This window comes from Lynx canadensis, chromosome D2 (genome assembly GCF_007474595.2).
Source record: "Lynx canadensis isolate LIC74 chromosome D2, mLynCan4.pri.v2, whole genome shotgun sequence".
In the NCBI taxonomy this organism is placed as follows: Eukaryota; Metazoa; Chordata; class Mammalia; order Carnivora; family Felidae; genus Lynx; species Lynx canadensis.
In genome coordinates this window covers 47,667,807-47,730,210 of record NC_044313.2, presented here as the reverse complement: position 1 = coordinate 47,730,210, position 62,404 = coordinate 47,667,807, and the positions used below count along the sequence as shown (strand labels likewise).

General features: G+C 52.3%; 1 protein-coding gene and 1 long non-coding RNA gene across 2 annotated transcripts; both read left to right on the top strand.

The window, feature by feature from the left end:
* Nucleotides 1-26,308: 26,308 nt before the first annotated feature.
* TSPAN14 (tetraspanin 14) lies at nt 26,309-54,883 on the top strand. The gene is given in 11 exon segments (XM_030334569.1): nt 26,309-26,318; nt 26,321-26,388; nt 42,687-42,737; nt 44,551-44,668; nt 44,671-44,696; nt 46,217-46,387; nt 48,297-48,422; nt 49,588-49,632; nt 51,671-51,684; nt 51,686-51,788; nt 53,095-54,883. Coding segments are annotated over 11 exon segments (804 nt in total). The 3' UTR covers nt 53,167-54,883.
* A 326-nt stretch (nt 54,884-55,209) lies between these two features.
* On the top strand, nt 55,210-57,907 carry LOC116738379. Its single transcript, XR_004344248.1, has 2 exons — nt 55,210-55,658; nt 55,754-57,907. It is a non-coding gene; the product is annotated as an uncharacterized LOC116738379 (long non-coding RNA).
* Nucleotides 57,908-62,404: the final 4,497 nt, after the last annotated feature.

The following is a 62,404-nucleotide window of genomic DNA, read 5'->3' as shown; positions in this document are numbered from 1 at the left end:
AACCCTTGACACGACACAGTATGATAGATAATGTTATACGCCCCATATGAAGATGAGAAACTGTTCTGGAGAGGTCACAGACTACTCGCCTAAAGTCTCAGTGTGAGCAGGTTTTCTCATTTCTAATGTAGACCGTGCCTTCGTATGAAAGTTGGTTAGTACACTGCACAAGCCTGGCCCGTAGTGGAGCTACTAGGTCCTTCAGTGCAGCGGCCCTTTTATCGCCTGCTTCTGAAAGCATCTCATCGGTCCGGGCACATAGCAGGCACCCCGGAACCCCTGTTGAGTGACGGGTGAAGTAGCTTCAGCCTCCCTTGGGCCAGCGAATGGGCCGACCAGCTCTGCCATGCAGAGAAGATTGGGGCGTGAGTCACGGCCTCTATCTGTCTAGATAGATCAGGGTTTGCTGTGGTAACAGTCCCCAAATCTCAGAGGCTTAAAGCAGCAGAGGTTTATTTATTGCTCGCACCGCATCCGTCCCAAATCTGCTTTCTGTTGTTCTCACTGTGGAACCCATGCTGATTAATTGGAACATTCCTGGTCCCTTGGACAGGGGGACAGAGCTCATGACCAGTCTCACCCTGGCTCTTAAAGCTTCCACCCGGAAGCGGCATTTCACTGGCCAAAGCAGCCACGTGGGCGTACTTATACCTACAAGGTGGGGTGGCGAAGGGGATTGGGAACATTTGGTGAGTGGCACTAAATGCTTACCGTCTGCCTACCGTGGTGCCCTCCTCTGTGATGTCTTCCCAATGCCTGGGTCTGAGTGTCACCAGAAACAGTGATCATGAATTAAAGAAGCACTGTCTAGGCTAAAGATGAATCGAAGTGCCACATTTGAAGGGCAGAGGTAGGGTGAACAAGAAAGCGTGTTAGGGTGGGAACAGGTAGTCTGCAGAGGCAGCCTGCTGGTCTGATCCCGCGCGAGTGACTTGGGTTCCCTGGGTTTTCATTTATTCATTCGTGGGCCCAAGGACTAGTGAGTTTCAGGCCATGGATGATTTCTACTAAGCATATATTCAGCTCCTAGCCCAGTACTAGGGACTGTGACCTGGGTTAATGAGCCTTGTTTTCTGCTGCTCAGTCCTAGTGGCCTTTGAAGAGGGATGTTAATGTCTATGCGACGGAAAGTTGGCTCCTGCTCCAGCCCTTGGAGTTCAGCCCGTGGAGTTCTTGGCCTTCCCCATGCTTTACCTGTATGTGGCTAGTAGGGTCAACCACCTTTTCTAGAAACAGGAGCAGGTAGAGGCACCCCTCTAGGTCTTCACCTTCCTCTTCCATTTCTGAGACTCTGGGGCTGAGCTTGTAGGCCTGCGGGTGTGGGGAAAGGAAAAGTAGTGAGTTACTAAGGGACAGAACCCCATGGAGAAAAGCTTGATTGGGTGTGGGGCTGGGGTGATTCTCTGGCCTGTTGAAGGGGGCCGAACCCCTCTGTTCCCTGCAGTTTTCCACTCAAGTCGCCCTTGCAGGATGTTAAAGAGCCCACCACACTGTGGAACTTGCTTTTGTGCTTTGTCACCTGCTTGTTCTTTGGTGACTTCCAGCAGGGCCGGGAAACACTGGTGGAGGCGTGAGACCTCAGGTTCTTCTGCATTGGGTTAACTTACTATCCTTCGTCCTATTTCCTCCTTTTCCAGAGCCTCTGCTTTCCCACCTCTGGAAAGAGGGAGAGGTCATGGTGGGTTACCACAGCGGGCTTGCTCCTGGCTGGCCGTCATAGTTCCCAGGGTACTGAGTAGACCCGTGCTCTGTGAATCTTCGGTCCAGGTGAATGGCAACTGGCTTGTCTTCTCTTCCGTTATAGCGGTGTCCTCCATGAATCTGTGTGGGATACTCATACTTGTCTCTACGTCCATTTTCTCCCTCACGGCATGTTTTCTGGCTCAGACAAGGGCAGATGCCTGTGTGGGAACAGCACAGGCCCTGGTTGGTGGGAAGTGTTCAGAGCCTCTGCCGGTTAAGCATTAAGACGAATAACCTTGTCTGGCCTGTAGGGTGGACAGTGGGGAGGCCAGCTTTCGGGTTGTATCTGCTTTGTAGCCGAGTGACCCTGTAGACACGTCTTTGATTTTGTTTTCTTTGTTCCTCCTCCTGGACTTGATGTTCTCATCTGTAATGAGGGAGGAATCTGCCCTTCCTGTCTCTCATGGGGTTACTATAAAACTCAAGTGCACACTTCAGGTCCGGGAAGCAGAATGTTAGGCCTGACACTCTGGTTTGGGGCTCAGCAGAGTGCTCACCAGCAGCTGGTTCCGGGAACCCCACTTCCTCTGCTCTTGGGCTTGGTGGGGTTGGGTGGGGCTGGGCCAGGCTCTGCTGTGCTGTGGTTTTTCTCTTGGAGGCCTGGTAAGCCGAGCTTAAGTGGGCCTGGGCAGGCTGGGATTAAACTCTTCACTTCTTGAGGTCTGTCTGTTCTGCTTCCCTTGCTGAGCAGCCAGAGAGAAGGCTTAGAATCCTGGCGTCCATCAGCTAGGTAACTGGAGGGACTGGCCCCTCTCTCCTTGGGGGTCTGTCAGCCTGTGCTGTGTGGCAGAGAGTCATGGCAGTTGGCTCTACAGCGGCCCCCGGGATCCTGGGTGAGAGGTGAGCTCCTGTTGCTGCCTGAGACTGTGTTTCCTGGAATTTGGCAGAGCTGAGGCTGGGCTTTCCCGCAGGGCTGTGGGTTGGGGAGAGGTGGACCAGGACAGGGACCGGGCAGGGCTCGAGCCTGAGGAGAGAGGTTTGGTGACCTCTCTGGGTTTTCCCTGACTGAGGGTCCCCGCTGCTGGTGTCTGTGCCAAGCTACTCTGCAGGGCCCAGAGAGCTTTGAAAAAAAAAGAGGCTTTGAGGAATTCCTAGTGGTGACACCCAGGAGAGAGTCCTTAGCAGCAGTTGGAATCAACCAAGTGTCCTCTGAATCTCTTTCCTCTGCATCCCGAGGTCTGAGTGGCAAGTGGTAAGCCTGAGAGGCCCGAGGGCCACAGGATGCGCCAGGATGCACGGTCCCAAGGCAGGGTGTTGTGCTTCAAGCTTCAGAAGCCCGTCGGGGTGCCTGAGGAAACCTGGGCTTCTCCGAAAGTTGGCCATAAGGAAAAGAGCCACCTCAGCTTCAGATTGGGGCCTCCCGGCCGCTGCCAACTGCTCCGAGGAGAGGCTCTGGTTGCCCACTGAGTGACCGTTGCCGTGAAGAGACCTCCCTAACGTCTAACCAGCCTGCAGATTGGCTGTCTTATTTTAGGCCTTTACCCCTAGGCCAGGCAGACGGGCCTGTCCCTGGAGCTTGGTGGGGGAGGCCCGCCCCAGCCCCAGACCGAGTGGTTCCCCCGTTTGGGGACCAGGAAGATTTGGAGCTCCATGTTGTTAAAGAAATAATTATTCTGACACTTTAAGACAGTAAAGCAGACTTGATGTAGGACTTGCAGCAGACAGAAGGACTTCTTCTGCCTTAGGGGTTTGCTAACAGACCTCAGGATTCTGCTGAAGGCCGGCTAGGGGGTCAGCTGTTACCTGAGGGTTATTGGAAGAGGAGGAACTGGTCAGACACGGAGGGCAGGGGATTCTGGCCAGACGGACCCAGCGGGATTCTTGCTGAAACTGGACGGAGATGGAAGCCCCAGTCCGGACCTGGCTGAGCGGAGGGCTCGGAAGAGCCTAAGTCTGGTCAAGGAGAGATTGTGCGTCCGTGTTTGAGGCTTGCAGCAGCCCGCGTGCGGTCCCTGGTCCGGCTCCCGGTTCCCGCCCGGCCTGAGCTTCCCGCTCTTCCCACTTACTTCTCAGGAGCGGTGGCTCTCCTTGTTTCCAGAAACCGAGTTTTTTCAGCAACTGCTGGCTCCTCCCTCTCAGCCTGTTGGACTGCCCCTGAGCACCCAGGAAATAGTGTAGACCCGGGAGCTGGGCTCCCTGTGGGCCCCCGCCCCCCCTACTGTCTCCTGTTGCCAGACCTGTTGGGTGCCAGACCACAGCCCCTTGGCTCCCCGACAACCCTCCCTGTTTGACTCTTGTTTCTTGGCCTCCGTACCTTGTATTTCTTGCTCTCTCCATCCTGGGCAAACCAGTCTGACAGCTTTGTGCATCACCCTCCTCTGGGCCTAGGGACTGGGCTGCCTCATTTGTCTGAGCTGGGTCCAGGGAGCTGCTGGGGGTGGGGGGGGGAAGGGGGGCAGGTCTCCTCTCCCTGCCTGGGCTGTGTACTGGGGGCTTCTGGGTGGGAGCCCCCAGCCTTCTTCGCCCTGTTTAAGGCCTTCCCGTCCCTGCAACCAGCCAACCGTGTGTGACGCTCCTTGCTTTCTCTCTGCCCCTCCTCTCTACTTGGTCAGTCCTCACACTGATGAGCTTGTTTGGTGCGTCTTCTACTCCTGGGGGACCTTCTATCTCAACAGCCAACTTTTTAGGAAGGAGGCCACCTGCTGTTGTGAGTAAGAAGGGTGTGTGAAGAAAACCTCTTGGCTGTGGGTTCGGGGGCCTTTCTCCGTCCTGACGGCTCCAGGCCAGAAGCTGGCTCTGTTTCCTCGTTCTGCCTGCCGCAGTCGATGTCTCTCCTCTTCCCGTGAAATAGAAGTAATGGTATAAATATGGATACATTTTGAGGGGGCATGTTGACAACAGAGTCTGCGGTGGTAGCAGTGGGGATTTCATTCCCCGGGGAGCCAGGAGGAGGGCGTGGTGTGTACCCAGGTGCAGAGGTGGCCCAGGGCCCCTCTGGGTGAGGGTAGCCCTGAACCGAACCGCTTTCTTGTGGGAAGACAGGTGAGGTAGTGGGGCAGGTGCCAGTGCAGATGCTGCAGGATTTGGTTGTTGAGCATCAGTGCTTGCTTCGGGGTGGGGCCTTGCCCACTCATGCAGGAAGATGGTTGCAGAGGTCTGGCAGAGGCTGGTCTTGGTCTGATGGAGGGTTCTAGCATTTCGGGGAAAGAGCTGCCGAGGAGTTGCTCCGGGCTCATCGACAGGGGCGGGGACTTGTTTCCTAGCAGCCGAGGTTTGAGGGCTCCAAGTGCCAGCCTGATTCTGCTCGTTGTGAAATCTCATTTGTAATCTCTGGTTGGGGGGCTACAGATGAACACTGAGCAGCCATTGGAGAGCGTCTTATGGGATAGGGGAGCCAAACATACATACTTCCCCTCTTTCCAGCCTTCTTTCTCTGTGGCCTGGGTAGTCTGTGAACTTGAGGCCAACAGGAGATCTTTGCTGTGGTGGCCGGGGGTGTGGTGGCACTAAGTGGGGGCCTAGTTCTGCTAGGTAGAAAGAGTTCCATTCACGAACCACTCCCTGCCTTCCAGATGGTCTCACCCAAATGGTCTGGCCAGTAGGCATTGTGTCATACCCTTCAGAAGCAGGAGAGACTGGGATGGCTATTATATTGTTCCTCAGGGGGAAAATCACTTGGAGGAAATACATCAGCGCTTCTGAGTGCAGGGTATTTATTGACAAGCAGTTAAAGGAGGCTTTTAAACAACATATATGTATCCCTCTAGTAAGAATAAAATGTACAAACCTATCTCACGACTCCATTTGCAGTTCCTATTCCTGAAAGGTATATATATATATATATATTATATATATATTAATATATGGTTTAGTAGCTAAGGGATTGGGGTTTTTGAGCTGGGATTTTGGAGAAACTGTTTTTGCCTGTACTTGGAGTTGGGCAGGCCTAGAAATCTGTTTGACAATAGCTTTCTTTAACTGCCAAAATTGGTATGGGTTCGTAACCCTAGGATCTTGAGCCTCACTGATGGCTGGGGAGGGCCCTGGAGAAGGGTCCGTGCTGGAGGCCTGGGATGCCTGCGGTTCAGCCTCCTCCGGGCACAGGCCTGAAGCTTGGGGGCTTACGGTCTCACCCAGCAGAGTGCACCTGCCTACAGGTGGCCCTCCTTGTGGAATAACCTCTGGTTTCCTTCCTGCCTTTGTCAGAATCTGCTCTTGGTCTTCCTGGAAAGCTTGTATGTATGTGGGGACCTGGGGCAGAGTAGTGAGCAGGGAGTTCTCTGAGGTGGTGCTACTCTTTCTGGATCACAGACGCTGGCACCCCTTCCCCTACTTTGCTCCTCAGCCCCTTGTTCTAGGGAGATGCCAGAAGCTGCATGCAGGGAGAGGTACAGGTGCCATGTGTGAGTGTGAGTTGTGTGTGTGTGTGGCTACAGCCACAAACTTCAGGGATTGTATGTAAGTATGTATGTATTTATTTATTTTATTTAAATGTTTATTTTATTTTGAGACAGGACAGAGACAGAGCATGAGTGAGGGAGGGGCAGAGAGAGAGAGAAACAGAATCTGAAGCAGGCTCCAGGCTCTGAGCTGTCAGCACAGAGCCTGATGTGGGGCTCGAACTCATCAACCATGAGATCATGACCTGACTCTCAACCGACATGAGCCACCCAGGCACCCCTAGGGATTTTAAATGTCAATTTAAGTTTAACTTTTAGTTAAATGTATACATGATAAAAAAGCACATAAAGATATACAGTGAAAATGAGCATTTCCATGCCTGACCTCTTCAGTTCTGCTTCCTTGAGGCCTCTGTCACATGTTGGGTGCCTAGGCGAGCGTGCCTGTCCTCCTCCCTCCGTTATCCCCTTGCTGGTATGCTAATTCCTCTGTTCTGTACTTTGTGAATTTTACTCTAAAGTGTAGCTTTAGTCCATTCTTTTTAACAGCGACCTGTTCTTTCACTGCATGGTAAACCGTGATTTGCTTTGTCAGCCTCCTATGGATGGACATTGAGGTTGCTTTCAGTACCAATTTGGCTTCTAGAAGCCGAGCTGCAGGAATGCCTTGCACATGCTCCTAGGTCTGTAATAGGCCACTGGAGGAGGAGTCTAGGCACTGGGTTGCTTAACAAGAAAGGAAGCATGTTGTTTTGATTCGGGGAGAGGGGGGGAAGGAAGGTTTTCCCAGTTTTTCTTTCTCGGAGGGATCTTGTATTTACTTCTGCAGACAGAGTCCGGGGCTGGAGGGGAGAGCTGGGGTGCTGGTGTCCTGGTTTCCACTGCAGTCTGTTTTGGTTCAGCTCAGGTTATCCAGCCTCCACGGAGCACCTGTTGTTTTGCGTCCGTTGGCTGTGCCCTGTGCGCGCCCAAAAGTGTGATACAAGAGTTTGAGGAGGCAGCCAGTGCCAGATGAGGTCTGGGGAGGGAGGAGAGATTTCGAATATGTGGGGTATGACCAGGCCCAGGAGTGTGCGGGACTTGGGTGGGGGGCTGGGGGCGTGAGCCTGGAGTCTTGGCTGAGAAGCCAGCGGGGGCTGGGCATTTGCTTTCTCCCTCAGTTTTGGGGGTTGCTGTGAGGGTCAGGCATCCTGTCGTGGCCTCCTTGGACTTTCTGTGGCTCTGGGATCCCCGTCTCCTACCTGCTTTGCAGCCCCAGCTTCGTCCACCCTGTGATTTTAAAGGCCTATGTGTAAGGCACCTGGTGTACATAATAGATGGGCTTTCTCTTTGGAGCAGTTGCCATCCTTTCAGAGCAGAAGCAGAGGGTGGGGGGGGGGTGGTGAGGGCAGCTGAGTGTTTTCCACTGGCTTGGGTTGGGGAGAGGGAGGGCGGAATATGAGAGACGGTGCACGTGGGAGCCATCCCCTGGCATCCTCCTGGGAGTTCTGGGAGCTCTCTGGCTGTTTCCCCATCCACGTGGCCACCGTGTGCCTCCGAAGTGACCACAATTTTTCCCTTTGTCGCTCTGGCTGGGCAGGGCTAGAAGTGGGGAAGTTTTAGGGCTGGCTGGCAGATAGCCCTCCCTAAATAGAAAGGTGGCTGTTGTGACCCTGATCTGGTGGGTTGGATGCCTGTGCCCCTGCCCCGTCTCTCTCACCATTGCTATTACTTGCTGCCCCTATGAGAAGTCCAGAGCTTTCCATGCCCACAGCTCTGTGGTATGGGGCTCTGGGGCCTGGGCAGCACAGAAGTTCCTATTGTGGGCCGGGTGGCAGCTAGGGCTGACCTGTAGGGCTAAGGAGGGGGGCCTGGGGCCTGACAGTGGAGCTATTCACAGGCTCTGCCCTGGTTTCCTTGCTGCCTCCCATTGTGAATTTTTGAGCAGGGGAGGGGAGGAGGAGAGGGGGTGGCCAGGGCTGCTATTGTTGCTGGCAGCAGGAGCCCATTATGCTCACAGAAGTCTTTGGTAGACCGATCTTAGCCACTCCGGACCCCTTTTGTGTTTTGTGATGCTGGCTGAGCTGCCCAGCCTGGACTCTGCCCTCTCCCAGCGCTCCCTGCCCTCCAGCCCTCCCCCCCACCCCACCCCCCGCCATCCCTGGAGGTCTGGATGGGCCCCTGCTCTTCCTGGGTACCTCCATCAGGATCTCCATTCCCCTCTCTCAAGTCTCCCCCGAACCCTTCCCTTCCCCTGGGAAGAGTTCTGAGCAGCTGGGCAAGGAGTGGGGGATGCCTGGTTCGCTGTCCCATCAGCCGCCTGCCTGCCTGCCTGCTGCCTCTGGGAGTGGGTCCTGCCTGAGCTCTGCTGGCCCAGCTGTGCCCTTGGATGGGGGGTCAGGTGCATGCCCTGGGATGCTGTCAGTCTCGAAGGCTCCCCTCTCCTTTGTACCTCAGTGCTCGGCCCAGTGTCCCCTGTTCCTCCCTGGAGTACTCAGATGCAGAAAAGCTTGCTTGCTAGCCGGCTGGCCTGGAGCCTTCACGTTGCCTGAGCCACGGCCATTTTCCTTTGTTCTTGCCGTCTCCGGACTCTTGAATCTCAGCATGCGCAAGGCTGGGCAGGCAGCCGGCGGCAGGCGGTGGGTGTGCAGCACCAGCGGAAGCCCTTACGACATGAGTCTTTCCACTGAGCCAAAGGCATTCAATCCCCTGGCTGCACCTCAGTTCCTCCAGCTGCACCCCTGTCTCCCCAGGGGTGTTGAGATCTCTGTTTGGTTAGAGAAGGTCACCGCCTCTTACTGGATCAGTATCATGGTGAACTTGTACAGTGGGGACTGAGAGGTTCCCACCTGTTTTGTGGCCACTGCGGGTGTGAGAGAGGGGAAGAGAGAACACACAGCGCCTTGGGAATGCTAGCCTCCTGGTCTTTGGCAGAAAAAAGCTACTCCAGGTACCAGGTATGGTCCTCCTTTACCTCCTGGCACCCTGTGATGAAGTCTGTGGAGGAAGAGCTCTTGGCATTAAGTGGCAGGGGGTGGTTGAGAGTTTTTTTTATTTTGGTCTCTGTATGTCTGTGGGGATTTTCTCCCAATTGAGGGGACCTGTCCCTTGTCCCTGTGTCTCACCTCCCCCAGTTTTTGGTTGGCACAATAAGCTTCCTCCTGGGGGGCTGGTCTCACCCACGTGTGGAGTAACAGGCAGAGCTGAGGGCTACTCCCTGGCACCTGTTCCTGGAGTTGTGCCCACCCCAAACCAGAAATTTCCTGCTTTCTAAACTCAACCACAGCCAGAATCTGTAATAGTCACCTGTCTTTGAAGTAGAGACCTGGCTGAGTAGAGCGCTAGTAACTTTCTCTGTTTTTCTTTGTTTTAGTATTTTATTTTACCCTTTCAAAACCCATCCATCCTTGAGATCAGCCTGGCTAATTGTAGGGAGGAAAAGTAATTTTCCCCCTGCCCTTCATGGTTCTTGGCTGAGACCTCCTGTAATAAAGACAGATTAACAGGAGAAAAACAACAAGTTTAGTAACATGTCCACCTCCTGCATGCATGAGAGATCCAGGAAAACTTGAGGAACTTCCCGAAATGGCCCATGCCATCACCTTTTTCAGCTTAAGACACAAGAAAGATTGTTGGGACTGGGGTGTTGTGTGTGTGGTGGGGGGGGGGGTTGGGTGGGGAAGACCTGGAAACAGGGTAAGGTTGTTATGCAGATTTAAGTTTGTGTCTCCTTTGATAAGGAATATCTTGTGATTTAGTGTCACCTTTATCTTCCTGGTGCTGAGAGCAAACACCCTTCCAAATGGAGATTTCCCTTGTAAATGTAAATTTCCCTTCGGTAACTTCTATTCCGGTTTTCAGCTCTTCTCCTGTGCCTGCTGTTCTTAAAAAAATAACAAGATCAAGATAATCCTTATGCCAAAGAGGCAAGTTTCGGGGTGGCAGATTCTGCTCGGTCCCTCATTAGCCAAGTCTCACAACTTAGGAGGTGAGTTCCAGCCCTGGACAGGGTTGCACTTTGGAGTATCATTTTAGCAAATGTTGTACAAGACTCAGCAAAAAAGAGCGAAGTTAACTTTCAAATGCATTGAAACACAGGCGCTGCTTTTCCGGTAGCTGGACCCGGGCAGGGTTGGGAAAGCTCATGATTGGGGCACGGTGCTCTGGAAAAAGCACATGGAGGTAGAAGGCTGGGGTTGAGTCCCACCTGTGCCACTGGCTTCTTTCCGAGGTGACCTTGGCAATTCATTTCCATGGGTGCCTGTCTCTGGAAAATGGAAGGGTTGCACAGATGAACTTTGGAAACTTTTAGCTGTGACTCTTTGAATTCTTTGAATCTAAATCCAAAGTGGCTGCTCACTACCTTGAGAGCCCCTCTTGCCAACTCGGGATCTTTTGGGGAAGAAATGTTACCAATGGAATTAAGGAGGCCATTTCTTCCTTAGGTTCTTGAGGGAGTCACCCCACAGATGTCCATCGTTTTTCACAGGGAAACCCACTCACCCTGAGGCCTGCCCTACACTGTCAGTTCTCAGGGGCTGGGTGTGGCATGGGCGGGAGTAACTCTTCTCTTGGAAGGGCCACATCCCTTCAGTGAAAGAGGAGTTGCGGGGGGGGGGGGGGGGGAGGAGGAAAGTTACGCTTTTCATTTGACCTTCCCTTCAATGGGGCCAGCCTGTTAAAAGTAAAAACAGTGTGCCTGGGTGGCTCAGTTGGTTGAGCTTCCGACTTCGGCTCAGGTCATGATCTCACAGTTCAGGCTGTGTGCTGACAGCTCAGAGCCTGGAGCTGGCTTCAGATTCTGTGTCTCCTGCTCTCTCTGCCCCTCCCCTGCTCGTGCTCGCTCTCAAAAATAAACAAACATTAAAAAAAATTAAAAATAAAAGTGAAAACAAAACGCTTGAGATAGAGACACCTTCTGTACGTAAATATCCCCTTTCCTCATCTGGAGGGGGGCGGCTAGGTTTAAATTTTGCTTTTATTTTGTTGTAGATTCCAGAAGGCGACACCACCCTTTCACTGGTGCCCCCTTTAGGGTTTGGTTCCTGGCCCTTTATCTGCCTTTCCCCACCCAGCCAACATCCCCTGGGCCTCTTGTGCCTGCCGGCCCGGTGGCTTTCCTCCCATTGTCTGCCACGCCTGGATCAGCCTCTGTGTCACTGCCCTAGGCTCTGTGTTTATGCCCTGCGTCACAGGAGGCCTTCGGTCTTGGTCGACGCCCAAGAGGCAGGGAGTCCGGCTTCACCCAGTCCTTTGGTTAGCGTAGCTTCCACAGCTGTGAAATGGGAATAAATAACCTGTGCAGATCCAGGGGGGATGCACTGAAATACCGCACAAATCGCAGAATTAACGCACTGCTCCAGGAACGCGGACGTGTCCCCGGAAAACATACTCCCAATAAAGGTGGCCAGGCTCTCTTCCCCGGACTTGCCCTAATGGTTGTTTTTTCTTCTTGAGTGCTGTGGCTTTCTGATGGGCACCTCACACCCTCTCTGTTCAAAGCACGGCCCCCAGGCCTGTCTCTGGGCCGCAGTGGCAGCACCTGGGAGCTTGTTGAGAGGCAGCCTTGAACATTTTAACCAAATTCCCAGGTGATTTGCATACACTTTCAAGTTTGAGAAGCCCTGGCTCAGACACCTTTGTTCCGCCTGCCTGTTGCCTCTAGCACCTTCCTTAGTCTGTTTTGTGGTTTTGCAGACCTCACCCTCTTGCCCTCCTGAAAGTTGTCCACTTGAAACGAGTCTGGCAACTCCGACTCCCCAGCTCCTGCCATCTGGGGTGTGCAGTTTTCCGGAGGTATCCCTGGGTGCCGGGGTGGGGAGGCCGGGCTGGGGAGGCCGGCGGAAGCGGGGGGGGGGGGGGTGTCTCAGAGGGAGGGCTGGGGCCCCGAGAAGCCCCCCCTCCCTCGGCTGGCAGCTGTGGGCACCTCCCCCAAGCTTGCTGGCGAGGTCATCTTTGGGGCACAGAGCCCAGGGGGTAATTGGAGCCCTCCTTTGTGAAAGGGTGGCAGGGAGCCTCTCTCAGCCATCTGGTGCCCACTTGCCCCGCCCGCTCTGTCCAGCTGGACGACAGGATCAGAATCAGGTTGTAAATGTTTTCTTGTAGAACACAAAACATCCACAGAAAGATGTTTTGGTGATGTCGAAGTTTAAAAGCAGTACTCCAGTAAAGGGGACTATAAATTTTTTTTTTTTGTAGCAGAGAAAAGTTGAATCTGGCCTTCCTGATGTCGCTAGGATCGCCTGCCCACCTCCTGTGTTCTGGTGGGGTGTGTGGGGGTGAGTGCTGCTGGGTTGGGGGAGAATGGGCTCCCTGCACAGCCTGATGGGGCCCCCCCTGGCCTTCAGGGACTCCGTTTGTAGGGACTGAGCGCTGATCTCAGACCCCTCTCAGCCTTTTCAGCAGTGTCCCACCATTGATTTGCATTTTTTTTAAAAAAGAAATCTCTCCTCCCACCACCCCTCCATTCCTTTCCTCTTTATGTTTTCAATGCATGACGTTTTATTTATTTATTTTTTCTATCAGGCTTCACTTTTCTTAGCTTGTTTGGGAAGTTTGTTTTGTTTTTCTTTGCTCTGTGAACCTTTCTCCCCGGCTGTTTGCATTGCTGGGAGGAGGCCAGAAGCCAGGGCTCTGCCCTGGCCTTGGAGCGTTCCCTGCCGGGAGCAGGATTACGGGGTGCTCCCAGTGCTGTCCTTGGAGAGAAGTGGGTTGGTCGTCTAAAACACTGCATACTGTAGCGTGGGCTGTGCAATTTTGCGTAGAGGGGTTTTTTTAACATTTTAGAAACACAATCTTTCTGTGTTTCAGGCATGGAAAATGGGAGGAAAAGGAGGCAGTGTGTGTCATTCGGAGTTCTCTTACATAGTTTTTGTTGGGGGAGCGCAGTGTGGGGTGGGGCAGACTCCAAGAGACATTTCAGGTCTGCATTGGGACGCGCAGGTCAATCTTTGCAGCGTGCTGGAGCAGCTCCCCTAAGGGCGCCGGAGACTCCGTTATGGAGCAGAAAGTGGACTTCTCCCTGCGAGGGGACTCACTCATCACGCGGAACATCTGTGGCGTGCAGGGCCCAACTGTTTTCCCCTCTGCAGGGGCAGCTGCTCTGGCGTGTCTTGATCCCATCTGCAGGGCCTGGCCCAGAGCTGGGGACACACCTGGGGCTTGTGTTGATAATCGCCTCGGACAGTCTTGGGGGTGAGAGACAGTTGGTCGCTCTGTGTTGCGTGGCGGTTGTGGTGTCCCCGTCTCAGGGCAAGTTTGGTGACTGTCTAGATGTGGAGCCCTCCTGTCGTCACGATGAAACCACCAGCTCTGTGGTGCCTTTCCTGACCAGCTTCCACCTCGTCCTTCCTTCCTGTGCACGATCCTGCCCTCCAGCACCTACCTGACTCACTCCGTCCCTGGTAGAAGGAAGTGTGTCCCTGGTAGAAGGAAGTGTGGCCCGGAGTCCCCTGAGGTCAGACACCCGCCCCACTGTGAGCTCTTCACCCCCACGGGCCTCATTCGGGGTGCCCGCACGCAGCAGGTGTCCAGACACGTAGAATCAAGTCCGAGGTGTTGTGTCTCCCACAACAAAAGCCTTTTCACCGGGAGGGACTGGACCTAGCGAGTTTGTGCACTGATGGATTGCTTGCCACCTCATCCTCAGTCTGGGGAGCCCTTGCCTCAGGCCCTTAGTTGAGAATTTCACAGTGGACAGAGGGCCCAGCATGTTGGCCTCCTGGTGTTCTTGTCCACTGTTGAAGATGGTCTCTGTGACTGGGCCCAGTTCTCCACATCTGTGTGCAACCGCTTCTGGGTGTAGGCGTTTTCAAATGCAGTTAGGGTTTCAGAAATAGGTCTGCCGTGATGATCGTGGGGCACAGGCCCCCCCCCCCCCGCCCACACATCCTGTGAGCCGGCAGCTTCACCTTCCCTGGCAGAGGGCAGAGCAACTGAGAAGGCAGGAAAGTGCCAGGCCTCTTGCACCTAGCTTTTTTGAGAAGTGCGGGGGGCAGCAGCTGTGGGTGGACTAAGTCCCGCCTCACCTGGGTGGGCCTGCACCACCTCGATGGTGTCCTGTAGTTGATGAATGCCTGATGAATCATGTTCAAGATCTCGGGGCCCCAGACTGCTTTCTGTGCTATTGCTTTATTTCTTTTTTTGTTGTTGTTGTGGTTTTTTGTTTTTGTTTGTTTTTTAAGGGAAATGGCCACAAGCTCCATGCTTTGACTTGAGGCCCGTATTTTGTGGAATCTCCCTTAATTGGAATTTCTTGGATTCTTCCTTATGATTGGACCCATGTTATGCATTTTCATCAGGAATACCACAGGAATGAGGTGTCCTTCTCAGTGTTTCCCCTCAGGCGGATGGATGTTGGCTTGACTCATGACTGGTGAGGAAAAAGTGATGACTTAGTTAACAAGGTACTATCTGCTGGGTTTCTCCACTGCTGAGTTATCTATTATGTTCTCTGTAATTTATAAGTGTCCTATGGGGAGATGCTTGAGATAATGTAAACATGTTGTTTCTCATCAAACTTTTATCAACTGATTTTAGAGCCTGTTACCGTCTTGAGTGTTGGTATCCCCCAAATTCACATATTGAAATCTAATGTCCGATTTGGCAGGCCTTTGGGAGGTGCTTAGGTCATGAGGACTCCATCCTCAAGAGGATTACACCCTTAAAAGAGACACCACAGAGCTCCCTTGCTCCTTCCACCATGTAGGGGACACAGTGAAAAGGTATCAGCTTTGAACTAGAAAGGAAGAAGGCCCTTGTTCGACCATACTGGTACTTGATCTTGGACCTCCAGAACCATGAGAAATAAATTTCCATTCTTTTTTTTTTTTTTTTTAATTTTTTTTTTTTTTAATGTTTATTTATTTTTGAGACAGAGAGAGACAGAGCATGAACAGGGGAGGGTCAGAGAGAGGGAGACACAGAATCTGAAACAGGCTCCAGGCTCTGAGCTGTCAGCACAGAGCCTGATGCGGGGCTTGAACTCACGCACCGCGAAATCATGACCTGAGCCAAAGTCGGCCGCTTAACCAACTGAGCCACCCAGGCGCCCCTAAATTTCCATTCTTTATAAGCTACCCAGCCTGTGCTGTTTTGTTGCAGCATCTGGAACGGACCAAAAAAGAACCCACTGATGATCCTTGATGGAAGATTCTTGACAGATCTTTATGTCATGGTTGCCAAATGGTGATATTTTAATTCCGTTAATTCCTTCTGCATTTGTCATTTGGCATACTGCTAAAGAGGAGCTTTCTTGGGGCACCTGGCCGGCTCATTTGAATGGTTAAGCATGTGACTCTTGAACTCTTCGGGTTGTGAGTTGGAGCCCCACATTGAATGGAGAGGTTACGTAAAAATAAAACCTTTTTTAGGGGCGCCTGGGTGGCTCAGTTGGTTGAGCATCTGACTTTGGCTCGGGTCATGATCTCTCAGCTCGTGGGTTTGAGCCCCGCATCGGGCTCTGTGCTGACAGCTCAGAGCCTGGAGCCTGCTTCGGATTCTGTGTCTCCCTCTCTCTCTCTGCCCCTAACCCACTTGCATTCTGTCTCTGTCTCTCTCAAAAATAAATAAACATTAAAAAAAAATTTAAAATTGAAATTGGGCATTGGGGCACCTGGGTGGCTCAGTCGGTTAAGTGTCTGACTTCAGCTCAGCTCATGATCTCACCATCCGTGAGTTCGAGCCCGGCCGGGCTCTGTGCTAACGCTCAGAGCCTGGAGCCGGTTTCAGATTCTGTGTCTCCCTCTCTCTGACCCTCCCCCGTTCATGTTCTGTCTCTCTGTCTCAAAAATAAATAAATGTTAAAAAAAAAAATTAAAAAAAAAATTAAAAAAAACAAACCATTTTTTTTTATTTTAAAAAAAGAGCTTTCTCTTCTCCACTTGTTTATTTATCCATTTATATATATCAGAGTGGACTCAAGGATTCTTATTTTACTCAACGAATTAAAAATCCATTACTATTATCGTTTATTCTGATGCTCAGATTCTTCCAGATTTTGCCAGTGAGAGTTCCTCCAAACTGACTGCTTTGAAGGACAGCTCTTAAAAATGTGAATTCCTAGGTCTGCCACACTTCTATTGAACTAGTCTCCCTGTGCAGTTTGGAAAAAGCTCCTTGAGTGATTCTGATATTCTTGGAATCTGGGATCAGCTGGACGAGACCCATGATTTTCAAGTGTGCTCCTCACGGAACCTCCTCTTTCTTCCCAGACACCTGAGACAAGCACCTGCTCTGCCTGTCTTCATGCTGGGTTTCTGGGTCAGAATTTCTTTGAACAGAAGCTCCTGTAGCTTAAAAAGTAATAAAATAGTAAGTTTGAAATCATCGGATTAGGTGACTCCATTCCAGGCCCAGCACTTTTCCCGCTGAGCCCTCGCCTCCCTGCTTCCCTCCTTTGACCCACTTCTGTACCCTCCCTCTGCTTCTTTCCCAGCAACAGCACTGGTGTAGACAAAGGTCTCCTCCTCACCAGATCAACGAGGAGGCCCCTTGGCCTCCTTAGACTCAGCAGGATTTGGGTTGTGGGTGTTTGGTGGTGGAAACTCATAATGCTGTTTGCTAAGTTCAAGGTTTCATACAGGAAACTAGCGCTTAGAACCCTAGGCCCGTGGCGGGGGGGGGGGGGGGGGGGGGGGGGGGGGGGTGGTGGGGGGGAGGGAGCCTGCTGGGGCTCAGAGCTGGTAGCCTAGGCTTCCTGGACCTCCACGTGGAGGCCATCCCTTGGGCCTCTGGTCTACGAACTCTGGGAATCTCCCTTTCCCCACCTGTGTGCCAGGGGCTCAGTGCTGTGTGATGCCATGGTAAAGGGAGGGGGCCCACCCTTACCCCTGTGTGACTTTGTAGTGTCTTCCCCTGGAGGAAGAGTCAGACTTCTGGATACCTCTGATGGCTGCTGCCAATGTGTCCAGTTTGCACTGTTCTGGCAGGACCCTGGCATGAGGAGTTGGTCCTAAGTAGAGTAGGACAGAGGACACTTCTGACCCTGAGGGTGACTCCGAGACGTGAGCTCCGTGGAATCTGAGCCTTCCTCCCCTTAGTGGGTGGCTGTGCCTTGGGGCTGAGGTCACAGGTTCATTCTTGTGGACAATGAGGCAGCCTGCTCTGGTCTGCCTTTGTGACTCTGTCTCACTGGAACCTGTTCCCCTTCCATAGTCACATTCCTATCCTTGACTTGTCACCTTAGGCCTACCTGTTTCGTTGGCCCGAGAATGTTCCCCAGCACCCAATGGTCTCTGAGGACTCTCTTCTCGGGTGGGTAGGAATGTCTGAGGCTTAAGATGTGCAACTTGGAGATACAGCCAGGCCCCCAGCTTCCCTTGGTAATATGGCTGCCCTTCACTGGCATGGGCCGGTGACTTGAAAGCCAGGTGGAAAAGTTGAGTCTTGGTGAATGGCTGACCGGAAGAATGAGTGAGAGAGGAGACAGCAAGGGTAATGGGGGGTGGGGTGGGAGGGCAGGTTTCTAGCTCAGGTTATGGATGGGACAGTGCTATCCAGTACAGCATAGTTCAGCTGAGATCTCTGCTTAGGGTTTCACATGGCCCACATCTAGGTGTTGGCAGGGTTGCGTTCCTTTCTGGGGAAAGCTCTGGGGAATAACGTAATGTCCAGTTCATTCCAGTTATTGGCAGAATTCAGTTCCTGACTGTTGTAGGACTGAGGTCCTGCTTCCATGCTTGGTTCAGCCAGGGCTACCCTTATCTCCTGCCTCTGTGCACATGGCTCCTGGATCTCAGATCCAGCATTATGTACTGTGTCCTTCTCATGCTTGGAACCTTCAGATTGCTTCTGCCCTCAGCTGGGTAGAAAGCTCTGTTTTTAAGGGCTCACATAATCCATTGGACCCACTCTGATAATTTCACTATTTTAAGGGTCAGTTGATCAGTCAGTCTTAGTTACATCTGCAAAGTTTTCTTTTGCCCTTTCTTTATACGGTGGTAAGTTACGCTTCCTGGTTTTTCACTTTGTCAGTAAAAAGATGGCAACTAAAAATATTTTGAAGTCTTCCTACACATATGGGTAAAATTGGGGGTCGAGTGGACACGCTTAATTTTACTTTATCGTAGAATTCACAAAAGTTAAGATAAAGGGGATTTTTAAAAAAATCTATATGAGGATAGGAGGGATTGGAGAAAGGAAACAAGAAGAAGAACAATTTGCAAGCACCAGTAATGGATGAGTGACCCAGTTTAAAATAGAGAATTGGGGGGCACCTGGGTGGCTCAGTTGGTTAAGTGCCTGACTCTTGATTTTGGCTCTGGTTATGGTCTCATGGTTCGTGAATGTGAGGCCTGAGCTGGGCATTTGTGTTGATAGTGTTGGGCTTGCTTGGGATTCTCTCTCTCTCTCTCTCTCTCTCTCTCTCTCTCTCTCTCTCTCTCTTTCTCTCTCTCCCCCCCTCTCCCCCCTCTCTCTCCCCCCCTCTCCCCCTCTCTCTCTCTCCCTCCCTCCCTCCCTCTCTCTCTCTCTCTGTACCCCTCCCCAGCTGGCATTAGCACGTGCCCTCTCTCTCTCAAAAATAAACAAACATTAAAAAAATTAAAAAATAATGAGAGAAGTTGGTGTCACCACCCACACTGTTATTTTCGGGCGTGGTGCAGAGGAGCATCTGAGGTGGCTAAATGTAAGAATTCTTTGAAAGCGGCTGATGTGGTTGGATACCTGGATTGCTTTCCTTCCTCCGTGATGTTTGGTGATGCCCTCTTCCCTTAGCTGGAATTGGGGATTTATTCTGCAGAAGAAAAACCAGGGAACTGTGAAAACCCCAGGTATTCCTGGAGGTGCATATGGAGACCACATTCATTCCCCAGCCTTCTACTTCCATTTGGCTTCTCAAACACTGATGACAGCCAGCCCCCCTCCTTCCAGGTAGGAGCTTAAAAGAGACCCTCACTGGGGAACCTGGACTGGCCGCAGAGGAAAGAATTAACGATGCCAACACAAGGTTTCCCCAGCAAATGGCCAGCCCGATCATCTTCACAAAAACTACCTGCCCAGGACTCAGTGCTTCCAGTTAGTTTTTAGGCATTTACTCTTCCTCATGAGGATTACTAAGGATTATTAACATCTGAAGAAGGTGCCTAACTTTCTGAAAGGAAGCAAAACAAATAGGAAAAAAAAACAGGCCACTTGGAAGAAACATTGCTATTTAGAGGGAAGAACATTTTGAAAAAAATTAGACATTTTCTTCAGAGATCAGAGAAATTTTGTATCCATGAAGTATAAGAAACAGGCGCTACAAAAAAATATTGAAAACAAAATTATTAAAAGTTTAAAAAATGAGGGCAGGACAACAATATCATGGAACCAATTAGAGAATAAAGTTGAAGGAGTTCTTCCAGAAAACAAAAAGATGAAGAGATGGATAACAGAGCGAAGGATCACACAGGGTTCCGTATCCACTAATAGGAGTTAGAGAGAGAGAACAGAGAAAAAAAGTACGAATGGGAAAATCATCAAGAAAAAAATTTCCTAGGCGGATATTGTTTCCATATTGGAAGGACTCCTTGGATGTTGAACCAAGGGGTGAAGGTGAACCCAGACCAGTACCCTGAAATTTCAGTATGCTGGGGAGAAAGGGATGATCCTACAATTCATACAGAGAAAGAAACGCAATTAGACACACAGATGGGGAACCTGAGTGGCTTCACGGCTTCTCAATACGCTGGAATGTAGAAGATGTAGGAGTGATGCCTTGTCATTCTCTGTGAAATTGATTCCCAATTCCGTTCACATGCTTGTTCAAGGAGTGAAGGTAGGATAAACCTGTTTTCAGATATATAGGGTTCAAAAAACTTGCCTTTTGCACTGAAAGTTTTCTCCACCAAGGTGAGCAAAGACTGGATTTCTCGTGGGCTATGTCCCAAATTGAGGTAAAGGGAATCTGGGTACCAGTCCAGATCGAAGCAGCTCCGTAAGCTCCAGGAGAGTTTTCTTCTGGAAGAAGAAATACAAACAGAACATCGCTGTTAGTGAACTTACTGAGAGGAGACTTGGACAACTGGCATTGAATTTGGGGTTGACTATGATAAATTTATAGGAAATTAAGCAAACAGAAAAATAAGAGAATCGTTAACTCCAGAGAACAAAAAGTTGTGCAGGAAAAGTAATTATGATTTATATGGCTCTCCCTGATGTTAGAAGTGGTCATGATAATGTAAACTCTGAAAGTCACTCTAGCCATTGCTAGAGTTTAACTGTAATTGGAGTGGAAATACAGGAAAGGAGAAGGATGAGGGAGCTTGGTGGGGGGCAAGTGTTTTCTATAGGAGTAAATAGAGTGGGGTGCCTGGGTGGCTTCATCGGTTAAGCATCTGACTTTAAGCTCACGTCATGATGTCACGATTCGTGAGTTCGAGCCAGCGTAGGCTCCCTGCTGAACAGCGTGGAGCCTGTGTACGATCCTCTGTCCCCCTCTCTCTGTCCCTCTGCCAGGGGCAGAGGGTGTGTGTGTGTATGTGTGTGTGTGTGTGTGTGCGCATACAGTGCATATGTGCTCGCTCTCTCACACAAGATAAAGATGAAAAAAAAAAGTTACATCGTCACCTTCCAGGGTATGGGAGTAGGGTAGGTAATATCTAAAACTGAAAAGCCAAGGATAGTAACACAAGCGTGTTACATACGGACATTTCTAAGACCTATTCGGGGTTATAGCTATCAAGATCAGCTGGAAAGTTGAAAGGGTCCCTTGGAAGGGGGAAGGGCCTACAAGCTGCTTTTTCTCAACACAACATGTATGGTAGTTGCTTCTTGGATTCTGTGCAGGCATGATTTTGAAAAAAACAAACAAACTTGAAACCCCAAATCTAGAATGCATGGGGCACAAAAGGGGAGGTATTTTTTCATGAAGCTCAGCTGTGCACATGAGTATGTGTGCACTGGCTTGATTTTGTTCATGTGTTTCTTACTGTGGGTCGTGGTGAAAATGTGAAAGCCATCGTCTGCTGGTTTCTCATTGCCCGTTTACTCCTCATACGTCTGAGCTGCTCACGTATTTTACAGTGGAGCACGTGCTACTTTTTTAAATTAACAGTAAGAAGGGGTGAGAGGGAGAAGGAAGGAATCTTACAGGCTGAAAGAATCCCAAAGTAGACAAGCCCTGTCTACAAGGACCGTAGAGGTATCACGTTGGGGGGGGCCAACATCCTTGGAGGTTGGCACATCCTCCCCCAGCAATGGCCAATTTACATTTATAATGCAGAGGTGGTAATGGTTTAGTGCAACAGTGGAAACGTTCTAGAGAAATCACTCTAGCAGTCTACCCCCCCATGCAACCATTCCACACTTTTATATTCCATTTTGGCCTTCAACCACATGCTACAAATTGTTCTGTAATTGCAAACATGATGTTCGATTTCATACTTAATGCATATTCTGTTTTATTTTGTTGGTTATTTTCTGGAGGCAGATTCTTAGTCATGACTTTATTGGATTAAGGGTATGACTTTCTTTTTCTTTTCTTTTTTTTTCTTGTTTTGGTTTTGAGTGTCTGTAACCATATGCTTACCAAAGAGTGGTACCAATTTACTCTGCTGCCAGCAAGGTGTGAACTTTGCATCCTCATCACGGACTTGGCATCCTCATCACGGGGCTTGCCAGCAGTAGCTACGTGGTTATTTTGTCAAATTAAAAAGTGTACCAGGAGATAGCATCTCTGGATCGTCATTAGGTTTCATTTTCCAGTGATGTTGAAATTTTCTACATCTGCTTCATTATATTGTCCTTCCCTTTCATTTAATGTCCGTCTCTTTTGTCCTTGTGTCTAAAACTGGAGGTCTTTTGAGTATGGTTTTTAGACATTGTAGATTTTTTACCCTTTGTCATAATGCTGCGGCTGCCGAAACATTATTTTATGTTTCACTTAAAAAATTTTTTTTAATGTATATTTATTTTTGAGAGAGAGAGAGACAAGAGTGCACACAGGGGAGGAGCAAAGAGAGGGAGACACAGAATTTCAGGCAGGCTCCAGGCTCCAAGCCATCAGCACAGAGCCCCGACGTGGCACTCGAACCCTCACGAACTATGCAGTCATGACCTGAGCCGAAGTCGGACGCTTAACCGACTGAGCACTCAGGCGCCCCTGAAGGACTTTATTTTTAAGTAATGTCTACCCCTGACATAGGGCTCGAACCTACCAATCCCAAGATCAAGAGTTGCATGTTCTACAGGCTTTGCCAAGCAGGCGTCCCTCAATGGTATTGGTTTTTAATTAAGTTCCTTAGTGGTAGAGAGTGGAGTTCTGCCTTCCTCTGATATGACTTGGTTTAGCAAATAAGATGAGCTGTCAGGGACCACGGTTACTTCGGGGTCATTTGGCTGCATGTTGGGTCAGCTCTGGGCTTTTAGTTTCGGCACCAGTGCCTTTGTCACCTTCTCGGGGTGCTGTGTCAGCGTGGGTAACACTCAGGTGGGGTGGCCAGGGCGTTGAGGCTGTGAAGCGGCTGAACCAGACCCACTGGAGCTCAGCATTGGCTTCGTTCCCCAAACTGAGGGCCCCAGGGCTTGTGTTGGAGGCGTGGCTTGGACTGGGACATTCAGAGATCTTTGGTGACAGTGACGTTAGGGACTGCTTCTACAGCCGGAGGCCAGCAGGGCAGATTGCAGTGCCAGAGAGAGAGAGAGAGAGAGAGAGAGAGAGAGAAGGGCAGCCTTTCTTCCTGCTCCTTAGGCTCCCTGGGGGTGGGGAAGTGGGGTCACTCTCCCCGGGCTGGGTTACTTGAGTGCCTTTTCTTCCCACGGGGAGGAATAAACAATTTGGGTGACAAAAGAACTGAAATGTTTCCCCTCAACAGTTTCCTCTTTGTGAGTTGGATGGGGAAATGGTGTCATTGGGACATCCCCACGCCCTAGACCTCACAGGGTTACTCTGGTCCAACAAAGTGGTGCAATGGGTCGTGCATGGACAGGCATTTAGGGGAGTGTCTGAGTGTGGTGCACGGTTGTCATGGGTGATCAGGGGTTTCCTAGTCTTCCCTGGTGTGGACCTGGCTAGTGCAGTTCCAAGTGTCTGAGTCTCCAGGAAGGTACCGGCTTGGAAGTTGATGTACATGGTTGTGAGACTCTCTGGGTGTGGGATGGACCCTGACGTCGTGAAAGCAGAGCTTTTTCTGGTTGCTGTGTGTCTTTGTGGAGTGAGGCCTTCGGGGCCACAGTGAAAGGGGTAAAACCTGTGGTGAGGGAGGCCAGGTGCCCTGCAGAGAACTCTCCCCTCTGGGGCCTGCGTTGGTTATGATTCCTGTGCCTTCTTTTTTTTTTTTTTTTTTTTTTTAATGTTATTTATTTGAGACAGAGACAGAGCATGAATGGAGGGCAGGGTCAGAGAGAGAGGGAGACACAGATCCGAAGCAGGCTCCAGGCTCTGAGCTGTCAGCACAGAGCCCGACGCGGGGCTCAACTCACGGACATGAGATCATGACCTGAGCTGAAGTTGGACACTTAAACTGACGGAAACCACCAGGCGCCCCTACTGTGGCTTTCTATGTTCTTCATGCTTAACCAGACGGAGCTGAAGAACAGGGAGCTCCAGGTTGAGAGTTCTGTTTTCACCTCAGGAGTAATCATTTCCAAAGGCCCCAAGCAGAGGACAGGGATGAGGCTGCCACTACCTTGAAAACATGCAGACTTGTGCTAATTAGCTGGTTTCTTTGTGGAGGAAGAAGGGGGACTGGCTTTGTTTACTGCTCCAAAGCTTTTGAGGCGAGAGCTTTAACCATGGTTGGGTTTAAAGCTGACAGCTGACAGCTCAGAGCCTGGAGCCTGCTTCGGATTCTGTGTCTCCCTCTCTCTGACCACCCTCCTTGGTGTCCAAGGAGTACTCTCTGAGGACTCCTGAACTTTTGGGTACCATGCCTGAGTAGCCCTCCCAGTCTCTGGGGTTCCGTTCCATGGAGCATATGGCCATCCACCTTCCAGCGTGTCTAGGAACCACGAAGAAGAGGGGGCTGTATTTGACAGTTCTAAGGAGCAGGCTTGTCTTGTCCATAAACAGAAATAGGGTTTCCTATTGTTTCGAACATTTTCCTGCCTTCTGGGGCATTTTCAGCCAAGTTGACTGTTTCACCGTGAGGAACTTACCTGAGATTTAGGTTAAAAAAGTTTTGTTTTGTTTTTTTTCTATATGCATGAAGCCAGTCATCTGAAGTTGGACGAAAACTTCGCGCTTTGAGGTTTTTGTAATCTGTGAAACACAAATGGGTGAATGTTGGTTCCCTTTTAGTTAGCTGCCTACCAAGAGCCGTCGCTACCATAGCCCTAGTCTGTCCTGTGTCCCTACAGCTAGCAGGGTCCTTCTTCTGCCTTTATAGGATCCCCAGAGGGACCGCAGTACATGGTGCCCGGGCTGATACTTAGTACATTAGGTGAGTCAGAAGTTGTCAAACATGCAGATTCTGGGCCCCAGCCTAGCCCCACTTATCAGAACGTGCAGAGGGTAAGGCCTTGAGATCTGTGTTAGGATAAGTCGTTTGATGCTGTCAGCTGGGTCCCTCAACACCAGTGACATCAGGGATCAGTTTCAGTTGAGGATGCTGAGGCCTTGAGAGGGCAGGAGCTTGCCCAGGGTCGGGTCTCATTGCAGAAGGAAGGAGTCTTGGCCTGAGAGCCCCACGGTGGTCTTGTAGCCTCCCTGCGTGGCCCAGGCTGCGTTCAGGCCTCCTGTGTGCCCTGTCCCCAGCAGTGTCCTTCGGTACCTGGGATCACATTCATCCTCATCCTCGGAGGGGAGTTTTGTGCAAGCGCGGCTCTGACGGTGGGGACAGGGGGCTGGGTTTGCTGGCCCCTTCCTGGCTGGTGTTTGAGGCCCGACCGGCCAGACTCGCCCATCCCTCCCGGAGGGAGGAGGTGAGCAGACCGTGGTGTCCAGGCTTCGGTGCCTGTTGATTTCTGCTCTGTGGCCCAGGAGGGTTGAGCCGGCACAGCACTCATCTCCAGAGGGCTGTGGTTTTCATGTCCCTGCTTGGCACCACTTTCTCAGAACATTATGAGCCCCGTGGCCAGGCACTGAGGCCCAGGAAGGGATTTTGCAGCAGCCACTCCTCGGCAAGGCGCAGTAGCTGGATTCTTCCCGGCAGTTTGTGAGTGGGTTGTCTCCTCACTGCGGTAGTAGCCTTGTTTGTTTTTGCCTTGGGCCCTGTTATGATGTGCCCCTCCCCTCACCCCAGGAAGTGGGAGGTGAACTGGGGCCTGGGGGTGAACCCTGGATCCTGCCTCCTGAGGGTCAGCTTGAGACCTCCCCCCCACCCCCCGTTCCCCCCCCCACCTTCCCCATCAGGTAAAGGCTGGCCCGTTCCTGAGATTTCCCTTTGAGGCACCTTCCTTTTGTAGATCTCTGAGGGGCTTTGGGGGATGAACACAGATGAAAAAGAAAAAGAGGGCCCCCCACTTCACCCTCTCTGCAGTTTCACAGAGCATTCTGGAGTCTGAGCTTTTACCCACAGTCTCTGGAGGCCCAAAACGGTGGTGGGCGAGTTGCAGGGCAGGTTTAAGCAGGCGAGGGAGGGGAGACAGGCATGGGTTGAATGCTGGCTGCGGTATGCTCCTGGGGTCTCTCCACCTTCCTCACCTCTGTGAGGACAGAGCTTGGGAGGTCATCTCCGAAAATGTTGGGTGAACGAATATGGAGCCTTAATTCTGGCGTCTCTTACTGGCCTCGGTTAGATCATGCCTGCCTTTCATCTCTCCTTCCCAGACGTGCCTCTCAGTGCCCCCGTTTCTTTGGTGACTCCCTCTACTCCTGGCCCTCTGCCGGGGTAGTGGTGGGTGGAGAGGACGTGGACTGGGGACCCTGCTGTCCTGGGTTCAGATCCTGGGCCCTGTCGGGTTTTTTTTGTCTTATCCTTGGGCAAGTCCCACAACCTTCCTTCCTAACTCCTGTTTCCTCTGCCAAGCAGTGGAACCAGCAACACCCAATGGAGAGATGAGATAGATGTTTGGGAAGGCCTGGCATTCAGGGGACACTTTGAACGCCGACATTCTGCGTTCTTTCAGAAATCTCTTCTTCTTTTGGGGCTGTTTTTTGGAGAGTTGAAGGAATGTGGTTGTTGCCCAGTCTATAGCTGGCATTGAGAGTAAACTGAAGCCTGAACCCGTGCACGAACACGGGGAGACAGTTGGGTAGATCTCTGGAGTCTGTGCATGAGCCTCACCTTTGCTCTTTCTTGGGGAGCAGGTTTGGGGGAGATGTTATTGTAAGTGACCCTGTCGTCTCATCGCTCCCATGTCTGTCCACCAGATCCCGCCCTCGGAAGATGCACTATTATAATACTCTAACGCCGAGGTCAGCTGCTGGTATAAGTACCTCCTTTTCAGCTACAACATCGTCTTCTGGGTGAGTTATCGAGAGCGGCACGCTTAGTCTTTTATTCAGTAGATCGTGATTCTTCACGAACCGCTGATTTGCCAGGCCCCCTGTGAGGCTGTGCAGGAGAAGGTGGGAGGGTTAATGAGCCCTGCCCCCCCCCCCCCTCCCCGGCCGCCGGCCGAACCAGCGACAAGTCCATTACAAAACAGACTGTTAAGTACAGTGACAGGGAAGGCCAAGGTGATTGAAAACCAGGTTAATGGGCCCCCTACCTGAGCCTTGGAGGTTTAGGACGTTTGAAACTCTGGGCCCACGCATGTCTGTCTTCCTGCTTCCCTGCCTGGGAATGAGCCCCATGAAACGTCGGTAGCAGGGCACTTAGTGCCCTTTTGACTGTGGGCCAGGCCCTGTTCTGTGGGCCAGGCTCTGGGAGGTAAGAGTGATGCAAGGCAATAAAGCCCTGCTTCCTTGTGTGCTTGTGTGTAACCCGTAATGGCAGTGCCTACTGAGCAGCAGAGTAGGAGCTCCTTGGACTAGGGTGGTCAGGAAGGGCATTCTGAGGAGGTGACTTAAGGGACTGAGAACCAGAGTACCGAGTGAAGAGGCAGCCGGTGGGGGTCTGGGAAGCAAGCCTATAGGCAAGAAGAGCAGCATTTGCAAAGGCCCTGAGGCAGACTGCACTTGGCAGGGGCAAGGGACTTGGGCCTGTGGCTGGAGCTCAGCGAGTACAAGGGGAAGGGGACACGAGGGAGGACAGAGTCATGAAGGAGCCGGGGCATGTAGGGACCTTACAGTTCTCAGTAAGGGGTTGGAATTTTTCTACTTTCAGTAACTCTGAGGTTATAAGTTGGATCTGATTTTGGAATGATTCTGCAGAGTGAGGGATGGATGGGGGTCTCATGTTCTGAGATAGAATTTTGGGACAGAAGTGGGAGAATGGTCTCTTAGCCACATGGAGATGTTCGTTTCCTGTCTGCGGCCACCCTAGAGATGAAAGACTTCGCTACCATCGGGGCGGTGGCGGGGGCGCTAGATGAGGTCTTTGAGGGAAGTGTGCTGACTGAGAAGAGGAGGGAGGGTGTGAAGGTCAAGTCCTGGGGTGCTAGAGGGGACCCTGAAGAGGAAAGTCGGCTCCAGAGTTGGCTGTGAGTGGGTGGACAGGAGACTTTGTATCATAGAAGCCTCTCAAGGACAGAGGAACAGTCAGCTGTGCCACAGGGGCGTGACGTAGGATGAGGACAGAAAATTGGCATTGGCCTTGACAAAGTGGACGTTGTTGGTGACCTGGACCAGACCTGCTGTGTGCTCTGGGGGATGGAAACCCACCTGGAGCTGGCCGAGGAGCCAGGGGGACGTGGGGCAGTGGAGACTATGACTCATGACAGATCTTTCAAGGGCTCTGCCCTAAAGAAGAGCAGAAAAATCGAGCACTAGCTGGAGATGGTCAAGGCATTACGGGAGGTATCCTAGCATGTGTGTGTCGCCAGGGGGTAGGTCCAGGAGAAGCAGACACTGAGTCTATGCAGGTGGGTGCAGGGACACGATCGAACACCTTAAGCAAGCATTGCTTATCAGTATCTGGGTGGGGGCATGTGCAGAGGGAGGGACAGAATGAGTGGCCGTGATGCCACATTTTGCCTCTCCTGTGGATTTCTGGCATGCCCTGTTTGGACTCGAACTCTTGAGAACAAGGCAGACTTGCGTTAAGACTTCCCAGCTTTCACCCTTGATATTATAGCATCATCTCCTGATGGTTTATCTCAAAGTTTTGGGGTTTTTTGTATGTGTCTGTCCTGGAGAAACAGGGTGGGATTCAGTGGCGTGGCTGTTTACCCCACGTCTTTGTGCTCAGCCTGTCTGTCTCGGGCAACTTTGTCATTTTCCTCGAAATAAGGCAATACAGGACATTCGATGGGTTTCCTTTGGGCTTCTCCTGATGGGAGGACGGAGGCTGCCTCATCCTCGCAGTGTGTGGCTTCCTGGATCTGCAAGGCTCCCGGCCTGGCCCCACCCGGAGGCCCCACCCACAGGCCAGGTGTATGGTGGAGGGCCAGGTGGCAGACAGGCAGTCTGACACTTTGGACACTTGTACGCCCAGGGGTCCGTGTTGTTCTCTCCCACCCCCAGGTTGTGCTTGCTTGGTCTGGCGCCTTGACCTTCGAAGGTCATCCTGAATTTTTCAGCTAGAGCGAAACTTCCCGCTGCTGTAACTGAGGGCCCGCTAACGCCCTGTTTCTTCACATTCTTTTCGGAACCGACTCTTGGCTCTTGGGAAGCTTTACCAACTTGCCCAGTAACTCCTCGGCAGCCCCAGATTCGAATAGGGGAGTTCATGAATTCCGAGTTGTACTCTGCTTGATTGAAAAGGGCTGCAGTGTTATCGGCGTTCTGCAGGATTGCCGATGTGTGGCCGAGAGTCTGTTTCTCAGTTAGTGTGCACTGGGGCAGAACAGGAGGGGACAAAAAGGAACAGCCAGGAAAACGAGGCACGAGAGAGCTTGGCTAGGAAAGTGCGAGGGTGGCCAGACGCCTCCCTGCTGGGTCCCTAGCAGTTATCTCCTGTCTTCTGCACAGGAGCTTAAGTGTGGGGTGAGGCCTGAGAAGTGGGGCGCAGAGCCTTCAGGGAAGAGCATGGTGGGTGCAGCGGGGGCACCCCGGTGCCAGTCTGGACTCTGACCTGCTCTGAGTGATACTGAGTAGTCTTCGCGTTTTCATTGTGAAATATCGATGGCACAGGCCTGCTGCCTGCCTCCCGAGGTTGCTGAAAATGTGTAAAACCCTATGCCAAGCTTTACCTCCTCAGAGACTCCGAGAAAGTATTCTTTTTTTACATAGAGCAAATACCAAAATTGAACAGTCTGATAAACCTCCATGTTCCCATCACGTGGCTTCAACAGTTACCAACTCATTAGCCAGTCTTTGAAAATGTATGTCCTCCCCTGTCACCCTCGATTATTTTGAAGCAAAGCATAGGTTGTTTTGCACAGAGTGTTTTTGTATTTGTTTTGTTTCGATGAATTCGCAGTGCACAGCGGGACGGGACTACGGCTTTGCTGGCAGACCTGGGCCCAGCAGGCAGGTTCAAATATGCAGAAGCAACCTGTCATTTCCGTGCCCGATTCTAGGTGCTGGAACGAACACAAGGTTTTATTGGGCACTTGGCCCCGTTCAGAATTACTTGTGTACTAACACACACCTGTAACAGTTGAACAGGGTTTTTTTTTTTTTTTTTTTAAAGCTCCCTACCTACAGTTCGGGACTGAGATTTTTTCCCCAAGGGACCATTAATATTCGCTTGGGGTGAGAAATGTGGACGGAGCTGATGTGTGTGTACAGAGTGAGCATGGGGTTGGGCCTCATGCGGTTCTTCTCACGGGCTGTCCGGGAAACAGTGCAGCATTCAAGGACACTAGCACTTTCTACTTTAAAAAAAAAAAAAATTGTATGTATGTAGGTATTAATTATTTTTAAGTAGGCCCCATGCCCAATATGGGGCTCTACTCATGACCCTGAGATCAAGAGTTGCACGCTCTACCGACTGACCCAGCCAGGTGCCCCTCTACCTTTTTCTTTTTCTTTTTCTTTTTTTTTTTTTTAATCATAGTGATTATTTGCTTGTATTAGTGAGACCTGTTTCAAGTGCAGAATATCACTCTGACTTAAGAAAATGTAAATCAAAACCGCAAGGAGATACCAAAACACCCATTAGGATGGCTGTTATTCACACACCACACACACACCACCACCCCCCAAAGTGGCAGATGTCGCCGAGGATGTGGAGAAATTGGAAGTCTCGTGCACTGTTGGTGGGAATGCAAACTGGTGCAGCCACTCTGGGAAACAGTAGGGAGGTTCCTCATAGTGTGAACAATAGAAGTACCGTATGATCCAGCAATTCCGCACTTGGAATAGACCCGAAAGAATTGAAAGCAGAGTCTCAGAGAGCTATTTGCACACGTATGTTCATAGCAGCGTTCTTCACAACGGCCAAAAGATAGAAGCAACTATCTTTTGCTTCTACCGAGCAAAAGCGTCTCGGTAGAGTCTACCGACAGATGAGTGAATCAACAAAATGTGCTCCGTATGTGCAATGGAATATTTTTCAGCCTTTAAAAAGGAAGGAAATTCTGACGCACGCCACCACATGGGTGAGTTCGAGGACATACGCCAAGTGAAATAAGCCCGTCACAAAGGGACAAATACTGTATGATCCCACCTATGTGCAGAACCTTGTAGTCAGAGGCTTCAGGATGGAAGTAGAATGGTGGCGGCCAGGGGCCGGGGGGGGGGGGGGAAGTGGGGCGTTAGGGTTGAGTAGGTACCGAGCACCGGTTTTGTAAGGCGGAGGCAACGCAGAGTGCACAACACTGTGTACTGAGCGCCACTGAGCCGTACTTTTACGAATGGTTGCGGAGTTTACGTTTCATATTGTGTATACTTGGCCACAATTCAGATGAAAAGCAGTCTCCTTTGACTTGCAGGGGAGGGGCAGCTGGGTCAGGTAGACCCTGGAGGCGGCACCGGATAGAGCCCTTTTCTTTGTTCTCACCCCACCTGGTTCCAAAAAGAATTTGAGCTCTCTTGGTTTTGCTGAGTGAATCCTCTGGAGGGAATCATTCAGATGATGTCTGCAACCCCAGGATTGCTTCCCACCACAGCATTGAGTTCAATCTGCAGAGGTTCAGATAAAGCCCCTGCCTGGATCTATTTCAGAGATGGATTAAAAGTGGAGAACTGAGGCCCCTTGTGGCACAGACAATAAGCCTGTGTTACACGGGCCAGGGAGTCCCCCTGCCACTGGCCGCCGTAGCGACTCGGGCAGGTCTGGGCCGCAGCTTCCCTGCTTGCGAAGTGCAGGAATTGGCCTCCGAGCCCAATGGGCAGCCTGTTTCTAGGTGAGAGGAGAGTCGTGGGCATCTGTGCTGTGACCAGAGTGGCTTCAGGTGCCTTCCTTCAAAGTGACAAAGGCCTCCCCTGACACGGGTGAATATGTAATTTATGGCTGGAGTCGGGAAACTTTTGAAGAGTGAAAGAGAGCTTATTAAGAGTTCTCAGACGTATCTCGGATGTATCTCAGGACTGTCCCAGGCAAACCAGGATGTGCGGTCACCCTACCGAGAGAGGCAAAGCGAGTCCTGCTGGGGAAGGACTGAACCGGCAGCTCCCTCCCCTCCCCCAGCATCTGTGTGGGTGGAGGGTTGTCTTCTCTGTGTCTGGACTTGACTGCGCTCCTCCTTTGATAGCAGACTCCCCACATCCTGCAGAGCTAATGTCTCTGGATCCCTCTGACTGACAGAGAGTTGCCCTTATTTGAGCTGAACTCTGTCCATGTAACACCAGACCCCAAGGCTTGACCCCTGGTGTCCATGTGGTTTCTCTGCTTCTGTCTCTGGGTGATTAGGTCAATCAAAAAGGGAAGTCCAGGGGCGCCTGGGTGGCTCAGTCGGGTAAGCGTCCGACTTTGACTCGGGTCATGATCTCACAGTTTGTGGGTTCTAGCCCCACGTCGGGCTCTGTGCCAACGGTGTAGAACATGCTTGGGATTCTCCCTCTCCCTCTCTCTGCCCCTCCTCCCCTTGCGCTTTCTCTCTCTCTCAAAAATAAATACATTAATTAAAAAAAAGGAAAGTCTAGTGTTTTAATAATATGTGTAGTGTATTTTCACTTCCACTCCTGAGAAGTGGTATTTTTCTCTTCAAGTTTTATTTAACAAACTTTTGTAATCACATGGAAATTCTAGAAGCTTACCCAAGGCACCCCCGCTTCACCGAGTTCCTCCTCAGGCTCCGTTCTGTCTTCAGTTGCACGTGGTCTCCCATCTTTGTGAGAGAATCCTTGTAGTCGTGAGGTCAGCGTTTTCACGTCAGCATCAGCTAGCCTAGAACATTCTAGGTCACCACAGAGTCTTCTTGATTGTATTTTTGGAAATTCCCATATTGGACATTTCGGTTGTTTCCAATTTTTTTTTTTTTTTTAACTATCCTAGATAAGGATGCAGTGACTGGTTAGTGTAATACAGATGCCTCCCTTCGGGCAAGGCAGGGAAATTATTTGCTGGGATAGATTCCCAGGAGTGAGATTAAATGGGTCAGAAGGTGTGTATGCTGTTTTGACCTGACCGACATATTTATACTGTCAAAATTACTTCTCTCGAAGGGCTGCCCCAATTCATAGGAAATAGACTGCCTTATCTCTTGGCACATGGGGTGTGTGAGTGTGTATTTTTCTACATTTGCACTTGCCAAGTCAGAGGGCAAGATTGCTTAATCAGAGATTCCACTAGAACACCCTGATGCTTACTCCCTATAGGGCTTCAGCTCCTGATCTCCCTTGAGCACGTGGGAGGCTTGAGGAAGGGCTGCTCACGGGGCTCTGTGATGGTCATTGCCCAGCACATATGATTACTGAGTGCTCACAGGTTAGTGTCAAATCTGGGTAGCTGGTGGTGTGTATAACTATGCATCCTTCCCCAGTAAATGGAGGGGCATCCTTCCCCAGTTGGCATGCCCCAGTCTACTGCCGTGTCGTGTGTGGGAGTGCCCTATTCCTATCTTGGTTGTACCTTCTTTTTTTCCCAGAGACACTTTTTAAAAAAATTTTTTTTTTAATCTTTATTTATTTTTGAGAGAAAGAGAGAGACAGAGTTGAGAGCAGGGGAGGAGCAGAGACAGAGGGAGACACAGAATCCAAAGCAGGCTCCAGGATCCGAGCTGTCAGCACAGAGTCTGACGCGGGGCTCGAACCCGCGAACCGTGAGATCATGACCTGAGCCGAAGTCGGACGCTTAACCGACTGAGCCACCCAGGCGCCCCCCAGAAATACTTTTTAAATATCCCCCTTATTGAGGTGTAAATTCAGTAGAATGGTATTTACTCACTTCAAGTACAGTTCCATGAGTTGACAGCTGTATACTCCATGAAACCACCATCATCCCAGCGAAGATAGAAAACCTTTCTAGCACTTCAGAAACTTTTCTGTGCTCCTCTGCTGTCCTTCCCTTGTATCCCTTCCTCAGGCCACTGTCCGTCTGCTTCCTGTCCCTCTTACAATTGACCCTCTCTCTTATCTGATTTCTTTTAGTTTAGGTCATGTTTCTCCCTTGTTCTTCTGTTTTTCGTTTCATTAATGTCTTTAAAGATGTTAAAATTATTGTAAAAATTTTTTTTAAAATGTTTATTTTGAGAGACAGAGCTCAGGTGGGGGAGGGGTAGAGAGAGAGGGAGACACAGAATCCGGGGCAGGCTCCGGGCTCTGAGCTGTCAGCACAGAGCCCAACGTGGGACTCCCAACCCATGAACCGCGAGATTATGACCTGAGCCGAAGTCGGATGCTCAACCGACTGAGTCACCCAGGCGTCCCTTTAAAAATTATTTAAAATTTTATCTTGCAAATTGTAGTAAGACACATATAACGATGTATCATTGGAATAATTTTTCCATGCATAGTGGTATTAAGTACATTCACCTTGCCGTGCAGCTATCCCCACCATCTGTTTCCAGTCTATTTCATTGATTTCTGTTCCTGTTTATCTTATTTCCTCACTTTCCCCTACTTTAAGATTACTTGTTGTTTTTTTTTCCTAGCTGCTTAAGGCAGAAGATTAGATCATTGATTTTAGATCTTCTTTCCTAGCATAGGTATTTGATGCTCTCTGTTTTCTGCATCCCACACATTTTTTTTTTTTTTTAATTTTTTTTTTAACATTTATTTTTTTTTTTAATTTTTTTTTTCAACGTTTATTTATTTTTGGGACAGAGAGAGACAGAGCATGAACGGGGGAGGGGCAGAGAGAGAGGGAGACACAGAATCGGAAACTGGCTCCAGGCTCTGAGCCATCAGCCCAGAGCCCGACGCGGGGCTCGAACTCCCGGACCGCGAGATCGTGACCTGGCTGAAGTCGGACGCTTAACCGACTGCGCCACCCAGGCGCCCCTAACGTTTATTTATTTTTGGGACAGAGAGAGACAGAGCATGAACAGGGGAGGGGCAGAGAGAGAGGGAGACACAGAATCGGAAGCAGGCTCCAGGCTCTGAGCCATTAGCCCAGAGCCCGACACGGGGCTCGAACTCCCGGATCGTGAGATCGTGACCTGAGCTGAAGTCGGCCTCTTAACCGACTGAGCCACCCAGGCGCCCCTGCATCCCACACATTTCGATATGTTTTCGTTTCGTTTGGCTAAAATACCTTGTATATGCATATTCTGTATGGAATGTATCCTGTCTTCCCCTCCTGGCTCACTTCAACAGTTTTCTCTTTATTCCTGGATTTTGGTTTTATTATGATATGGGCTGGTGTGGTTTTCTTTATTCTGTTTGAGGTTCATTGGGCTTTTGGATTTGTGGGTTTATAGTTGTCATCAGATTTCGGACTCCTTTGACCACTATTTCTTCAAATACACACCTCTCCCCTTTTTCTTCTCAGGCCCCTTATAGTCTCGTGGGTCACTGAGGCTCTGTTCATTGCCCGCCCCAACCCCTGCCCCTGAGTTCAAATAATTTCTATTGCTTTGTCTTTAAATTGACTCATCCTTTTTTCTATAGTGTCCAATTGCTATTAAACCCATCTAGTGAATTCTTGGGGCGCCTGGGTGGCTCAGTCGGTTAAGCGGCCGACTTCGGCTCAGGTCATGATCTTGCGGTCCGTGGGTTCGAGCCCCGCGTCGGGCTCTGTGCTGACTGCTCAGAGCCTGGAGCCTGTTCAGATTCTGTGTCTCCCTCTCTCTGACCCTCCCCTGTTCATGCTCTGTCTCTCTCTGTCTCAAAAATAAATAAACATTAAAAAAAAAAAAATTTAAACCCATCTAGTGAATTCTTAACGTCCAGTGTTGTATTTTCTATTTCTAATAGTTCCATTTGGATCTTCTGTTTTCTATTTCTTTTCCTCATTATGTTTATGTTTCCCTTTAAGTCCTCAAGAATATGTACAATATCTGTGTTATTTAAAAATTTTTTATTAAAGATTTTTAAAAAGTTTTTATTTATTTTGAGAGAGAGCAAGAGAGAATGAGTTGGGGAGGGCAGAAAGAGAGAGAGGGAGAGAGAGAATCCCAAGCAGGCTCTGCACCGCCAGCCTAGAGCTGGACATGAGGCTTGAACTCAGGAACCGTGAGATTGTGACCTGAGCTGAAATCACAAGTCGGACACTTAACTGACTGAGCTACCCAAGCGCCCCTAAAATATCTGTTTTTAAAGTCTTAGCTAATTCCATCTCCCCTGTAATGTTTGTGTCGTTTTCTAGTTACTGAATATTTTTCCTTGTTCATAGATCACATTTATTTTCCCTTCTTGCCCGTGTAGTACTGTTTTTTGTTTTTGTTTTTTTTTTTTTTAAGTAGGCTCCATGTCCAATGTGGGGCTTGAAATCACAACCCTGAGATCGAGAGTAGCACGTTCTACTGACTGGGGCAGCCAGGTACTCCTGTCTAGTAGCTTTTGATCAGATGCTAGATGTAGTTTTTCCTCTGAAGCATTCCTCTTGTTTTGGTCTGCTCAGGCTGCCATTACAAAATGCCATAAACTTGCTGACTTAAATGACAGAAGTTTATTAATCTCTCACATTTCTGGAGGCTGCAAGTCTGAGACTGGGGTGACAGTAGGGTTGGGTTCTGGGGAACGCTCTCTCGCTGGCTTCCCGACGGCTGCTTTCTTGCTGTGTCTACAGGGCAGAGGGTGCTCTTGTCTCTCTTCCTCTTATAAGGATACTAATCATGGAGGCCCCATCCTCATGACCTCATTTAACCTAAATTACCTCCCAAAGGCCCACCTCCAACTACCATCACATTGGGAATTAGGGCATCAACATTGGATTTTGGGGGACACAAACATTCAGTCCGTGACACCGCCTTTAACCGTGTAATATCTTCTGAATCTGACATTTTTTGTTAAATATTGCGTGTGAGATTCATTCACACTGTTGTATGTAGTTGTAGATCGTTGATTCTCGTTGTATAATAGTCCATTGTGGGGCTGTATCGTTTGGGATTTTTTACAGTTTTAGGCTACTATGACCTATTCAGGTAATATAAAAACTATCCCAAGTTGGAGACACGAATTATAGGGATGCTCTGGGGTTTGTGTGGCCGAGCTAAAGGAAATCCTGTCTTTCGTCTTGAGGTCCAGATGGTTTTGGTGTGATAGTTTAGTGCAGGATTTGGCAGACTACGGCTTGCAGGCCTGGCTCCCTGCCTGTTTTTGCACATACAACTTTATTGGAACACAGCCCTGCCCATTCGTTTACATATTATCTATGGCTCCTTTCCTGCTATAAAAGCAGAGCTGAGTAGTTGAAACAGAGATCACCCAGCACAAGGCTGAAAATATTTACTATCTGGCCCTTTACAGAAATGTCCACCGCTGGCCTTAGTATTTTGGTTTTCTACCCACTGTTAATCACTGAACTGTGCCAGCAAGGGCAGAACCTTGGGAGAAGGTGAGGCTGAGGCTGGGTTGGGCTGGGGTTCTCTCTGTTACCTGGAGAGCTGCCTGTAACCTCCCTTGGAGGACTCTGCCCTTCCTCCTTCCTTCCTTTCAAAGACCTTGACACAGTCTGATTCCTGGGTGGGGCTCGGGGTGGGCTGTCTGTTATCGGGAAACTCGGAGACATCTGTGGAAACCGCCCCCGGAGTCCTCTGGGTAGTCCTTACTTCTCACTGGGGCCCCTGGCGTGTGTTTGCTGGCTGTGCTGGGAAGGGCACACATGCTTCTTTTTTCAGAACCGCCCTTCCGGCAAGAGGAAAAGCTGGTGTGTGATAGCTGTGTGACCCTGCGCAAGGCACCATCCTGCCCTGGGCTCTGTTTCCCTCTGTAATGAGGAAGCTGGGCTCCAGCATCCCTTCCGGCTCCCAGACCTTCCAGACTCCCACAGGGAAGTGGCTTAGTTCAGACTCTCTGAATATGGGACTACTTGAAGGAGGCATCCCCTGCATTGGTGACGGTTCAGAGTGGCTACAGTCTAGAGGGGTGAGGCTTCCTAACCCCACAGATAATCCTGAGACTCCCCTTCAGCCACCTGGGCTCTCAGGGTGAGGTTGGGCCCGGCGTGTGTGCCCTCTGGCGTTCTTTCTGGCCAATAACTTGTATCGTTAGCATTTCAAGTGGCTGGAACATCTCTGGTGTTCTCGGAACTCCGGCTCTAGGGTCAGAATCTCCTGTTCTGGAGAGCGCCAGGACCACGGGTCTCTGCCCGGCATGATTTGTGATGGCAAAGCTTAGGCAGCGGGAGGTATACAGGCCTTTGGAGACGATTTGCCTCCCAACTGCTCGGTTTTGCAGATTGGCAAACTGAGGTCCAAGAGAGGGATGGCTTGCTCAAAGCCACAGGGTGAATTAGAAACAGAGCTGAGATTCTCTTATAGCTTCTTCCACTCTCTGTCCTGTTTTCTTTCCATCATTCTTTCTTATCTTGCTTCAAAAGCCTCCAGAGACCCTGTTTCCCTAAACTCTAATTCACTGTTGTCTCCTGAGACCCAATAAAAGAGATGCCTCTGGAAAGGAGGACTTTGTCTTAGGACAAAGTCTCGAGCTGGGAGCTATTGGGGGTTGGGCACAGAGACTTTCAGTCCAAAGGCTGGTGGCATCTGGAAGGCCCCTCCATGCCTCTGCTCTGCTCCCCTCCCCTGCAGGAGGGCCAGGCTCACTTGGACTGGCTCCATGCCCTGGGGTGAGCATGTCACGTGTGATCCTTAGAACCCTCCTATGACCCAGGAGGGGTCGTCCCCATTTTCTAGAGGAAGTCATAGGCACAGAGAGCTCCTGGACTTGGCATGAAGTCCTGTCTCCAGGAAGTTGCAGAGTGGAGACTAGAACCAGGACCAGCTGACTTGTGCTGTTTGTTCAGCACTGGTCTGGTCTGCTTTGAGTTTGGCTTCCTCTCGAGTGTCCTTCTGGGTTTTTCTCTAGGACTCCCGTAGGCATGTCAGCCTACTGACAGCCGGGGATTTGCAAGAACCACAGGCCAGTGGGCAGAGCCTGAAAAGGTTGCGTTGCTGCTGGTGGTTTGCCTTGAACTCACTGCACAAAGGCCTCTGGGACCTGCAAGAATTGCCCAAGTACGTTGACACACCGAAATGCAGTCTTGCAAGAGGCTAAGGCCGCTAAATTGTGGGTGATCAGGGGCTGCTTTTGAGCTGCTTGGTGTTGGCACCCTCCTCCCGTCCAGCCGGGCCTGGCCAGGTGTCTACACTTTCACTGTCACTTGAACGTGCTTGGGTGAGGTGCCACAGGCTTGCTCACATGGTGAGCAGATTCTGTGTGGCTCTCAGCCCAGGAGTGCCCCAAGAGGTGCCCTCACCTAATTCCGTGGGGGGGTGGGGGGTGGGTGGGGAGGCTTTGCCTAGGGTGGAGAGGTCTGTAGCATTTACAGTGACACCCAAAGAGGCCCTGCTCTCCGGCCACCCACCCACTCTAGTTGGGACACAGAATGAGCCTCACCACCCGAGGATACGGGTGGTTGGCTTCAGAGTTACACGGCCCCAAGCCCCTTCTGTGGAACCCCCGTGCCATCGGGCCCCCATGCCTGCTCCTGTGGTGGAAAGCTCTGGCTGCCGCTTGCTGTTTCTGGCCTGGGGGTCGGTGGGGTAACGTGCTGGCAGGAGGGTCAGAGACGCCTGGGTCTGGTTCTAACCCTGCCACCAGCCAGCTGTGTGACTTCGGGCAGAGAACCGAATTGTTTTGCCTCTGAGCTTTCCTGTTTGAAAGATGGGGTAATAGCGCCAGTATTACGGGGTGTGGAAGGGGCCCTTTCAGTGTATTAAGTTTAACACAGAAAAGAGCGGTCCTGCTTGCCATGGTGACCACAGTGGTGTGCATACCTCATGGTCCAAGGCCGGCCTCCCTTTGGGCTTAGCGGGAATTAGGCCTCATCCTTTGGGAGGGAATTTGATCAGGTCATAAAAGAGAGACAAAGGAGGTTACTCGGAATCTGGAAAGCACCCAGCTGAACTGTCACTCCCAGATGGTTGGCAGCCAGGGACAACAGCCCTGCCCCATGGACCATCTGCCCCAGAGAGATCCAGAGAAGAGGCCCCGTTGGGAGCTGGGTTAAGCTGGCCAGTGTCCTGTCCTGGCTCTTCCACGGGGCTGTTGGGTGAGCTCCCAGACAGGCCACTTCCCCTGTCTGGTCCTCCGTCAGTCTCCTCATCTCTAGAATGACTATCGGCCCCCAAAGTTCCTGCCTGGGGCCAGTGTTCACAGAACCCATGACCTAACATGTGATCCCACCATGCTGCCGGTTCCTCCTGTCTTTCTGATGCAAGTTAACTTTAGTTCTTTCTTTAAAACAGAATGGAACAAACCATAAGCCCTTTTCTTAGCGCCCAATTGTTGTGAGAGAAGGAAATCTGTGCTTCAGTGGAGGGAGCTGGCCATGACTCAGCCAGGGGTCTTCGGGGGTTGGCGGGGGGGGGGGGGATGGCAGGATTCTCTCACTGCCCTCCATGGTGCCAGGTGGTAGGCAGGCTGTCGTGGAAAGCGGTCAGGCAGGGGCATAGGGAAGGACAAGCCTCCAGGCCCTGTCCTGATCCTAATGCCTCTGTAGGACTTGATGATGGACTTGGGCCACACTGGGCTTTTGCTTGACCCTCATTTGCTCTGAATGCATTTGGAGGGAATTAGACCCGGGAGCATGTCTGGGAGGAGAGCCGGAGACCGCGGGCAAGGACCACCCTGGTCTTGGAGCCCTGGCGACTCACTCACTTGTGCCTAGTCTGTACCTAACATAGCCAAGTCCTTCTCCAAGTTCTTGGGATGCAACCCTGAGCAAAATAGAAAACATCTCTGGGCTTAAGTGGGAGAGGCACAATAGACAGACATACAGCTCATGTGGTCCACGGGAAATGCCGTGAAGAAAATCAAGCAGAAAAGGAGGTCAGGACTGAAAGATGGAGAGCTGTCCACCTCGGGTGGTCTCTGAGGAGGTGAAATGAGGAGACCTGAGTGAAGTGAGGGAGAAAGCCTGAAAGGGACATGGAGGAACATTCTGGGCTGAGGGAAGGGACGAGTTTGGCGAGTTCCAGAAACAGTAACAATGCCAGGCTGGCCCGGAGAGTAGAGTTGTATGAGCCAAAGCCTGGCTGCCTAGGCCCTGGTGGGCCATGGCAAGGAGTTTTATTCTAAGTGTAAAAGGAAGTGAGTTGGAGAGTTTTGAGGAGGGGAGTTACCCGATGTATGTTTTTAAAGGATTGCTCTAGTTGCTTAGGGACCTGTGAGGAGGCCCCTGCAGGATCCAGACCTGCAGGGGTGGAGCATGGACAGGTAGGAGCAGAGAGGGAGAGAGTGTCCGATGCGCTAAGTATTTTGAAGGTGCAACCAACAGAGGGCAGGGTGAATGGGAGTCGGGTAGAAAGAGGCATCAGGCATGAGAGGTGTAGGTTTTCTGATCTAAACAACGGAGTAGGTGGCCGTGGTACCATTTAATGAGAAGGGGAAGAGTTGGCAGGGGCTGGGGTTGGGAGAGCAAAGGGTGTCACCCATCATATGTGGACAAGTCAGGTGGACATAAGGTATTTGACCCGGGAGCCGCTATGGCTGGAGATTGGGATCTATGGGTCAGCTGTGTAGACATGCTATGTCAGGCCATGTGACTTATGGCCTCACCTAGAGGACGCCGGGGAGGGCAAGGAGGCCCAGACTGAGGCCAGCATGTGGATGTTCCTGGAGGAGGACGAGCCAGCAGGGGAGGCTGAGGAGTGACAGCACTACGTGCCCCCAAAGCTGAGCGCCTTAGCGTAGGAGGGAAGGACCAGCTGTGTCTGGTCAGGTCAAATAAAGTGGAAAAAAAAAAAAAAAAAAAAAAAGACTTGACCTCCAGCTCTGGCAAGAGGGTCAGTCACTGGGGACCTGGCGGAATGGCGGGGAGGGAAGTCTGCAGGATTCAATGGGCAGTGATGGGTCACCTTTGGGCTTGTCTGCCCCTGCAGCATAGATACTGGGGAGGGAAAGGAACTAGTTAATTCCAGCAACTAGTTAATTCAGTGGAAGGACTGAAAAGTAGAAAAACCGGTGTGTGGTATACACAGGACTGTGTGTCGCTCCCTGGAGTGCGAGCCCCAGCCGGGCAGGGGGGCTCTGCAGGCCCCAGAGCTTGAGACGGTGCCCGGCGCTGAAGATATACTCACGCAATACTAGTTGAATGACGTGGGGTCTAGGCCCTTCTGCACTGCGTGGTTTTGATCTTGGCCCTCTTGGGGCCTGTGTTCTGCTTTGTAAAACAGATCAGGTCCAGGCAGGGCATCTTCACAGGGGGCCCACAGACTGCTGTGGGACCCAGCCTTGAGGAGCCTGTGAACTCTCTGAAATTCCATCCAGAATCTTGGGCACGTAAGCATTTTCTGAAGGTGGTCTGTGATTCCAAAGAGGTTGAGACCTCCCGGGGCTTTCTTTAAAGGGCCTCTCCTTCCCACTCCAGCCTCCTGGGGCCAGCAGTGAACATAGGAGGCAGGAGTGTCTTAAAGTGTGAGAATATGCCTCGGAAAGGTGGGTTCTAGACAGACATAGCCCTGTTGTGTATCGTGAGGTAATAATGAATGGCAGCCAGATGCCAGCGTAAAGTACTTAAGCAGAAAAGTAGGCAGCTTAATTTTCAGAGACCAGGTGTTTTGTTTTATATGGAAAAATCTTCTCTGGTTCAGGAACCTGTGTGGTGCCTGGGGGGTGGGGGGGGCTTTTTCTTCGTACACGTGAGGCAGCCTAGCCCCCGTGGGATTGGGGGGTGCTCCCTTTCTGGGGTGAATGCACTGTTTAGCACAGGCCTATTTTAATTCAGTAACGAATACCCAGTAACTAATAACACGGAGCACAGTTGTCCCCCGGGCTCTGCGTCCCCCACAGCGGTGCCCGGTCCTCTGGAGAGAGGCTCACCTGCTCCGGGGATCTGTGAACGCACCTGGGGAGCTGTCACAGAGGGCGACGTCGTCTTCTACACCAGATTGTGCATTGAAAGGAGTTGGTGGGCTTTCAGAATGTGGAAGAAACAGGGCAGGGCCCGATGTCTCTGACTGCATAGTTTTTCCAGGACAGACTCTGCTCTGAGATCTTCACCTCTGGTCTCTGGAGCACGGGGGCCACTGGGGTTGAAGTTTGTCCAAATGTTCAGGGAAGGTAGGTGCGGGTTAGCCAGAATGCCTTGCCATTTTGGCCCCCGGGTGCAGTTCCTGTCATCTGCAGGGACGGAGGGCTTGCCTTACCCCCGTGCCGCCTGCATGGATATGAGCCGGGAGCATCCCTTGATTAGCGGTGTGGACGCTCCTCTAAGAAGCACATTCATGGTGCTGCTTTCGGACCTAACTAACTCTCTCTCCCTCTCTCCCTACTTTCCCCCCTCCCCGCAGTTGGCTGGAGTTGTCTTCCTTGGAGTCGGACTGTGGGCATGGAGCGAAAAGGTAGGTGTCCCCGTTACCGGGACCCTGGACATCAGGTAGCCCAGACCAGGTTTGTTCAGCTTAAATTGTTCCTTATTCCAGACTCCTCCCCGACAAACATTTCTTGCACGCAGTAATGGTTTGTAGCCATTAATCATCAAACAGCCAGCTCTGAGAGATAGTTGTGACGAACTCCTGGGGTCCTGTGACTGGCTCTGCTTCCCCATTGTAGGGTCGCTGCTCAAGGCCAGGACTGGGCTGGTTGGGTATTTGAGCTCCATGAGTGTGGGGAGCCCTCTCTCCTGTCCCAGAAGCCTCAGATGGCCCTGGGAGCTTGTCTGCAGCTGTGTCCAGGGCCGGCCTGGGGCCACCTTCTGCTCTTGTCTGTGCCTCTGGTAGCCAGCAGGTCCCTGAACACAGTTGTGTTTATTCCTGAAGTTCTTGTCCTGAGATCAAGGAGCAGGGCTGTGTTAACACGCCCCCTGGGTGCCCTGTGGGGCCGAGGCAGGTCTTTACATACCTGTGAACCTCCTCGCCCTGCCTGTGCAAGAGAGGTGAGGCGGGGAGAGTGGGCTCTTACTGTCGGGAAGGACAGGGGCAGTTGAAGCTTTGAAGGGGGGGGGGGGGATGAGACCCGTGAGCTGCGGTACCACTTTCTGCTCCGCGGGTGGGTGTGTGCTTGGGGGGGTTCAAGAGAGCTGGAGAGGATCCTCACTACAGGGAGGGCAGAATAGGGGAGGGAGTAGGAGCAAGGTGGACTGGGTCAGGCTCCTGCCTGGGAACTAAGGCATCCTCTTGAGGCTCAGGCCCAGAACCCTCTGTTTCTTCAGTGGAACCTCCCTTTACTTTCTGGAAAGGAGGCAGGGCGCTTAGATCTCTGGCTTTCTTGCCATGGCCTTAGGAACTGAATATGGCCTGCCTTTGGGTTTGGGCATCTTCAAGGTGGCCTGTGTACCCCTAAAGGGCGGGAGCTGAGGTGCAATGTCACTTTGCCCTACTGACAAACCCTTCAAGCCGGTGCAAACCATGACTCCTAGCGCCACCGTGTGGCCATCGCCTGCACAGCAGCAGCTCCCCTGGCCGAGCCCTGAGCAGAGAGGCCTGGCTACCCCTGCTCTTTTCTTCTTCCTCCTCTGAATCCTGGAGAACTGCTCTGTCCGTTTTGGTTCACACTAGCCACATGTGTGTATTTAAATTAGTTAAAATGTGTGTATTTAAATTAGTTAAAATGAAACACGAATGAAAATTTGGTTCCTCAGTTCCACTCAGGTGCTCAATAGCATGGGTGACCAGTGGCTACCATTTTGGACAGTGCAGATGTAGGACCCCTCCCATCATCACCAAAGGTTTTATGGACAGCGCTGCCTTCGTCTGCCTTTGGCGGGTGTTTTCCACAAGAATGTTCATACTGAAGCTGTTTTCATGTCAGGAGGTGGGCTTCTCCCTGAACCGAGTGCAGAGTAAGCTGCCAATGGCCAGAGGCCAGGGTGAGGGTCTGGCCCTAAGGTGCCTTGACCGTAGGCCATAGGGTTCCCCGGCACCCCTTCCCCACTCCAGGTCTGGCATAGGCACCCTGCAGGCTACAAAAAAAGCGTGGGGTCTGCCTGGTAGGAACTCGTAGCCAAGGTGGAGCCCAGGAATGCTCCATGTGAGGGTCCTGGGAGCTGAGGTGGGCAGGGGTCATGCTGCGTGCTCTGGTCTGGCTTTTAATAGGAGGATTGAACCTTCTAAGACAGGTCCCTGCCCTCATTTTCTCTCTGGACACCACCCAGCCCCCCAGGGCACCCCTGACTCCCCGAGGCTGATGTTGCCCTGCCTTCTCTGCCTCTTTCAGGGGGTGCTGTCCGACCTCACCAAAGTGACCCGGCTGCACGGAATCGACCCTGTCGTGCTGGTCCTGATGGTGGGCGTGGTGATGTTCACGCTGGGGTTCGCTGGCTGCGTGGGGGCCCTGGGGAGAACATCTGCCTGCTCAAGTTTGTGAGTGGCCCCGGATACAGGGGTGGGAGAGGGCTGGGAGGTAGGGGTGCAGGCTCTGCTGGGCAAGCTTATACCTTATCTGGTCGGAGGGGGCCCAGCAGTGCGGGCAGGAGGCCACCTTCGGTGTCCACCTAATGGTAAGATTTCAGGGAGCACTCAGATGAGCTAGCTCCTCGTACCTGGAGAAGTTGGGCCGCTCTGGTTTTCAGCTCCTAGAGGGAAGAGATGGCCAAGCGGCGGGCTCCTCTCCCCTTCCCTTGCTTTTTACTTCCCTCAGAAGTTCTAAAGACATTGTTCGCCACTCACCTTCGCCCTTCTTGGCTAAGATCAGACGATGTTGCCAGTAAAGTTAGGAAATCATTTCCCTCCTCCAGGGTGTGTGAATCTGTTGGGATGTGCGATGCAGAATCCTTCATTTCCTGGCAGCACTGCGAGTTACTAAGAATTTGGTTTTATATTTAGATACAAATTCATGTTGAAGTGCATTCAGTTAAAATTAAATAGCACCTGGGGGGAAAACACCTAATCGTGTTCTGCAATATATTATTTGTCGAAGTGATTAGATCAAGCATCTCTTTCTTGGGCTTAATTTAAGAAGCAGAACACGGTTGGTTTGGTTTTTTCCCCCCTAATTTGTTTTCTATTAAAAATATTACATTTAGTATCTTCCCTCTGTGTGCATGGAGGTTGGGTTTCGGAGGGCCTTCTGCGTGTGCGAGGGTGTATGTGCGCGTGCGCAGTTGTTTCCCTTCTGTCTTAACTCTGAGACCTTCACCCGCTGTGGCATGAGCTCAGTGTGACCAGTAATGATCATGGCCGGGGGAGTGTGCGCACGCCGCAGGCCAGAGGTCTGCCTGATGGGAGGGGTGTGGGGCTGCGGTGGACCCTTGCAGGATGCCCCACGGCTGTCGCAGACAGGGGCTCTGCGCTTCTGGAGAAGTCTTGACGCGTGCGGAGTAGGTAGTGGTAACGTCGGCAACTCCGGAGTTGTGAAGACACCTGCCAGGGAAGTCAGGTGTCCTGCATGAGCAGCGTGCTCTCAAGCAAGCCACACGCCCGAGTGAGCTTCAGTTTCCGTGTCCCTACAGTGCGGGTGACGGGTTAGATTTCTAGCAACGTGGATGGTTGCGTGTGCGAGGAGAGTGGTCAGGTACTGTGTCTGGGGCACAGCCTGTGCCCTAAAGGAGCTGCTTGCCTGGTGGAGGAGGTTAGCCACTCGTTTCCGGGATGGGGTTTCCTGCGGGGGAGAGGGAGACTCCTTCCCAGGAAGTGGGTGACACCGTGGCTTGGAGCTGTCTCTTCCTTTCCCTCACCTGACTCTTAGCCATGCTGCGGGGATGTGGTAGGGATGCGTTATCTCTGTGTACAGGCAGGGCGGGGTTGCCATCCCGTAACATGGGAATCCCGGGGCTCCAGCGCCGGTCTCCTGGCGGCAGGCGGTGGCCTTGGGTCTGACGAGGGTTCGCGCCTCGCCTGGAGGCTGCAGATGTGATGACTCTCCCACCCTCGTCCCCATGCAGTTCTGTGGCACCATCGTGCTCATCTTCTTCCTGGAGCTGGCCGTGGCCGTGCTGGCCTTCCTCTTCCAGGACTGGGTGCGGGACCGGTTCCGGGAGTTCTTCGAGAGCAACATCAGATCCTACCGGGACGACATTGACCTGCAGAACCTCATTGACTCCCTGCAGAAAGCTGTAAGCACCACCCATGCTGGCCTCCCCAGTAGAGCACGGGCTTCCCACCTATGCCTGCGGTCCAGGCTGGATTGGGGCGGGGGGGAGTGCAGGGAGGCCCTGGGAGGTGCCGCTCCTGCCTCTGGTCGGTTTAGCTTTGCCTGCTCATGGGTGCCTGGCGGCTCAGGCGTGTTCGCAGGGTGCTCGCCCCCATTTGCATCGGGCGGGCAGTCCAGCAGCTCCAGTGGCCACCCTCCCCCAGGGGCCCAGATCTCTCCAGCCCTGGCCACACAGGCGGCCGCAGGTCCCTAGGCGCTATGGGTACCGAGGGGTGGAGCGTCTCCCCCCACCGGCCCATGACTCACTGTCTGAGGCTATTCCTGTCCCCTTCCTCCCGGGGACCTTTTCCCCTTCCTGTTTAAGAGAGCAGAGCTGCCTGGAGGAAACTTCCCCAGATGGAGAGGAATGTAACCTCCCTGGAATATGTCTCCAGGGGGGTGTCTAAGCTGTCCCAGGCCTTGGCCTTTACTCCATCTGGCATTCAGTCCCCGTGTGTGCAGCCACACCTGGAGGCTTGGACCACAGCCATCCCCACCCTGGGAAGAACCTATTCCCCACGGCCAGGCCTATGCAGGGCTGTTGTTTGATCTGTCTGTGCTCTGCCAGAAAACCTCGCTTCCTCAGGGACTTCATATGGAACACTCTGGTTCTGAGAAGAGAATAATCAAGAAAGCATTAAAAATAACCATAGTCTACTCTCACGTTAACTAAGACTTGTTTACCCCCATGTCATGTGTCCTGGGATCCGGCAAAACCCATTGATGTGACCAGAGGCCCTTCCTGTGTTGTAATAGTGGCCTGCGTTCGTCTGCAAGGTCACATCCCAGCCATTTCCTACTGTCTGTCCCTCACTGTGCGGTGTTGACGTTGTCACATCGCCGCGGGCGTGCGGTGTCTGTCCCGTGTGCGGGGCACTCTTGCCCTGCACTGGCCTGAAAGACATCGAGGTGGTCGCCCCTGCCGTCCTTGCAAATTCTTGAAAATCAATTATCTGGAGGGATCCGGTACATCACAGAGCTTCCTCACCGTGAAATACACGGTGGTCGTTAAAGCAGCTGGAACCACGGCAGAGTGAGGGTGGGGGACATAGGATTTCATCTTAGACATAAAGACAACCAGAATTCCTGGTTGTGTGTGCGTTGCGATCACCGCCACACCCACGTCAGCAATAAGGACACGTGTAAAAACAGAATCTGCTCTTGGTTTGGGATGCCATCTACCTCACCGTGCTGTTTTCCATATGTTTGGTTTTACGTTTTTTTTAGATGAGGGGATGGTCTTTGCGAGAACACCAGATAATAGGGGCTGGTGGGGAGGCGAGGGCAGAGACCCCAGGTCAGGGGCCGACCCCAGTCACAGTTCTGTCCTTGGGAGTAGACGTCCAGCAGCTGTTTTTTGTAAAGAGGCACACAAAGGAACTAGGGCCAGCTTGGAAATTTCCTTGGGAGGAAGACACACTCACTGCCCACAAGGAGGGGTTCCCTCTCTGGCACCCCCCCCCCCCCCCCCCCCCCCGGAGAACTACGGCAGAGGGACTATGGCCTCAGGAGAGTGAGGACTCTGCTCTGGGCTGAGGGGAGATAAGGGGGAAGGTCCAGGGGAGGAGGGTCTGGACCTGAGTGCCGTGCCGAGGTGAGGGGGAGCCAGTCAATGCATGTTGGGATCATGGCCAAGGTTTCCTGGTTTCCTTCATAAAGGGCTACTTGGGTCACCACGCTGGGCATCTCGGTGCATGCGGGAGGTCAGCGGGGCGGGCCTTGATTTCTCTGTGTTACACGGAGGTGCACTTAACCTCTCATGTCTGCTACCCCGTGGGTGGCCACAACCCCAGCTCAGAGCCCGTGATGGCTCTCTGCTTTTGTGATCACAGAACCAGTGCTGCGGTGCCTATGGCCCTGAAGACTGGGACCTCAACGTCTATTTCAATTGCAGCGGCGCCAGCTACAGCCGCGAGAAGTGTGGGGTGCCCTTCTCCTGCTGCGTGCCGGACCCTGCGGTGAGTCGGCCTGCCTGGGGCGCGTGGAGCGGTTCCTGACTCAGTCTGAAGGAGTGCCCTGCGCTCTGTCCATGCACCACTGCTCTGAAATCCTCTGTGTAAAAGTCCCAGGAGCGTTTTTGCATGGCCCACCTGGCTCTAGTCTTCTTAGTGAGGCAGGAGAAAACCAGTAGTGTCCCTCCCTCGAGGGGCTGTCACTCAGGGTGCCTAGACAAAATGCTACGAGCGTGGTGAGCCCTGGGCCGTGCTCCTCACTGTTCTCCGGAGAAATCTTTGCCCAGTGCACGGAAGCCCACGGGGGCGGTGGGCAATACTCACCATCTGGGGGTGGTGGAGAATTCTCTCCTTTTCTTTCTTCTTCACCTGTTTCCATTCCCTGTCCGTGGCCCTGGTCCCTGGGTTCCAGAAATGGGGGCTCCTGGGGGTGACCTGTGAAGGAGCACCGAATGTTTGCATGAACTGAGCCTGAGAAGAACTGAGTCTTTCACAGCTCTGGGTGCACTGGTACTGGGTGCGTGTGCCTGGTACTGGGCCCCGGGGCTCCCAAGCAGGCAGGGCATCCTTGAGACCACATGGCCGACGCCCCAGCCCAGGAGAGGCTCCGGTGTGCTGAGGTTGCACGGCCAGCGCCTGAGGTCTCCACTGTGACGGTGAATATTGAGCAAGTGGAACTCTTACCCCTTAGCGCAGGCATTGGCAAACTATGACCCGTGGTCTGGCCTGCTCTGTTTTCGGGTGATCTGTGAGCCAGGAATGGTTTCAGCCATTTTCAAATGGTTGAAAATCAATAAAAGCAGGATAATATTTTGTGGCAGGCGAAAGTTGTATGAAATTGAAGTTTCAGTGTCCATAATAAATGAAGTTTTATTGAAAGACGGCCATACGCATTCCTTATATATCGTCAACATCTTCTTTCCTGCTACGAGAGTAGAGTTGTTGAGTAGTTGCTACGTAGGCAGATCGGAAATAATGATCTAGCCCTTCATACGTTTGGCAACCTTTGTCCTAGCATGAAAGGTTACTTGGCATCGGGATTGCAGGCCATGAGCTATGGTGGAATTTGTACAGGTGTTTGCTGATATTTGGTTGTGACTTTTCTAGAGCCTTCTACCACTGGCTTCTCAAGAGAACAAAAATGACCAGTGTTTTTCTGCTTTTCTTACAGCAAAAAGTTGTGAACACGCAGTGCGGATATGATGTCAGGACCCAGGTGAGCGCCTATGCATACAACTTTGAGTTTGTCAGGTTTATCCCCTATGGTCCAACTTCCTGATTTAGCACAAGTGCAAATTGGAGTGAGGAATCTAGGGAAGGTGCCATCTAAGCTGGGAACGAGCTGAAGAGCCTCCTTTGCTGATGGCAAGACTCACGGGAACGGTGATGGGCATGATGCCAAGCCCCAGCAACCGCGGTCACAAAATCTAGCAGCTGCTGCAGGGGAAAGAGATCAGATGGAAGTTTTGGGAACAAACGCTAACATTTGTTAATGGCTTCTGGAGTCCCAGAAGGTGTCTGTCATATAGGAGTTCGAGCACATGGCTTGGCTTAACCGCCGTGTAGAGGCGGTGGTGATAATAAGGAGGGAGACGGGTCTCGGGACGGGAGAAAGGCTCAGTCCTCCAGAGCTTTCTTCAGGCCACAGCAGGTGTGCACTTGGATGTGAAGAGAAGGGAGTCTCCCCTTTACCTCCCCCCAGACCTTGCTCAGTGGCCTTTGGTGATATGGATGACTGTTGTTCTAGGGTGGATCTTGGGGAGTCCATAGGCACCCCTCCTGTTGGCCATGGACACTAGGGATGTGTCCCTCCAGGTTGGGAGGTCTGAAACCCCTTCCACAGTGACCTCCATTGCATAGGGATGGGCCTGTTCCCCACATTGTCAGTTTCAATGCCGCTTGCAGGGGGGTCCAGGGCTGTGATAATCAGGTACCACAGACAGTGCCTTGAACAATGGAGATTTGTCTTCTTGGAACTCTGGAGGTTAGAAGTCCAAGATCAAGGTGTGGAAAGGGTTGGTCAGAAGCCTCTCTCCTTCGCTTTTAGGTGGCTGTCTCCTGTGTGTGTCCCCACATGGTCTTCCCTCTGTGTCTTTTGGTGTCCTGATCTCTTTTTATAAGGACACCAGTCTATTGGATTATGGCCCCCCTGATAACTTCATTTCAATGTATTCCACCCCCCCTGCTTTTTTCATATGGTATTTGTCTTTTCTGACATATTTTGCTTAGCAAACTCTCTCCATCCACATTGTTACGAATGGCAAGTCATTCTTTTTTATGGCTGAGTAATATTCCAATTATATGGATGTATAGATATACGTATCTGTTTTATACATAGCTATTTACCTATGTTTTTCCTCAGATCTAGGATTAGGGTTCGGTTTCAGGCCAAAATAATGGTTAGGGTTGGGGTTAGGGACATTGTGAGGGTATGTGCAGTTCAGAGACCTCACCAGATGGTTAGTTTAGGGTTAGGGTTAAGGTAAGGGTTACGAGTTATATTACCTCTTTAAACACCCTGTCTCCAAATGCAGTCACATTCTGAGGGCTTGAGGGTTAGGACTTCAACATCTGAATTTTAGGGGGCCACAGGTCAGCCCTACCACCGCTGAAATGAATGACTTTTCCATCAGCGTTGCTATGGTGAGGCTGTATGTGGGTGGGTGGGGTGAGGGCGTGCTGTGTGTGCTGGAGACATCCTGTGTGCCTACTGAGCCTCCACTAGGGGTCAGTATTGGAAGGCACCCCTTTGCTTATGACTGTTCCTGCTGGCTCTGGCTTGAGGAGCCAAGCTTCCCTGGGTGGGGGCCACACCCTGGGAAGCCACGGTCCCCTCCTTCTCCGGCCAACTCCTCTGACTCAGAAGATGCTGAACATCCTTCCGGTTTTCTCTTTAAAGGCGCGTCTTCCTTCTCGGAGCCTTCAGGCCCCTCCCTGCCCTTCTAGTGTGGGCTCTGGAGGGGTGCCAAACCAGTCTGTCTTTCAGTCTGGGGAGGCCCTGACAGGAGTGGGTGCAGGCCACCGCCGGGGAGTCTTCGGTTGGGCAGGGTAAAAAATGCAAACTGCCCGAGGAGGGGGCAGAGACCGAGGCAGGCAGGTGCGTTTCTCCCGGAGAGTTCTGTTTGTCCTTGGCACCCGCCTTGCAGCACCTTGGCTCCCACGAGCTTCGACCTGCCGCGACAGGAGCCCTCTGGGGGGGCCGGGTGGGGACGTCCGGCGTGTGTTGGGCTCAGGTCAGTGGTGTTTCCCTGCAGCTGAAGAGCAAGTGGGGAGTCCATCTTCACAAAAGGGTGCATCCAGGCACTGGAGGGCTGGCTTCCACGCAACATTTACATCGTGGCCGGTGTCTTTATCGCCATCTCCCTGCTACAGGTGCGTTCTCCCTGCCCTCTGGGCTTCCTTTGTCCTTGTGGGCTGTGCCTGTTTGTTTGAGCCAGATTTTAGGCCTGGAAAGACTTTGGTGGCCAGGCAGTGGCAGGCTGGCTCGTGGCTGCCGGGAGAACGGGTGGGGGAAAGCCAAGAACTCAGCGCATCAGAGAAACCAGGAGTTCCCCGGGGTGCCCAGGGCTTGGGAAGAGACGCTGGCAGCTCCCAGGTGGCCTCTGGGGCGGCTGCTGCTCCTGTGTGGAAAGTGCATTGTTGGGGCGCCTGGGTGGCGCAGTCGGTTAAGCGTCCGACTTCAGCCAGGTCACGATCTCGCGGTCCGGGAGTTCGAGCCCCGCGTCGGGCTCTGGGCTGATGGCTCAGAGCCTGGAGCCTGTTTCCGATTCTGTGTCTCCCTCTCTCTGCCCCCCCCGTTCATGCTCTGTCTCTCTCTGTCCCAAAAATAAATAAACGTTGAAAAAAAAAATTAAAAAAAAAAAAAAAAAAAAGAAAGTGCATTGTTTAGAAAATGTTTGGCTCTGACATTGCCATGAAGAGGGTGACTGAAGTGGCCCCGGGGCCGCCAGCTGTCCACACTCCTTCCTCCTTCATTCCGCGAGTGTGTGTTGAATGATCTCAAAGGGAAGCTTAGACACAGAAGCATCTAGAAGAGGAAAGAACAAATGTACTTGCAAAACAAGCAAAGAAGTCAGACTTCAGAAAGGCTGGCTCATCGAATCCAAACCATAATGAGAATTTAAAGGGGAAATAAAAAGCAACATTCTGAAGGTCTCTGAGTTCACATTCGTCTGTTCCTGGTAGAAAAACAGTCTTCCCGCCTGATTACACCGGTCACCAAGGTCAGATATCAGCACAGCTAAAATCAGGGAGAACCTTGTTTTTTATTATGAAATCCGGCTTTACAGGAAATGTCAAGATTGTTTTGAATCAAGTCCAGTCAGGTGGCTCTGTTATTTTAGGTTTAACTTTGGGTACAAAGTGTGTCCCAGCTTATGGGATGTGACGTGCGTGGTCATGTTGGAGGCAGGGTGAACTGTCCGTCTTGCTTCTGTGGTGCCTGCCGTTACCCCTTCTAGGCCCTTGGGATATAGCAAAGTAGACCTCAGGGCTCCGTTTTTACCGGTGGGCTGGTCTTGTTTTGCCACAGGCCCAATTGTTTGTCTCTCTGCCGCGTCCTGAGCGTCTGCAGAGTGGATGTGGGACTGATGTGCACGGCAGGGCCCGCCTTGCCCTCTGCACCTGCCCGCCCCCATCGGGCCCCACCACTGACAGCCTCTGCCGGCTTTGCTTTCAGATATTTGGCATCTTCCTGGCGAAGACCTTGATCTCGGACATTGAGGCCGTGAAGGCAGGCCATCACTTCTGAGGGACAGAGGTGAGCAAGCAGAGCTGAGCCACGCCGTGGAGGCCAGAGCCCTTCCCCGTTGTCACCTCCGTGTCCAGAGGGAGGAAGTGGATGCACCCAGCCAGAGCCGGCGCCCTGTCTTCGGCATCAGCGTGACATGACCTCTCTGCTTCTGTTTGCTGGTGCTGAAGACTGAGGGGCCCCCCTCTAACCCGCACAAACTTGTGACTGAGACGCTCTCCCCCCGCCACCACTTGGGGTCTACCCAGAGACGGAGAACGTGTCTTTAAGCGGGGCTGGCGACTGAGGGACAGAAGGCCCCTGTGGCTGTGAAGGGGGCCTGACTCAGTTCTCCTGGAGGCCGACTGTGTCTGCGGGGCACCCTGACCGCCCCACTCATGTTATCGGTGCCGGCCCGGAGGGCAGCCATCTGCTGTGAGTGGGACAGGGGGGGGGGGGGGGGCTGGACCAGAAGACACGGACAAGGCTTCTCCCAGCAGCAGAAGGGTGCTGCCTGTAATTGGGGAGGGGAAGGGACACAAGTGGACCGTGCCAGCGGAGCCTGTGGTGTCTGCACGACTCGGGGATGTTTGCAGGATCCTCAGCCACGTTCAAGTAAGCCTGAGCCATGTGGGACCGGTGCCACGGAGGACCTCCTCTGCCGCCCCTTCCAGGGCAGGAACCGCCCCTCGTCTCAATAGCATTATGCCCAGATGGCACGGGGGCATGGGCAGGGTTCTCCTCTGAGAGTCGGCTCTTCTTTTCTTAAAGTGTGTAAATAGTTTATTTATAGGGATAAGAATGTTCTCACACCATTTCTTCATTTCCTCTGGCATTCCTCTAAGCAGCCTTACGCGGTGTCTGGGACTGAAGCCATCCCTTTCAGTTCCTTTGAGTGTCTCAAGACCCAACCCATCAGCTTCTCCTTTTCATCCCTAATGACCCAGGTGCACACGCGCGCTCCCCCTTCCTCCGTGCACCCCCCAGCACACACGCACCTGCGCCCCTCCCCTGCTTGGCCTCACTGTCTTCTGGTCTTGGTGCTACTGAAACTGTCATCCGGAACTGAATCCTGACCTCCCCCCCTCCCGCTGCGAGGCCGAGGAGCCCCAGCCAGAGAGAGCTGGCCCGGAACCTTTGACCAGGGCAGCTTTCGAGGCCACGTGGTCAGGGCCGCTGGCCGGCCTGGCATTTGCCTCCCCCTGGAGTGAATCTAGCCCGGCTCCTGTGTGGAGCCGCAGACCCCAGCCTGCAGCTTGTAGAAGCTCGGGATGGTTTTTTTTTTTCCTCCCCTAACTTTTGTGATGACCTCCCCCCACTGTCCCCAAACAGGATATCTGTGGTGACCGTGTCTACCCTTCCTGGCAGGGCTATCCTGGGGCTTGCTCTTGGAAATGAAGTCTGTCTGATGTCCTGAATGGTTCCTCCCCCCCAGGGACAGCTGGGGCATTTGTGCGTCTCTGGGCTACTTTCTAACGCTTCTCTGGATCTCGTGCCCGTTCTGTCCTCATCGTTCAGGGATCGAGTGCTACCTTCACTTACTCGCAGAAGTGTACATGCTAGTGTGGGTATCCTGGTGGGTGTTGTTGATGATGTTATGATACAGTTTTTTTTGTTGTTGTTGTTTTTTTACAGTTTTCTCTGTAGACTAGAGGAAGAAGGATGCTTGTGTTTCAGGAAGTGTAATGCTTTTCTTTGACTGCCAAACTCTTTTATGGAATATATCTTTGTATTAATGCTGTTGTCTTGGCTGTTTGTGTTTTGGGTGACATCATGATGGCATTAAGTACCTCTGTGGTAAGCTCGGTGCTTGAGGGAACCAGGGGGATTGGGTGTGGCTGGGCACGACAGGATGGTGGACGGTAAAGCCAGTTTATGGTTGGCACTGTCTGAAATAACTTCCGTCAAGTGATTTTTTTAGATTTTTTTCTAAGGTTTATGTACCTTGAGAGTGTGAGCGAGCACCAGTGGGGGAGGGGCAGGGAGAGAGAGAGAATCCCAAGTGGGTTCCACGCTCTGCGCTGAGCCCACGTGGGGCTCGATCTTACAAACCGATCACGACCTGAGCCAAAATCAAGAGTCAGACACTGAACTGACTGAGCCACCCAGGCACCCTGTGATTTTTTAGATTCTGTGTGCCGCTTTCAGTCATCCTTTGTGTGGAGGTTATAACCGGAATGAGCTGGCCTGTGGCTTGCTTACAGTGAGAGGCAGAGCTTTGACTCTGTAGAGCCAGGAGAAAAGCATTAGGCTCTCTCTGTGCAGCCCCCCGGCAGCACGATCCAGGCAAACGCACTTGGGGACGCTGGGTCGGAATCTGGGCACTGCTGTCCTGGACCCGCTGGCCCGTCTGTGAAGGGTGAGCAGCATTGCCCACCTGGCCACGTACCTCTGACCCATCCTGCCCTGGGGGAGACGGTGACGCCAGACCCTCGATGCCGGCGCGTGGACACCCAGGAGCGATGGCGCCTGCCACCCCATCTATCCAGGTCGACCTGGCGGCTGGACCCCTTGTGAGTCTCTACAGGTCACAGCCCAGTTCAGGCCATGACTTTTCAAAGTTCAGTTTGGTTTTCGACTAGCTTACAAAACTCTTTGGCCATTTCAGCCATCTCCTCGGCCTCGGGGTAGCTGGATGAGAGAAGAGAAAGGAAACCAGGGGAAGTGGTGCATGCGTGGCGGTCTCCAGTGAACTGGAAACGACTTGTACGAAGCCACAGCGCAGCCTCCTGGTCATTCCCCGCACAGCCTACTCACTCCCTGCCCTGCCACGCTGCGTAGAGGCCGGTGTGACCTCTGCACTCCCCCTCTTAACCGCATATACTCCCACTTTAAGGTTTCCGGGTCTTTTCCTTGTCCTTCCTGTGCCCCTCCTGCTCACACCGTTGCAGGAACTTCACTGCGTTATTTTTTTTCCCATCTCATCTCCCTCGCACACCATTTCTACATGTTTCCCCATCTCAGAAGCTTGCCTTGGCCCCCTCGCCTTCCTTCCTTTCCTTCCCTCCCCCAATGCTCCCTTCCCTGACTGAAGGCTGCGAGCCCAGGCACCAGACTCCACTGGCCTCTGCGGCTCCCGGCACTCTGGACCAGCACCTTCTCAACATCCTCCGCTTCTGTGGCCCAGGCTCGCCAGGTCTCTGACCCCCTCCTGCCCATTCTCGTCACACCTCCAGCCAGCCTTGCCTGCCACTGCCCAGCTCACCAGTCTCGGGCGTTCCCGCTACCCAAAGGGCAGGGCTGGGAGCTGAGCAGGAAAACCATCTGTGCTGGTGCGTGGGAAGCCTGTGCTCCGTTTCCCGCCTGAAATGACGAAACATTGATGGGTCCTGGAACACAGGAAGTGCTCCGGGTACTTAACAGTAAAAAAACTCATTCAGTCACCAGAACAGCTCTGAGGAAGCCATTTTTGTGCCCGACATGTGAGACTCCGAGAAAGGGAGTTCCTTTTGAGGATCTGGAAGGTCTGGATTCAGACTCTGGAAACCTGCCCCCCAGAACGCGTACCTATTAAAATAGGCTTGGTGTCTACCAGCCCTGACTTCTGAATGTCTGGCTGAATGTCCGACTCCTGCTGAGCAAAACCACACCAAGGGCAAGCCTGGAAAGGAGCAGTTTCCTGAAGATTGCCCAAACTAGCGGGGCTCTGTCGTAGGTCGACAGGCGTTTGGACGAGGCAGGGGAGTGCCTCGCTCATGCTTCACACCTGGATTTGGGAGGAATGTGGTGCTCAGCCTTATGCAAGTACAGGTCTTCCAGGTGCTCGGCCCATCTTGCCCCCGAGGGCCCTGGCCATGGGCAGCAGGCTCCCTTCTCTGTAAGGCCAGAGCTGCTCCACCCAACAGGCCCACAGAGGGCTTTCTGTGTCCGGGCAGTGAGGCATCAGACATGGCCTTCTCTCCAAGGGATACTACGTGGGAGCTGCTGCTGGGGTGGTAATGGGCATGCATGAGTGTAGGCCTCTGCGATCTCAGGGAGCCCAGGGGGAGAGCTTCCCAGAAGAGGAGGCTGGGTCAGAGCCAGCAGAGAAGGGAAGGCCTCAGTCTCGGTAGCCGGGGCCCACCTGCTCGCTCCTGGTCAGCAGCACCGGAGCACGGACTGCAGAGGCAGGGAGAAAGGGAGGCTGCTTTGCAGCGGTCCCAGCACCCAAGGCATCCTCCTGTCCTAGGAAGGTCCTGCCCAGGCACCACTTGCTTGGCCCTGTCAACCTGGAGGTGCGATGCCTTCAGCTGTACGGCTGAGTGGAATGGCTGTGTGACCTTCCCGGGTGGGCGTTTCCAGCTCTAGGGTCCCGCCTGGGTGTCTGGCCACAGGGCCACAGGGTTGTCTGCCCCTAAACCGTGGTGGACTTGTCCCAAATGATGGATCTTGGTAAAGATGCTTCCACAGGCTTGTGTCTGTTCCTCAAGAGGTTGCTGCCTGGCCTTCCAGGGCTGACTGGGCCTCCTGCTGGTTCTCATTCGTCCCGGGCGCTCTCTAATCCAGAGAACTGGATACCTTTGGCGCCATTTTGGCTCTTTGGGAACTCAGCGAGACCTGGCGTTTCCTCCTCTGAGGCTGCAGTGGAAAGGTATGTTCATCCTCAGAAGCGCTTTTGGGGTCTCCGGGGTGACCCAGGGAAACCCGCAATGGGCGGTGTAGAATAAGGACTGTGGAATAACTTAGTCAAGCTACCTGTAAGTGGATACTGGCCTGGTGAAGTTACCAATTTTAGAGAGCCCAGCTTTGGAGGAGGAGGAAAATAAAGCAGAACTCACAAAGGTCTGAGACCAATCATTTCTTCATTCCGCTTCTTCCTGTGCTCTGCATCTCGTATTTCCGCAGGGGCTTCAAAGGCATGGTTTAATACTAGCAAAATAAATGATCACCTTGGACTATACTTTTATCACCTCCCACGACTTTAAAACTAGTCATTATGTGTGTGTGTGTGTGTGTGTGTGTGTGTGTGCCACTCTTAAGTACCCTTCCAGAAAATGTTCATGCATGGTCAAGTATCTTTTCTCTACAATGAGAATCAATTTTATGTAGCATTCACAACTGATTTACCTAATATATCTCAGCAATCTTGTCCACAAGTGTATGCCCAGCCACGGTGCATTTTCACAGCACCGTGAAAATACACTGCCCATCGGGACCGCCAGTGTGTGAATGAACCTTGCTCCATCCAGGGGAGTAGGTTTACAGTCACAGGTAACAGAAAACCCAGTTCAAACTGGTTTAAACAATGATGGGAGGTTTTTGGCTCGGAAGCTGGAAAGTCCAGAGGTGGGGGAGTTTCGGGTTGGTTTGTTTGATCCAGTGGCTCAGTGACGCCGACAGGATCTGGTTTCTTTTATTCTCTCCTGTGCCTTCCATGGTGCCCCATGAGCCAAGGTAGAGGGAGGGAAGACCCTTCAGAGACACCCTCGTGCCTTACTGTCATGGGGACACGGTGGTGAAGCCATTGAGGGAGGCCCCCACCATCCCCACCCCGGGACCCCCTCGACTTGTCCTTACCCACTTAAACCATCTGGCCTGTAGCGACAGACTCCTGTGGAGGGGGTGAGCATGGAGGAGGCCGCCAACAGTCAGACGCTTCTGTGGGTAGAATGTTTTAGTTGGTGTGTAGTTTGTTACTACAAGGGCTTATAAAAATCTACGGTATTTCGTTGTTAGAATAACTTCCTAGAAGGGTTTGCAAGGAAAACAGTGTTTTTAAAGGAGCTTTCCCAGGGAGGTGGACTAACATTGTAATGATAGGGTCCTGGGGGCTGGGGCATGCCAGCATGGTCCTGGCTCTGGGTCAGGGGGGGTAGATGGAAGGGGGGGGGTGATTGATGTCTCTCCAAGGACTCCTCCCAGTAAGTAGCCTGTGGCCTTACAACAGCACAAGCTCCAGCGAGAGGCCGAGCAAGAGGGGCAAGGGAGCCCTAGGCAATCCGTCTTTGCCTCGGAGATGGCTGTCGTGTGGGAAGTGTTCGCTTTTGGCTGCATCCTTGTTAAGTGAGGACAAGCACTCAGATTCAGTGCTGTCCCTGAGGGTTGCCACAGGGGGGAGCTTGCAGAGTCTGGCAGACACGAGCCTGCAACCAATGGCCAAGCCTGGCTGAAGCTCTATGGATGTTGACTGACGCTCGCGGAGTCGAGGGGCAGCGGCATCTCACTGAATGCCACGGTTCCTCGGGACAGGGCTTCGGGGTCCAGACAGCTCGCTGCCTGGTTGCTGCCCTCCTGGCGGCTCGGTGGCTCGTGCTCCCGGAGAAGGGCGGTACCCACGCTGGGTGCCCGCCTGCTGCTTGGCCACTTCCCCAGAGACACTCGGTACGTGCCGGGGGCAAAGCCAAGATCCGTGGGAAGGAAGAGGGGAGGGTCTTGGCTCTGCGGGCGTGCATCCCCAGTGGAAGACAGGGATGGGTTCCTCCATCTCCCTGTCTGCCAGGTAATAAAACCAAAGCCATACGTGAGAGGGAGGGGGAGATCCTGGACCCGGATTTCTTGGGTAGGACCTGTGCTGTGGCAAGGAGAGGCCCGAGCCTGAGTTTGAGTGTGGGCTCAAAAAAAAACCCCACGAAAACTTAATGCCTTGGTTTCTTCATTTGAGAAGTAGAGATGACTTCTACAGGGTGTCCGGGAATATTCATGTCACAGGGTGTCGGGAATATTCAGTTAACTACTGAAGAGCCGTGACTCCCCAGCCACCTACTGTTCGCTAGCCATGTGGCTTTGGGCAAGTCACTTAAACCTCCTTGGGACCTTTTTTTCGTAAATGAGGATAATAATACCCCCACACGGGCTGCCTTGGGGATTAGATGAGGCGGGTAGAGGGTTTAACATAGGTCCGGATTACTCGGTGTGTGTCTCCAAAATTACTGCTGACAAGATTATCGAAGGGCAGGTTGCCGTAGCTGCCAGGGCACCCCCGCCCCCACCCCCCCAGGCTGAGCTGCCTGTCCTGTCTCCGTCCTGCTGACCCTCTGTCCTGTCAGGAACTAAGGCTTGGAGGGCCGTAGGGAGACTCAGCAGGCATTTGGAGGTTAAGGTACTGTTTGCTTCCTTGTGCATACAGGTGTGCATACAGGGTGGGGGAGGAAGAGGGTGTTGCTTCTTGCTGGAGTGTGCGTTCTTCTGGAAACCACAACTCCAGAAGTCCCTGGAGCCCACCAGAGGAAGCAGAGCGGCCCCTCCCCCTCACAGGGACCGGGGCCCACGGGAGGAGTCCAGCCTAGCGGCGCAGCCTGCCCTCAGGGGGCCCAGGAGGGATGACGTGGGCAGAAAGGGGTTCGAGGAGCTTGGGATGGGAACAGGACAGGGCCCGGAAGCAGTCCTTGCAGGGGATAAAAGCCGCACACACACGGCAGGACGTCGCGTTTGGATGGGCTGGACCCCATCTGGTCCCGCTCTGGTAAGAACAGACACCCAGGGAAACTCTGGGGCCCGCCGAGGCCTCAGAGTGAGTGCCTGAGGCCAGGAGGCCATCTGTGTCCCCTCCACCTCTGACACGTGAGGGTGTTCTTCCACGTGGTGGGGCAGCCTCAGCAGGATGGAAACCAGGAGCCAGGGAGAAGGGATGTGGCCGTGCATGTAAGGTCAAGCGCATGGGCCCCTGCTCTGCTTGCTCCCAGGAGATCTTGTGTCAAAAAACATTCGGCAGCCCTCACCCTCCCTGCCCAGCTGATTCAGCCTCTCTGTGCCTCTGCAAGGCCAGGACTGCCGGCCCTGTTGGTAGATGGTTGTGGGGACGCAGCCACTCATCTGTCTGTGGGGGACTGGGCCCAGTCTTGTGTTTTCTTGTAGTTTTAGATCCTTTTTTTTTCCCCCCCATGCTTTCTAAATCACAGCTGTTGTCCTATATGGAAAGAGATGGAGTGGCCTCTAGGAAGGACTTTGCACCCTGTCCCTGGAGGTATGCGAGCCCAGGCTGGATACCTACCTCCTGGTAGGGGTGATACGGGTGGGACTGAGAATGGGTTTGTGCTGCGTGGACCCCACCAGTCTTCCCATCTCTGAGAGAGGCGGTTGGTCTTAGTGTGCCTTTTGCTAGAGATAATCCCCCACCCCAAAAGCATTACTTATATAATATTACCTATGCACGTATCAAAAATTTTATTTAAACGAGGAAGCTGGTAAGATTAACAGTATCGAAAGAGAAATCACGTAGATCTATATGGAGTAAAGGAATTTTGGGGATTGGCTTTTCTTGGGCCTCATTCTCCTACGTACAGTTAGGCACGTCCGTAGAGAGAAGTACTTTGTGTTAACTCATAACTTAGGTTGTAAGCAGCTCAAAGGTAATGAAAGCCTAGAATCAAATACTGGACGACTGTGCTCTAAAACAGGCAGGGATTTCCGTCACAGATGCCGAGAATCTTTTTTCCTCATTCCAAAAAGATTTCCTTGCACCTCTTGTCTTTCTGGCACAGCTCGCTTTTGAAAATAGGACCTGGGCAGGGAATCCAAAGGAGCCAATCTCTCGCTGTGAGAAATGGATTCTGGGGTTAGAGCATCTCCTACGTGCCCTAAGTAAGGTCAGCCACTGTGGGAGGCGTCCGGGGGCACGGGTGCCCTCTCAGCGATGGCTGGCTGGCTGGCTGGCTCAGGTCCTCAGGCCATGTCTGCTGCCCTGAGAGCGCTACGCGTCAAGCAAAGCTGCTTTAGCCGTCTCCCCGGCCACTCCTGCAGACCACATCGGGAGCCACGCTCCAAACTGATTTGTCTTCTTCCCCCAGGGCCGAGTCCCACCCACACCCCAACTGTTCTCCACTTTCCCACCATCTCAGCTGAGGGCCCCGCCACCACCCCGCAGCCAAATCCAAGAGGGTGGGCATCACCTGGGTTCTGAGCATGCCATCAGCTCCCCTGCAGTCAACAGAACGCCAGCCAAGGTCAGCCGTCGTACAAGAAACCCCTCCTCTGACCAGGAGGCCATCTTCGATGCTTCACTCCCTGGAACAACCACTGTGGTGGATTTCAGTGTCTTTCTCCCTTTTTTTCTTCTTCTGCACAATTCCTGGGACTCCTCCTGTTTGTAAGGTGTACATTTGAGTCTCTTTTTCAAGCATAACTGCATTTTGAAGTGAGTTTACCTCCCTTCCCTGTGCATCTCAAAGTGATTCTAGGAAGCTGCAGGGGGTGGGCGGGCCCTGGTGGTATTCTCGATTAAAAGAGAATCTGTAACTCTGTAACGGATGCTCCGTAATGGATCAGCAGGGCAGCACAGCGCAATGGAGGAGCCGGGAACCGTCCCGTGTCCTCGCTGAACTGGGGATCTTACTTCCACCGC